The following is a 72,089-nucleotide window of genomic DNA, read 5'->3' on the forward strand; positions in this document are numbered from 1 at the left end:
CACACCATATCCCATCAAAACGGACACTCCCATCTGTATGGATAGAAAACCTGGAAACTGTCCCACTCTCTACTCTGGACTTCCACTCCTGGATCTTAGGATCAAGCTCTTGCTTGCTCTTGATGTTCTCATACAACTCTGGCTCGATCGTCAAATCCCCGATGGTATCTCCCTTCCTTATCATAAAGATCCCCATCCTAGACATCTCATCCCTCAACTTCAGCAAAGACATGGCTGTACATAGCGAATAAACGCTCTTCCTACTCGGTGCATCTGCAACAACATTAGCCTTACCTCGTGGTAGATGATCTCCATATCGAAATCTCCGATCAGCTCCATCCACCGTCTCTGTCGCATGTTAAGCTCCTACTGAGTGTAGATATACTGACTCTTATGATCAGAGAACACCTTAAAAGTTGCTCCATAAAGGTAGTGCCTCCAAATCTTAAGAGCGAAAACAACTGCACCCAGCTCCAGATCATGAGTAGGGTAGTTCTCCTCATATTGCTTCAGCTGCCTCGAAGCATAAGCTATGACTTTTCCTTCCTGCATTTAAACACAACCAAGACCATTCTTTGAAGCATCGGTATATACCTCAAAGTTCTCACATCCCTCTGGCAAGGCTAGGATAGGGGTTGTGGTCAAGCGTTCCTTTAAGGTCTGAAACGCCGTCTCACAACTCTCATCCCAAACAAACCTGACTTCCTTCCTCATCAAAGATGTCATAGGCCGCGCTATGGTAGAGAAATCTTTCACAAATCTCCTGTAGTAACCAGCAAGGCCTAAGAAACTCCGAATCTCAGCAACATTCTTCTGCGATTCCCACTTGGTTACGGCCTCAATCTTACTAGGATCCACATATACACCCTTCTTAGATATCACATGGCCTAGAAAAGCCACCTCCTCTAACCAGAACTCGCACTTAGATAGCTTGGCATATAGTTGATTCTCTCTCAAAGTCTGCAAGACTATCCTCAAGTGCTCCTCATGCTCTTCCTTAGTCTTAGAATAGACTAAGATATCGTCGATGAAAACAACCACAAACCTATCCAAGAACGGTGTAAAGATCTGATTCATCAAATCCATGAAAGCTGCTGGTGCATTGGTCAACCCAAAAGGCATCACCACATACTCATAATGTCCATAACGAGATCGAAACGCCGTCTTAGGAATATCCTCATCTTCTATCCTCAGCTGGTGATAGCCCGACCTCAGATCAATCTTGGAGAACACACCTGCTCCACTTAGCTGATCAAACAAGTCATCAATCCTAGGTAAAGGATACTTGTTCTTCACTGTGACACGATTCAGCTCTCGGTAATCAATGCACAGTCTCATACTCCCATCTTTCTTCTTTACAAAAAGAACTGGGGCTCCAAACGGTGACACACTAGGCCTGATATAACCCTTGCTTAGCAACTCATGTATCTGCTTTTTCAACTCTGCTAGCTCTTTAGGTGCCATACGGTAAGGTGCCTTGGATATCGGACCTGTTCCCGGTTTCAGTTCCACGCTGAAGTCAACATCCCTCTGGGGAGGCAAACTCGGTATCTCCTCAGGAAAGACATCTTCAAACTCTCTCACCACAGATATCTCGGAAGCTGTCGGCGACTCTACTCGGTGGTCTCTCACATGACATAGAATCAAGGGACACATCTTCCTCAAACATGACTTTAAAGTCATCACAGCTATGAACTTACACTTAGGTTTTACCACAAACCCTCTATAAGACACTCTAACGCCCTTAGGACCCTTTAAAGACACCCTCTTTTGTCGACAATCTATCCTGGCATCATACTTACCCAGCCAATCCATCCCGACAATCACCTCAAACCCGTCCATAGGAAATTCTAACAAATCCACCGGTAAGTCTACCCCTCCAACCACAATGGATACACCCTTATACAACTTGAGACACGACACAGACTCCCCTGAAGGTATAAACACATCATCTTTAACAACCTCAAACTTTCCCAAACGCATAGACCTGGCATGACTCTTAGACACAAAAGAGTGTGTAGCCCCTGAATCAAACAAAACAAAAGATGGTACATTATGAACAAGAAAGGTACCGGTAACTACATGAGCATCCTCCTGTGCTTCCTGTTTGTCCATCATGAAAAGCTTCCCACTGTTTTTCTATCCTCCACCCTGAACTGAAGCATTGGAGGTACTTGGCTTATTGCTTGAATCTGGGTGGTCTTTGTTGTTCGCGCGCGATATGATCCACCACCACCGCGGTTGTAACCGCCTTGGTTGCCCTGTCCACCTCTGTTGCCCCATGAACCTCCCGGTCGGTTACTAGCAAAACTCTGAGTTGGCCCCTGAGAGAAATTCCCTGGCCGAGCTCCTGAACCAGTATCGGGCTTGTAGCTAGTGCATTCCCGTCTTCTGTGGCCTACACCACCACAGTTGAAGCATGTAAGGTTAGAGTTGTCACTCGCACTCCGACCTCCATTCTTTCCCCAGCCACATGATCCCCTCGAGAAACCGGCTCCACCAGAAAAAGTCTTTGCTTGACTGAAGTTCCCTTTCTTGTTGACCGACTGACTGTTACTTCCACTGTCATTCTTCCTCTTTTCAACAGCAGTCCTCTCATCGATCTCTCTTGAGAGATATACCATTCTCTCAGCTTGACCCGCTCTCAGATACACTTCCTTGAGGTCAGAAGCAACCCCGGCTGGCATACGACTCACGATCTTGGCAGATAAACCCCTCTCAAATCGGAGAGCCAAACCCCTCTGTCCTAGTTGCATGTCCTCAACATAACGAGATAGCTCCAGGAACCGATGATAGTAGTCAGTGACTGCATCTCCTCCGTCATGGTGAAGGAATCAAAGTCGGATCTCATCTTGTGTCGGATATGTTCCGGCACAAACTGTTCTCTCATAGCACTCTTCAACCCAGACCAAGGAATAGCTCCTTCAGCCTGGTAAAACGCTCTAGCATCTTCCTTGACGTTTTGCCACCAAACTGCAGCTTCACCTCTTAGGTAGTATACTACCTGTTCAACGATCATGTCTTCAGGACACTTAACCATTTCCATGAGAGCTTCAATCTCACGGTGCCACTTTTCGAGTAGCTTTGGTTCACCTACCCCCTCATATGTGGGAGGGTTGAAACGAGCAATGATGATGCTGAGCTGAGTAGCATCCATCGACTTCTCATTCCCTTTTCCCACATTTTTAAGAGCTTCAAGGAGAGCCTCTTGGTACTCAATCATGCGAGCAACCTCATCGAGAGTCATCTCCGAAGCTTGGATCTACGCGGGAGTTCTTTTGGGCGGCATTTTGAGCTGATAAGAAATAAGGAAACGTAAGCAGAAAAGCCTACGGCTCAAAATGTAACAACCTTCCGCCAAAGGAACACTCGGCCGAGTATACGACCATACTCGGTCGAGTAACGACTACTCGGTCGAGTAGTCCCCAGATACTCGGTCGAGTATCGACTCCAGAAGCAAACGTCAAAAACCCAGAAACAACACTCGGTCGAGTAAAATAACACTCGGCCGAGTAGTCACAATTCGGTCGAGTGTACTTACTTACTCGGTCGAGTTCTCACATACAGTAGCCACTGCTACTCACTGCCAAACAACACTCGGTCGAGTGCTTGGTTACTCGGCCGAGTGCTCCCTACTCGGTCGAGTACCTGCCCTGCTCGGCCGAGTCATACTATAGACGGGTATACAGTATAAAGTTCTCTATCATGCTCACTATTCCCGCAGAAAACACATAATATCAAGAACTTAAATGCCACGTTATAAACATACCAGCATACAATTCATGCATATGCTAAATCCAACATAACAAACATTCACAAACCCGTCACCTCCACCATTTCTCCAATTACCACACTTACAGATTTCAACACACACACTTTCAACTATCAACTATTACAAACATGCATCTTCACATACATGTACATACAAAACCCAACTCTTATCACACTTCCCCATGTTACCGGCTCGAGTTAATGAGGGCCAATTTGCGACTCCGGGACGTCTCCCGAGTCTTTGCGGTAGCTCCAAACAACTCTCCCCGGGTTCATTTTATTTAGACTCCCTAGGTTCATTAGATTCATTGTTTAGGTGCCGGAATCTTCGGCTCTGATACCACTTTGTAACACCCTCTCATACCAAGGTGCCTTACCAGAACTACCCTGCCATGAAAGTATGTTACCATCTCGGTTGCTCGAGGTTAGTATATATTAAAAGCGTCTGAACTGAGCACATTTATTAAAGTACTGTAACGTATAAAAGTTAACATCAACCAAATCCAAAAACTACTTCAACAAGTACAACTTTAATGTCTGGCAACAAAAGAAATCAAAGCTAAGACTCGGACGGTGATGCTATGACTGGTGATGACACACTCCCATGACTGTCCCAAGCTCATCACTAGCAATACCTGTCAAGCCTGCTCACCATCCCCGAATGGATCACCGCAGATTCCACAAAAAACAACGGGGTCAGTATTACTCAAACAATATAAGACAAACAACGAAACAATCAACTGATCATCTTCCAATCAACTGATCATCTTCCAATCCCAATCTTTCGTGCTCTCACTGTATCCGACTACACACCGAAGTGTGTAGCCCTGCCAGATTACCCATCGCAACAGGTAATCCTCGCCGCCAGTGGGTGACCGCAGCCAATCCCACCTAGTCCAGCTCCTCAACGAGCGACTAACAATCCCTGTCCCTTAATGTGCACATCCCCTCCCGTGGTGGGTTCCACGGAGGGCGAACTAGTGTGTGAAGCCACTCCCGCAAGTGACTCCACCACAATCACAATCACACGACACCACAGTCGTCACAACACCTTCGCATCAACATCACCCCAACGATACCCTTACTCCGATGATCAACAGATAACAATAGTTACACAACAAACATGTCTTAACAATGAACAATAAACTGAGTAGGGAAAACCCTACCTTAGCAGTCAATAGTAGCACGAAACACGGACAATCAGAAAGACTCCTCTACGAAGTCTTCTCCTATACAATAATCACGTAAGACGATTACACATTGTACAATCCCCCATATTCCCAATTCCATATATGTATACAGTAACCCCAAACAATACAATTAACATAGAGATAGAACTTACCAACAGTAGAATGAGGAATTATACGCAAGAACTCTGAAGATTACACACACAACGATGCTATGGAATGATTAGGAAGTGATTAGGGAGAGATTAGGGTTAACGTAGAAATGATGAAGTTTGAAATGATCTTTTAGAAACTGACGCGGGATATAAAATAACCTTAAACATTCCCTAATCAAACCGTCGAAATAACACTTCGCCAGACCGGATACTCGGTCGAGTAAGTGTATACTCGGCCGAGTATCCTCTACTCGGTCGAGTATTCCTCGGCAGAACCAAAACAACTCACGACAACAGCACTACTCGGCCGAGTAGGCTCTACTCGGTCGAGTAGTCACCAAAGAAAATCCGTAGTATTATATTACCACCATCTCCCATAATCTGAATATTCCCTGGGTCTGCTTAGGTGACTTCAATGAAGTCTGTTATGATTCGGAAAAACTTGGAGGCTCTGGAATTAAACATAATAGAGCTTCTCTGTTTAGGACGAGTATGAACACCTGCAACTTGATTGATATTGGGTTTTATGGACCCAAATTTACGTGGACTAACCGCAGACGCACCAACCCTATTTTAGAGCGCTTTGACAGGGTTTGGGTAAACCAACTTTGGCTGGACTCCTATCCCAATTCCCATAATTTCCACCTCACCCGCCTTTCCTCTGACCATTGCCCTATTATGCTTCAATCCACCCTTAAGACCACCCCCGTCCCAAAGACCTTTAAATTTGAGTCACTTTGGTTGTCTGACCCTTCCTTCCTCCGTCTGGTCTCCTCGGTTTGGCCTAGTACCCTTGGTTGTGTTACTACAAAACTCTCCGCCCTTAGTGGTATCCTCACCAATAGGGCGCGTAGTACTTTTGGTAACCTTAACAAGTCTTGTAACTCTCTTAATGCTAGGCTTCTTGGTGTTCAAAAGGAGCTTTGTACCCACCCTCATTCTAGTTTCCTCCTTAATCTCAATGAGACGCTTTCCTCCGACCTCGATCGCGTTCTTGATCTTGAGCACTCTTACTGGAGGGACAGAGCTCGTCTCAGCTGGTTGGCTGATGGTGACCGAAATACCTCTTTCTTTCAGAAATCTGTGACACTCCGTCGCAGCCGCAACCGCATCATTTCTCTCACTGATAACGTCGGCCAGGTAATCTCTGGCCACGATGATTTGATTACCCACATTACCAACTTCTTCCAAAACCTCTACACCTCTGAAAAGGACTCTGTGGACCATACCCGCCCTCTTAGCTCCTGCCTTATTACTTCCTACTTCATCCCTTGTGAAGAGGAAATCCAAACTAGTCTCTTTTCCCTTGGCTCTAGTAAAGCACCTGGGCCCGACGGTTTTCACGCCGGGTTTTTTAAGAAGTGTTGGCCCATTATTAAGCTCGATATTGTTCCCTTCATCCAACACATCTTCGCCTCTAAGACCATTCCTCAAAACATTAACTCAACCTTTATTTCCCTCATTCCCAAGACTCCTTACCCTCAATCCATCACCAATTTCAGACCCATTAGCCTTTGCAACACCACCTATAAGATGGTCACCAAAATTATTATTAACCGTCTTAAACCCTTCATGAATAACATCATCTCCCCCAATCAAGGGAGCTCAATCCCTGGGATAGGCACTGACTCCAACTTCATTGTCGCCTCCGAAATCCTTCACTCCATGCACACTTCCAAGAGTAAGAACGGATGGTTTGCTCTCAAACTTGATTTAGAAAACGCCTTTGACCGTCTTGAGTGGGATTTCATTCATTCATGCCTTATCCATGCTCGTATTGACTATGATACCATTTCTCTCATTATGAGCTGCATCACCACCTCGTCCTCCCATGTTATTTTCAATGGGTCTCCCTCTCGTGCCTTCCTTCCCTCGAGGGGGATTAGACAAGGAGATCCACTTTCTCCCTACATCTTCATCATTTTCATGGAAACCCTTTCCTCCCTTATTCACCAATCTTGTGCTGACAATGACCTGTCCTATTTTCCCCTTGGTAAGGGTGGGGCTTCTTTCTCTCATCTCCTCTTTGCTGATGACATCCTCCTTTTTGGTCGGTCTACCGAACAAAACCTTTGTGCCCTTCAAGATACCCTTCTTTCCTTTTGTGATACCTCAGGCCAGAAGATTAATCGCCTTGAAAGTAGGTTGATCTTCTCCAGGCACACCCCCCTTTGAGGAAATCCACATGCTTAAGGCCTCCCTGGGTATCAAGTGTACCAAAAATCTTGGAACTTATCTCAGCTTCCCTCTCACTTGGAAAAACCCTCGGAGATCTGACCTCCAACATATTGTTGATGCCATCCAAGCCAGACTTGCAAATTGGAAGACTAGATTTCTTTCATGTGCTGGTCGGATGTGTTTAATCAAATATACCTTAAATGTCATCCCTTCTCACTCAATGCAATGCATTCGCCTCCCGGCTTCTACCCTCCGTGATATTGACAAAATCACATGAACCTTCCTTTGGTCCAGCCACTCTTCGAACAAACTCCATCTCTTGAACTGGGACTTGGTAACTCTACCTATGGCCTCAGGTGGCCTTGGTATTAAAGATTCCCGCCCTTTGAATGATGCCTTCTCTACCAAGCTTAGCTGGAAACTTCTCTGTGACAAAACCTCCATCTCTGCCTTGGCCATCAAAAGCAAATACCTCACCCCTCTCCCACTTCCTTTAGAGTGGGTCCCATATCTGGAAAAATGTAGGTGTAGGCTGGTCTATTCTTCAACACCACCTCATCTGGTCCATAGGAGACGGTTCAACCATTAGCCTTTGGAATGATACTTGGTCCAACCCTGGACCCTTAAGGAACCGTGTCTCTGGGCCTTTAAACATCTCCTCTGAAAATGCTAAGTTATGCTCTATCATCCTTGACAACCATTGGAATTTGGACGCCCTTGATTTTGTTTTGTCTGACTCTACCCGTGATACTATTCTTGCCCTGCCTCTTCCCTCCTCGGCTAGGGGTGATTTCATTAGCACTTCCCTTGCTCCTAAAAGAAATTTCTCCTTGGGATCTTGCTATGCGTCTCTTCATGATCACACTCCTTGTCCTCCCTCCTTCACCATTGACCTCTTGTGGTTATGGGATTTACCTACCCAACCTAAGATTAAACTTTTCCTTTTCACGGCCTGGTGGGACAAGCTACCACACAATTCCACCCTTCACTCACGATCCATTCTGTCCTCTCCCTGCTGCTCCCTTTGTGATAACCCCTCCCTCCCTGAATCATCCCTCCATATTCTCCGTGACTGTAGCCGTGCGAGTGAGGTGTGGTCCTTTTTTAATGTCCAAACCCCCTTCTTTTTTCTCGACCTCCAACCTTGGCTCCATACTAATTGCACCTCCTCTGACCCCTCTTGGAGCACCCTCTTTTCCTTCATCGTTTGGAAGCTTTGGACTGAGCGCTGTAATGCTATGTTCACTATCAGCCCTTCTCTCCCGCCTTCACGTTTTAGTACCCTCATTTCCTCCAAGACCTACTCCTGGATTGCTGCTAATAACCACACCCCCTTTTCCCCTACCTGTGTTCACCCCTCATATGCCTTTTGCTCGCGTAGCTGGGCCCCTCCGCCGCCTGATTGGTTGAAAATCAATGTTGACGCGGCCTTTTCTCCTTCGTCTTCCTTTGCTAGTATTGGGTGTGTCACTAGAAATAGTATTGACTCTTGGGTTAGAGGTTGGACCATTAGACTGGCTGCCTCATCCCCTTTTATTTGTGAGGTGCTTGCGATTACATAAGGCTTGCGTGTTGCGGGTCAGTCCACTAGTAAATTTGTTATTGCTTCAGATTGTCTCAATGCGGTCAATGCCCTTACTAACCAAATCTCTCCTTGTGGACTTTTTGCTAACATTTTAATTGAGTGTAGGGAACTACTAGACGCCTCTCCCCCACTTGAAGATTGTCTTTGAGAAGAGAAGTGCCAACAAAGTAGCGGATGCTATCGCCAAATTTGCTCTTAAAGACACTAGCCCTCGAAATGGAAGCTTTATTTGGGCTCATGCCCCTTTCCTTGTACTTGATTATTTTAATTAGGACTTTATTTCGGCTTGTACGACTTTAAGCCCCGACCCTCCCCCGTGATGTATTTGAACTTCTCTCTTTCATTTATTTAATGCATTCTTCCGTCCAAAAAAAATAAGATTCCACCATGGTGATGTAGAGGGAGCAACGAAATAATGGTGGTTACTAAGAAGATGGGAGGGAAGCATAAAGAAGAGAATAGATGTGGGGGCAAAATCGTCACTTTATTATTATTTTCACCTGAAAATGGCATTGGGTGTATATTATAACTTGAGCTGTTAATTTGGGTATAATTTTAAAAAAAATTGACGTGGAGTAAGTGTAAAAAAGTGCGTTAAGCGTTGGTGTAATTGATAATTTTCTTAAATAGTTATTTGAAAATTTAAGATCGAAATTATGTTATAAGCATTATTCATTGGCTATCCTGATCCTCAATAATTAATAACCTCTAAACTCAATTACTTAAGTGTATTAAATTTAAATGATTCGGATTAATTATATCTTCCGTAACTTGATTTAATTTTGCTTAGCACTATATGTTCTATCACAAAAACTCCAGAGAGACGGTCTCTCAATAGCGTTATTGAGAGACCTCTCATGAGACCTACTGATGTTCTATAGGCTACACACCTACGCAACAAATGTTCGTATATTTTCACTCAATTCAGTATAGCTCGCGTTGTAAGAGCATCTCCAACGGTCAGCTACAATGCATTGTAGCTTAGTTTGTCATATCGATTTTTAAAGCTACCCGGCTTTCCGGCAACGTACCGCTTTAATGGCAAACTACAATATATGTAGCTTGTATGGGTCCCACATACTTGCTTTCATCCAATGAAAATTTACCTTTTATTTTTTTCCTAAAGCAAGCATGTAGCTTGGTAGAGCGTATTAATCTGTTTATAATGCTAACACGTTAAAAACCTTGCTAGGAAAAACCCATTGGGACCAAAAACCTAGTCGAAGGGAAAACGAGTGTAGCTTTCATTCTTGAATTCATTGCGTTCAGGAGAATCAATCCGATCATTATTGAATAAATCATCCAATACCTTTGACCGAATTTCTTTTCTAAACCATATATGTATGGATTAACATTTTTCATTGTAGATTTTCACTACATTATTCTAAACGTTATGGTACTTCTGGACCATAAAATTCACATGTTTAGCAAAAGCTCGTTCAATATGCTCAAACTTCAAGTTGAGACAATAACTTTTCAAATGAACTCTATAGCAGTTTTGATGTTCCATTTTGGAACTAATCACGATATCTTTCAATCGTATTGTAGAGGTTTATATATCACGAGTTTTCAATAACACAATTGATCAACCATTAACAATTGATGATCATTTATAAGGGGCTCCTACAGGGAGCTATCCTCAAAGGAGTAAAATATATTTCTGCTTTCCATCATTATCCATTCAAAATTATATATTATAAAACATGTGCATGCATATGATATGAAACTAAGTTCTAAATAACATATTCTAATAACAATGCAATAATAATGTATATATTAAAACTAAGATGCAATGATGAACTTACTCTCTAAATGCACATGATGATGACTCAAAATGCAAACTGATCAGTTTCCTTTTCCAATATTCATAACTTAAATTGACTTCAGGTCAATAAATGGACATCTAGTCCATGAGCTCATTTATAATCATTCATTATATGTCGACAATCAAAATGGACTTATATAAGATCCCCCATTATCGAGTCCATAAAATATCGCGCGAAAATGTATGTCGGTTCCATAAATATATCGATATAATTTCATCATTATCTCTTGATAATATCGGTACTGTTTAATAATATCAGAATCTGAATATGTATGTGGTACCATTATATTCATTTAAGCCATCTATTATCCTTCAGATATCGTGTCACTTCAGGGACACTTCATATATAGCAATTACATGTCATACCAACTGCTTGAACTTGCAATTTCACATTCATTGGAACCGTCAATTCATCTTGACTTTTATTATAATACACTTCAAGTGTACTTGTATTATTCTGGTAAAACATATTGTTATATCAAATTCAAAAACCTCTACTCAATGAATTTAATGTATAACATTCTCTGAACTTCTGGTTTAGTATGGGATCATATTTATTTTTACCAGCTTTTAACTCACATTTCTCCCCCTAAGGTGGTAAAAACTATAATCAATGTATAGTCTAAATATTTATCATAACCACCTTAGATATCAATTTCTCATATCATCGATGAGCTTTTATACGGGCATCTTTATACAATAACAAAATATTCCTGGAAGAAATGTATAATGCAGTTGGATTTTTAATGTGCTGATTCACAATGCCCAGTTTAAGAGATCAACGATTTTTATATAAAAATGTGAATGTGATTTTTAATCACGGAAACTACTCAGAAAAATCATTATGTGACTACAAGTCACACAATATAGTGTCAATCCATACATGAACATTTAAGTTCTTTATTCAATATCGAGTAGTTTAGATCTTCAACATCATATATACTCAATCGTAGTGTAGTGTCTTGCCTTAAATAAAATTTCTACACGAGAGAATTTCAGCACTTATCTTTTCTTGAAGATAAAAAAAAGTTTATCAAAACGGGTATAGTAAGAACCCGGATGACTTTATTTTGTCACATCTGAATTATTTCATGTCAACTTTCATAGTTTGCCAAAACTACACGGCAATCTTTAATAAGAATTGGATATATCTCAATAATTTCACTTATCACATGCCATAATTTAGTTGACTATATTCATCATGCTAATCTTTTAGCAATACTTGTAGCAGTAAATCTCATTAAAAATTTATATCCGGCCAGATAAATGATGTGATGTCTGACATAGGACACAATAAGTGTCTCATATATGTAAGCAAGACTCATCAATATTCCAATAGGGAATATATTTGAGTATTTTCATATGACCAACAATTATAATTGTCAACATATACAATGATGACATATGCATGCTTATCACAACGCATGTTTCAATGTGCTATATAGCATGATAATACATGTAAGTTGATAATTCAACTTACGAATCAATTATTCCCTTCAAGCATGAGAGATGATTCAACAACTTTCAAGTTGTATTTTCGACCATTTACTTCACAATATATTATATGTTGGTTACATTATCACTTTTGTTTCAAATGTGAAGCGATGTCCACTTCTAGTGGGAATACCAGTGTTTTAAAATAAACACATAAATCATGAAAATATCCATATCCTCATACTTAACCACTGCTTGTGGTATACTTTCATACTTTTATTAGATGAGTAAAACAATGCCATATTATTCTCGGGGAATAATGGCCTCTAATCAAATTTATTATGTAATGTGTCAATAAGACTACATTACTTAAATGAAAGATAAAATAATTTCATCCTCAAAACATGATATCTTATTCGCTTCAGGGAATGTTTTGAATCGGTTTGATATGATTCTGAATTTTTTCAGAATTGTCGCATAATTTGCAGACATTCATATATGAACACCGAGTTCATTCTTAATATTGATACTCAAAATCATACTCGCTATATGGAATGTGAGAATTTATAAACACTGTAAACTTCAAGTTATAGTTTCAATATCCACAAACATTATGAACAACAGGTCATAATTGAGTATATGTAAACATTATGAACTTTGGTTATAGAATGAATATCAAAATTTCAGTGCGTATATCATTTGTTCTTTTCTCATATCAAACTCTTGCATATACGAGTGTCATATTCTCACATGACTTTTCATGAGATATTTACTTTCATGAGATATTTTCATTTCTTTCAATGAATGAATATGGCTCAATAGGGCCACATGATTAAGCTCAATTAAGGCTTTTTTACTTGGCTCAATAAGGACACATCATTAGGCTCAATTAAGGCAGCGACATTAGGCTTATCATAACGCCATATTCTTCATCTGTGTTACAGACAGTCTTTATGAGATGTCACATTCACTTTAAAGAATGGATCAAATTTCATATCTCACTATACTGTTCAACTTCAAGTGAACAAGAATCAAGTCGCAAATAACTTTGCCTATCATAAAGACCGCTTTAAACTCAACAGCGGTTCATATTCTCATAGACGTGTACTTCTGGCCACTAGCATTTACAAGTGAACTTCTGGCCACTAACACTTATACAATATGAATATATTGTACTGATGAGACGGTGTTAAATTATTACACGCCTTTTAAAACTTTGAACTTCTGACCAAAGTTATAATATAAACATATCTGCTCATCTTTTATAAAATAAATCATTTGTAACTTCAGGTCCAACATTATATAACATGTCCGTTTTCAAAAATTGTTTACGATAAATACATTGTACATATTATTCATATAGTGCTTATTATTTCATTATATTAATAAATAAGGTAATTCCCAAAAACACAAATTAATTAAGCAAGAAGATAATCGTAAACTGCCTCAAATCCTCAATGTAAAATTTACTACAAACTCTTTAAACAAATAATTAAGAAAGATGTTTAGATGTCCAAAACAACGCTTATAGGCTGGATTCATAATACATGAATGAATGATGTAACACAAGATGGATAGTATTGCTCATATAAATATCCAATTTTGAATTCAAAAAAGTTCTCTCTAGGTTTTTCCTTGGGAGGGTGTCGCCCCTAGGGTTTACCTAGCTTTCCGCCCCCTGCCAACAGGGATCCATAAACATACCAAAATCTCCTTTTCTCAACGCAAATCGATTTATTTTTTCTTCGTACGACCAATTTTCTCTTTCTTGGTTAGTAGGGTTTTGTTTTTTTTCGGTTTCTTTTTGCTGTGTTGTCAAGATGGCGTCGTCTAGGGCACAAAATCAGTTTAATTTAAATTCCCTCGCGGTGGATGAAGTCGATGACGCTGGGAGGGAGGATAGGTCGGTGGAGGTGGACTGGGTGGTTGACGACACAGAAACTGCGAATGAGGTGAGTTTGTGTCTGGTAGGGCGGTTGTGGACGGAGAGGAATATCAATATGAAGGCATTCTTAGACACCACGATAGGGGCGTGGAAGGTGCAAAATGAAGTTGTGGGTGAAGTGGTGGATAAACAGCAGAAGATTGTTACGTTCAAATTCAACAAGGAGGAGGATAAAAAGAGGGTGCTTGAGGAGCAACCACGACATTTCGAGCGACACATTCTTGTTCTCTCGGAACTCAAGAACGATGTCGTCCCTTCAGAGGTACCCCTTTTCTTTTCCCCTATATGGATTCGGGTCTATTATCTCCCAATAGGGGGGCGTATGAATATGGAGAATGCCATTAATCTGGGAAATGATGTGGGAGTCTTTGTTTCAGTTGATAATTCGGTTAACCCTTCAATCAATAGGTCTATGCGGCTGAAAGTTGTCATTGATGTCTGTAAATCTTTGATTGACGGGATCAATATGAAGGGGAAAGGAGGGAAGCAGTGGAGAGTGCGAGTGAGTTATGAAGGACTACCCATTTTTTTCTATGTGTGTGGAAGAGTGGGGCACGGAGAGAAGGATTGTAGTGAAAGGAAGGCCCATGTGGGAGATGGGAGGAAGTTTGGGGAGTGGTTGAGGGCATCACCGTGGCGGGTAGGGAGGAGTTCTAAACCTGAGCACGAAAAATCAGGTTCGTGTGCAAGGCAACTTTTTGTTGAGGAGGAAACAGGAGATAGGGAGGAGAAGGCTCTGGAATGTATGGTGACAATGTTACGAGGGGTTTCTTTGGGAGGTGAGCAGGTGGCACGGGGGAGGAGGGGGGCAGAGGAGTTTGAGGGGCAGGGTGGTGTGGAGGAGACAAACAATCTGGCTATACAGGTTATGGAGGAGGGAAGCAGGGAGGGGGGCAGCCTAGTATGGTCAGTAAGGGAGTGAGTTTGATTCAGAGGAAATTTGTGAAGGTGCAGAGAGATGCTACGAAAGGGCTAGGGGGTGAAGGGGACAAAGAGGTGGAAAGGACAGTTGTGGGAGGGAAGAGGAAAGGAGGAGGAGAGGGTGGTGATAAGGTGGAGGCAGAGGTGGGAGTGAAGAGACTGAACTGTGGAGGGTTGGGACATATCACTGATCATTTGAATGTAGCAGATGTTGGCGGAGACCAGCACCACGAAAAACAATGAAAACTTTAAGCTGGAACTGTCAGGGGTTGGGCAATCCCCGGACAGTTAACACCCTCCGGGATTTGTGTTGGAGGGAGTGCCCGAACATTGTCTTCGTTATAGAGACAATGATCAGTGAGAGGGAGCTAAATAAAGTTAGATGGAAGTGTGATTTCACTAAGGGTCTGTGTATAAGTAGTAGAGGGAGGGCCGGGGGTCTGGGTATGTGGTGGAGGGATGTGGAGGCGGATTTGATTTCTTATAATGATAACCATATCATGATAGAGGTTAAAGACGCTAGTGGTGTGCCGAGGTGGAGAACAGTGGGGATCTATGGGTGGCCTGGGAGCGAGGATAAACATAAAACTTGGAGTATGGTGCGTCAGTTATACAGTATGATCACGGTCCCGGTTGTTATGTTCAGGGATTTTAATGAGATCCTCGGCCCGGAAGAGAAGAAAGGGGGAAGTCATACGGGGGGAAAGACAGATGGATGCTTTTCGTGAGGCCTTGGATGACTGTGCCCTAAGGGACCTGGGTTATCGGGGTAACAGGTTTACGTGGCAGAGAGGGAAATCTTTGCGAACTTTTGTTCGTGAAAGATTGGATAGGGCGGTGGCAACGGAGAGTTGGTGTTGTTTATTCCCGAGGGCTGAGGTCTTTAATTTCCCATATACACTTCAGATCATTCCGCCCTTCTCATTAAGGGTGGTGATGGTAATGAAGACTCTATGAGAGGGCGCAAGCAGTTTAGGTTTGAACCTTTTTGGCTATCGAATGCATGGTGTGTGGATGTCGTCACAGAGGCGTGGCAAGAGGGGGTGGGGGGAGATGTGGAAGAAAAGGTCCAAAATTGTGCAGTGAAGTTGGCATCGTGGGCACGGCGCACTTTTGGGGATATTAAGAGGAAACTAAAAGAGAAGGAGGAGGAACTGTTGAGGTGGCAGAAAAGAGACCCGTCGGTTGATATGCTAGAGCGATGTCAAAATTTGGTGAAAGAAGTTGACGAACTCCGCATGCAGGTGGAAACGTACTGGTACACTAGGGCTAAGAAGCTCGAGTTACGAGATGGAGATAGAAATACAAAATACTTTCACCATAAAGCATAACAAAGAAAAAAGAGGAATAGGATTGTCAGCCTTGAAGACCCTACTGGACGCGTTTGTACGGAGGAAAGCGAGGTTTACGAGATATTGAAAAGGTACTATGGTGAGCTGTTTTGTTCAAGCAGACCAGTGGGAGTTGGCGAGGTGGTTCAGCGGGTTTCGAAGGTTGTTTCAGGGGAGATGAGCCAAGTCCTTCACAACCCGGTTAGTGATGAGGAGGTTAAGAAAGTGGTTTTTAGTATGCATCCCCACAAAGCCCCGGGACCGGATGGTATGAGGGCTCTATTTTATCAAAAGTTTTGGAATGTTGTCGGGGGGGAGGTCTGCTCGTTGGTTAAAAATTGGTGGGCTGGAAGGGTTGACTTACGGAGCCTAAATTCTACCTCAGTAGTGCTCATACCAAAATGTAACACACCCACCAAGATAACAGAATATAGGCCTATTAGTCTCTGTAACGTTCTTTATAAAATTATATCTAAGACTCTCACTAATAGGCTTAAGAGGTTCTTGAACGATATTATCACAGAGAACCAAAGTGCCTTCACTCCGGGTAGGTTGATTACTGACAATGCCCTAATTGCTTTCGAGTCGTTTCATGCTATGATGAGGGGAGGTGAAGGGCGAGGTGGGAATGTTGCTCTCAAATTAGATATGAGCAAGGCATACAATAGGGTGGAATGGGATTTTTTAGAGGCGATGATGATGCGAATGGGTTTTTCCAAAAATTGGTGCAGACGGGTTATGTCCTGTGTCACAACAGTCACACATTCGTTCCTAGTGAATGGGAAGGCGACTGATTTGGTGATACCGAGCCGGGGTCTACGACAAGGGGATCCGATATCTCCGTATTTATTCTGAATTTGTGCAGATGCTTTTTCTTATCTTCTCAGGGATGCTACGGAGAAGCGGTTGATTCATGGCATGCGGGTGTGTCGTGGGGCTCCTCGAGTCTCACATTTGTTTTTTGCAGATGACTGTGTTCTTTTTGCTAGGGCAAATTTACGAGAATGCTCGAAAATCGCTGAAATTATCAGCTTATATGAGGGAGCATCCGGCCAAAAAGTTAATTATGATAAGTCCGAAGTCGTCTTCAGCAAGAAGGTCACGTATAGCTGCAAAACAACGATTCTTAGTGCACTCGGGGTAAGGGAAGTGGATAAATATGAGAGGTATCTTGGTCTCCCGACGATTATTGGAAGGTCCAAGAAGGCAATTTTCGCTGGCATCAAAGATCGAATCTGGAAAAAGTTATAGGGATGGAAGGAACGGATGCTATCAAAACGGGGAAAGGAGGTCATAATCAAAGCGGTGGCTCAAGCTATTCCGACATATAAGATGAGTTTATTTATGCTACCGGAGGGGATTGTGGAGGAGCTCCATGCGACTATGGCCAGATTTTGGTGGGGCTCTTCGGAGAGGGAACGTAAGCTTCATTGGTGGTCATGGGAAAAGATATGTCAACCAAATAGTATGGGAGGTATGGGCTTTCGAGACCTTAAAGTTTTTAACCATGCGCTATTGGCAAAGCAAGTGTGGCGGATGCTCTCTAACCCGGAGTCTCTGGTGAGTCGAATTTTTAAGGCCAAAAATTTTAAGCATTGCTCTTTTCTTGAAGCACGGAAGGGCCACGATCCTAGCTATACCTGAAGAAGCTTATGGAGTGCGAAAGCGTTGCTTATGGACGGGCTGAGGTGGAGAGTTGGGGACGGGAGAGAGATTGGGGTTTGGGATAGTGCATGGCTACCGAGTGATCACAGAGGTGGTATCCTTATGCCGAACATCGAAGCCACCCCAAACATGAGAGTAGAGGATCTTATTGACCCGGAGATTCGTGGGTGGAGGGAGGAGAGAGTTAGGGAGGTCCTTAATACTAGAGATGCGGAGCTGGCTCTAACTATACCCATTAGCCGTAACGAAGAAAGAGACCAACTTTTCTGGTGCCCGGCTAAGGATGGTGAATACTCAGTGCGGTCGGGATACTGGCTGGGACGTAGGGTTGTATCTCCGGTAGAAAGGATTAATGAGGAGGAGGATGAGGTGGCGTCCATTTGGAAGATAATTTGGAAGATGCAAGCCCCACCAGAATTGCAGCATTTCGTGTGGCGAGCATGTGCAAATATCCTAGGTGTCCGAGCTAATTTGGTCCGTAGACACTGTGGGACTGCCCGAGGTGTGGAATATGTAATGAGGGGGAGGAAACGGTCAAGCATGCCCTTTTTGAGTGTGAATGGATAAAGGAGGTGTGGGTGTCTGGGTTCAGTGAGCTACTGTCCGAGGCCCCGGTGGGTTCGTGTGCTGGACTAGTTAGGTGGGAATTCACGAGAATGGAAAGAATGGAGTGGCTCCATTTCTTGGCAACCGCATGGGGAGTTTGGTACGTCCGAAACCTACGCACTTTCGATGAGGTGAGCCCAAATGTAGTGGTAGTCATCATGGGGATGGTTCGAATGGCTTTGGACTACGTCCAATACATGAGCGAAGTGAGTGGGAGCCATCATATCCCACCACAAGGGGAGGGGTGTGCGTGGTCACAGCCGGTGGAGGGAATTGTGAAGTATAACACGGATGCAGTTGTTTTCGAGAATGGAGAGATTGGTTTAGGGGTTGTGGGTCGGGACGCGGAGGGGAAGGTGATAGTGGTAGGTTGTAGACGGGTCAAAGCGCAGTGGGAGCCATCGATTGCGGAAGCCAAAGCCTTGGATTATGGGGTGGAGATAGCGACGACGATGGGGTCGAGGAATGTGGTCATGGAGAGCGATGCGAAGACGATCATTGATGCAGTGAAGGAAAACCGAGTCACTAGAGCTCAGCGTGGGCTATGTATTGCTGATATTCTTTTCTTTGCAAAATTTTTTACTTCTTGTGTTTGGTCTCATGTGAAGCGAGGGAGAAATACAGTGGCGCATATTGTGGCTAGATTGTGTTCCTCTGTGGGGGAGTCTATGTACACTGAAAATTTCTCGGATGATATTTTGGCATTGGCGGAGCTTGATATAATATAAGTATCCCTCGTTTTCCTTTCAAAAAAAAAATATCCAATTTTGATAATTAGTACGAAGTACAACTGTTGCTATTTCTCACTACATTTTAATATTAATAATGATTTATTTACGAAAACATCAACAAATTTACATTGGCAGTGTACAAGCATCAAAGGTTTTTTTTTTTTTGATTATTTTCTTTTCACTCGAATCAATAATCGCTAAAAGAACACACCATTAAAATGAAGTTTTTGCTTAAATGGGGTTTAAACCCAAAGTATTTATCAAAATAGTGTTACTTTGAAACTATTTACCAAAAATGGGTCCATGTCATCAATTTGGTTTTTTTTTTTTTTTTAATTGCCTGCTACATTGTCGCTGTGTGGGACAGCGACTACGCTTGAATTCCCTTGCTCACAAACTACGGCAACTCGCCAATATCTACGAACAACCAACAACCAGCTACCAAAGCCCCACCACCAACATAACGATGATACCATACGTAAGTCATTCATGACGACAAATCACTATTCACGACATGACCAAGCACACCATACGGTGATAAATATAACCATTGAAAAACAGAACAAGCATTTACGGCGTCGCGCGACGATAATGAAACGACTCAAAATCGATACAATTGTGCCAAGCGTCATCATATTAACTATTTATACAAGTATGGGAATCTATCTCGTTTCATACGACACACACGGCGATTGCCAAAATTTGCCGTAACGGAGGAAAACAGAGCATAATGGATGCTCCCTGGCCGTACATTTACACATTAATTTTATGGTATATGACTATTCAATGATTAATGGAGTAGGAATGTTTTTGTTGAGAAAATATGTTTTATTAAAGTTTTGTGTGTATTGTAGCCAAATATATTGGGAATACATATGCAAAATGAGTACAAGTTTTGCGTGCATTGTAGTTTGGGTGTGGTTTGCAGAGAATTACATTTAGAGTATTTGCGTCATTTTGTTCCACTTGTCAAGTGGAACAAAATGACGCAATACTCTAAATGTAATTCTCTGCAAACCACACCCAGCTACAATGCACGCAAAACTTGTACTCATTTTGCATATGTATTCCCAATATATTTGGCTACAATACACACAAAACTTTAATAAAACATATTTTCTCAACAAAAACATTCCTACTCCATTAATCATTGAATAGTCATATACCATAAAATTAATGTGTAAATGTACGGCCAGGGAGCATCCATTATGCTCTGTTTTCCTCCGTTACGGCAAATTTTGGCAATCGCCGTGTGTGTTGTATGAAACGAGATAGATTCCCATACTTGTATAAATAGTTAATATGATGACGCTTGGCACAATTGTATCGATTTTGAGCTGTTTCATTATCGTCGCGGCGACGTCGTAAATGCTTGTTCTGTTTTTCAATGGTTATATTTATCACCGTATGGTGTGCTTGGTCATGTCGTGAATAGTGATTTGTCGTCATGAATGACTTACGTATGGTATCATCGTTATGTTGGTGGTGGGGCTTTGGTAGCTGGTTGTTGGTTGTTCGTAGATATTGGCGAGTTGCCGTAGTTTGTGAGCAGGGGAATTCAAGCGTAGTCGCTGTCCCACACAGCGACAATGTAGCAGGCAATTAAAAAAAAAAAAAAACCAAATTGATGACATGGACCCATTTTTGGTAAATAGTTTCAAAGTAACACTATTTTGATAAATACTTTGGGTTTAAACCCCATTTAAGCAAAAACTTCTAAAATACCACTGAATTGTCGTGTGAGTACGATTTGAATAAGTTAAAACCAGCTTTGCTCGAAATTCCTGAAAACCATAAAGTCCACTCTCGCTTTCCGCTGTCCTGTTCCAGCACCCATATGTTTGAACTTACACGAGAAATACAGAAAATAGCTAGCGATTTCCCAATAAGAAACATAAACCAGAAAATTTCTTGCTCATTACAAGTATTTGGGAGTTCCATAAAGGCGAATTTCTCCGAATTAAAGTCGAGGGAAACAAGATGTGTATGTTTTATTCTATAATTACCATTATCCCCATACGGATCATTTCCAAACCAGTGCGCTGCCCCTTGAAAGTAACAATCAAATTTCTTGTAAGGGGAAGACCCGAACATACGTTTAAAGTAATCATGGCTGATACCGGAGCCATTATTTTTGACATTCCATCGTTGATCACTTAGCGTATAAACTGCAAAATTCATCATCGCGTTTGGATCCTCATATCTTTCAATTGTGATCAAAATTACTTTATAATCCTTAATTTGAGAGGCAAAACCAAATACACATATATAGTCGGAAAGACGATTATAAAATTGAGGAAAAGGGCAAGGGGGAAGTAGCAACGATTTTCTACAACTAAGGTTCCGTATTGTCATTTCAGGACAATGATCGAGGCCAGTGCGGCACATTAGAAGCAACCCGTCACAATTCCCCCTAAGACTGTAGTATTCAGGGGTCTTGAAAATGTTAGCAGGTTTTCCAAGTGTGTCAGCTCGACGAACTGTCATAATGTATACACAACCTCGACCGCGGCGTTTAATAAACAGTTCGACGCTTAACAATAATTTATTCTTGTCAACATTAACTGCGCAAAGTTCAAGATGTATGTTAATGAAATCAGGGTCATCGATGATAGAGCACCAAGATTTACAGACACACCTGAGTCGTAGTAGGGTTTTAACCGGCAATATTGCAAAAATTTGAGTCCAAACTTCGGGTGGTATGTACTTGAGTTCTGATACGTGGGATACATGTTGGCAATAGCTTGATGATGATGATGATGATTTTACCTTCTTCATGCTCTTCATAATCAAATCGCAAGATACTGATGGTGGCAAATTGCGCGTCCGGAAGTAGGGTAATTGGAAATTCACACTACTCTTTTTCGTATAAGATTAAGAATAATAATAATAATATAATATTAATCCTATACCGAGAAAGATATATATATATAGTATATACACACATAATAACGTTTGAGTTTCCATAAAACACAAAAATATAGAATCTTCTAATTAGACATGGACATTAGAAGCGATCATGGGCCGAGCCTATGTGTAACACCCCGATTTTCGGCTTAATCAATCAATCATCAATCTATCTATATCTATCTATATCTATATCTATATCTATATCTATCTATATCTATATCTATCTATCTATATCTATATAAAAGTATAATAGAGGAACCACTATACATATTTCTATCCACGTGTCGTCTTCTCATGCACCACTTTCCCGCCTACTTTGTCTAACCCTAGAAAATGCCTAAACATATTGAAAAATTACTGCCGTCATCCAAATTGCACAACCCTGCTTCACATTCATCAAGCTAGCAATTGGAAACCGTCACTCTGTAATTAACTAATTAAGTATTACAAATTCATCAATTAGCGAATCTCTCGATGCATCCTTCGTCACTTTCTATCAATCTCCTTCTCAAAATCACATATTATGTTTTCATATCAAAGATGGATTATTTGCCCCAAAGTTGTGAAAGTAAGTTGTTCTATTTCCCCTTAAAATCAGTATTACATTTCAAATTGGTTAACTTATGATCTTTTGCAAAATTTGACATCTATCTGCAACTAAAATTTCGATGTAGGGCCGACAATTTGAAATCCGTCATGACAGTATTTACTGAGGCTATAGTCTATGAATCGATTGAGATTATATAAGGTTAGCCTTTGAATTATCTCATTGTTGTTACTATTTGTTCTTAAAAAAATTAGTCAGTAACAATTATTTGAGAATTGGTTTCAATTGACTTTGTTAGGATTACTAAAGAAGTGATTGTTTCTCTATTTCCGGTTGATTTGAGTTTTCAATTTTGTTCTTCAAACTGTATATCTATTGCAAATGATGACTTAGGTGTTTGGAACTTTGAGGGAGTAACTTATTTGTATGAACCGACTGGGTGTTGCACCTCAAATGTCGCGTTTTTATTGTGGTCGGTTTACTGTATGTCTGTATGTAAACTTGCGGGTTTGTGTATGAGATTTTCACGCGAGGTGAGATGAAGGTTCTCTATGTTCGGCACTTCTTGCTTTTGTTTTCCCTAAGCATTGCCACGATTGTGTGACTGGCCTTTGTGTGATAAACAGTTAAACATGCATCTGTGTATCGATCATACATAGATAAATACATACTCCGTATAAAACAGCTATCATACGACTAAATCATTGAATGTACGGGGAAAACATTCAGCTAAGTTATGAATTGTGATTTATTAATTTATATGCTTTATATGTTGATTACTACAGGTTAACATATCCACAAATCATCTAAATGATCACGCTTATAATTAGCTTATCGAGAACGGTGCTGGAAAGGCCTACTTGAGGGAGTCATATGTGACCAAGGTGCACATGATTATGGTTAAGCAAGGTAAGTCATCTACTGGTTTTAAGCTATATTAATTTCATTAACTCGATTATGAATGACAATAAGCATTGTTAGTCAAATTAGATATAACCAAGGGACGCATTCACACGATTTAGACTATGATTTTTTTCGAAAATCGTAAATGGTACTCCGTTTAAATAAGTGCTCCATGCATTTAATTAGTACAAATGTAATGCCTTCCTAACCTTCTACTGTGCTATCGCCATGAGACTTTTTCTATCATAGAGTGATAGAATCATAGACCGTACAATTGTTAAATGATGCAATACACCCCGCATTATTTAGCATCGGATTTTAAGCCCGGATAAAAAGAACTTTTGGTAATGTTCCGTTGTATTCCATTTAGCATTGAGAAAAATTACAAGTCTTTGTTTTTTTTTCAATCATGTCATCACATAAAAGATTGACAAGACTTTGTTAATTGACAATTTTTTACTTATGTTATGGTTATTTTTTCCATTATTGGCTTAAGATCACTAGGACTCCCATAAGTTCCTTATGTTGGGTATATAGAGATAGATACTATTGTAGTATGTCATTCCTGAATTGGTTTTTCTAATGTGCCTGTATAGAATTTTTCATGTAGGATAAATTTGATCACAATAGTTTTTCTATGGCTTACCCAATTTCTGAAAATGAGGTTTTGCAAAATCTATGGAATTGTATATTATGGTGTCCATTGCTATTGGACTTTTTAATAACACTGAATATATGTATCTAGGTTAATTCGTTCGCTTGCCATTATCGTTTTATTGAGTGACTTCCAACATACTCCCTTTGTTCCAATCATTTGTTTACCTTTGATTAAAATAACTCTCGCAAAGAATAAAAAAGGTAAACCATTAATTGGGACGGGGAAGTACTCTGTTAAGTAATTCTACCAAAAGGTTATTTGTAATAACTCATAATAGGAATTAGTAGAAATTGTTCTTCATTATATTAGTTAAAATGTGGAATGATCTGTCTCTTTTGAAAATCTAGAAATTTATAAAGTAACTGCAAGTCTGCAATCATATGGTATTTTTAATTTTAGATATGTACGACAATTTGGTGCATAAACTCTACATCATTTTATGTGAAAATTTTATGCACAGGGTTAGCAAGCAGAGGTGGCTTGCAAGTTATGGTGGCATATGTATGTCTTATTCCGGTGTGCTTTGGAGTTTGTACACTATTGGAACCAGTTTGTATGAGTACGCATTCTGAATACATCAAGGGTTCATGGACACTTTGGAGCGCAATGGGATATGATTATTGGTAAAGATGCAAGCTAGAGTGCTCTAGGCACAATAACTCTTTGAACAATTTTACACCTTCACAAGGTGATAAAACAAGTTTATACATTGGACAATTTTACGTGTTCAAATGTTAGACTTGAGTTAGTTATTCAGTCTGATTAGAAAAGCAACTTCAATGATTTATTTTACAAGTTATTGGCTATACAATTTATGTAACTTTTGATATGTAACTTTTGATTGTACAATAAATATCACCTACTCCGTATGTTTTAAGCACAAGACTCAAGTTTTTTATTTATAACATAGGTTTAAAATATGTGAATAACAACCTTTGTTACAAACCTCCGTTACCGCTAAATAAAAACATTTGGGTTTTCAACCTGTCACCTTTGAATATAAACATATACTAGGTAGGTTTTAGTTAATAGTCAGCTCAATTCTAAACAGATGAGTAGAACGTGAACTTTTTTACATTTTACTACAATACCCAGGTACTATCACACTTTGGAATAATTTACATTTTACATGATTAATATGTCTAAACTATCTTAGTATTTTGAAATAATACATGATTAACATGTTTATGCATTGTGTATGGTTCTTAAAGTAAAATAATATTTCATTAAAATATCTGTGTATAAAATGCTATAAATCTTAACTTCCACAATGTTCTAATTATAATTTTTAAATATTCTCATATATATACCCGTGCAATTTTGCACGAGTTTTAAACTAGTGTAAATATATAAAAGAGCCTTTTTTCGAAGCATGTGGTAGTCTCCAAAGTTTGTAAAACACATAATTAAAAAAAATCAATAATCAAATTAGTTTTATATTTTGATAATACAGCCTACACGGGGTATTAGTGGACTTCTTTGGAATCTTATCTTTTTTATGAGATGAATGATGATTGGAATTTCATAACTATACTTCCTATTGGTTCTCAAACACTCTTCCATACCTATAAAATCAACTGTTTACGGCGTCCCAGAATAATCAATAACAATCCGATGTTTATCTTCAATTTTTTTCCCCTATTTCATCCCTTTTCATGGTGGTTTTTCATAATTGCTAAGAACTAATTCTATAGTCTTCTAACGCAACTAATGTACCATGTTGTTTTGTAGGTTACACGCATGATGATTGTGTTTGATTAAAGATCATTGGAAATTACTACAAATTAATTGCTTCATAGATCTTACGGTAAAAAAAGAACATAAATTTTTTTGTTTTTAAGTATTGTGAAATACTTTCAAGTTATAATTTATAAAGTTTGAGTTGTGGATTGAATTCTCAGCATAAATGGACTAATGAAACTCATAAATTAACATCTTCCATTTTTTAAAATTTTTGTTACAATTGTCGTCACGTAGATCATCGCCATCAATATCATTCTATCATTTAAAAGAAAACGCTAAAGTTACAACTCTGACATTATCAACCTTACTTATTTATATTCTATATAAGGTCATACACTCATGCCATGTTAGTAGCAAATACATGTTCGAACATTCCTCGATCTCCCATCTCTTCTCGCATATTGCACGAGAATCCTTTTAGTTCATCATATTATTTCCTTCATTCTGTTTTAATATGTGAAACAAATCTATGTATGTAATTCATTTTTTTCGTTTCGCGTTCATAACCAATTGAAATGGACAGACAAATTTGCAGAATGTTAGAATTGTATACATCAATACAAGTTTCTAAACAATTTAAGTCAACCCCAACATTAGTTTTTAGGGCAAACAACTCAATTCTCAACATCCTCCTCTTTTTAAGAAAATGTAAACTACTATCACATATATTAGTCAATATCTTATTGATGTATATATTTCTATTATAAGCATGTATATCCTCTAGTTAATTTGTTAGGATAGTTAGCCTTGTATATAGCTAACAATATAGCAAATAATATCTTTGTAAAAGTCTTATATATAGTGAATAATAATATGAACCCTAATCAAGAGATTACATACTTTCATGGTATCAGGTTGATTTTTGATCCTCCTGCCTCCTTCGGTTTTGCTCCTAGTGAAACCCTCGTCGTTCCCTCGCCGCTCCCTAGCCTCACGCTACTATGGTTGACGGCGAAAACTCGACCTCTTCAAAATCATCTCTTCATCCCGTCTACACTGTCACGAATATACAAAATAAAGTTCGTGTTTTAGACGGTACCAAAGTATCCTACGCGTCATGGGTGAATATCTTTACGCTACATGCTCGCGGATACAAGGTGTTGCACCACATTGATGGCACCACGGCCCCTGCCAAGACTGACCCACTGTATGCGGCGTGGTACAAAATCGATGCACACGTTTTACAGTGGATCTATGGCACGATGTCTGACGAGTTGCTGTCCCGTATCCTTGAAGCCGATTCCACCGCACAAGAGGCCTGGGATCGTGTTAAGAACATTTTTCTTTACAACAAGGGTGCTCGGGCAGCTGGTCTCGAGAGCGAATTTCACAATCTCAAACTTGCGAAATTTCCGTCTTTCGATGCCTATTGTCAACGACTTCGTGAGCTCTCTGGCCAATTGAAGGATGTCGGCGCTGCAATCACCGATCAGAGGTTGGTTCTTCAAATGGTACGTGGCCTACCCAAGGAATATGACACGGTGGCCGCCTACATCAATCAAACGCTGCCAAATTTCGAAACTGCCCGCAACATGATTGAGCTTGAGAACCATACGCGGTCCAGCAGTGAAGATGCCACGGCTCTAGTTACGTCTTCTGCCCACGAAGTTGGGATGAGACCTCTGCTCCTTCTCGCAATAATAAGCGCGGAAATAATGGTAAACTTGGTCATAACAAGGATGGTAACAATGGCGGCAGAAATCAGTCCAAGTCGTCCTCCTCCACGAATTCTGCTCCGCAAGGTGTTTCGTGGGGACCTATGCCTGGCTTGCCTGCTCCGTGGACCCCACCACCATGTCTGTATCCTACTTTTCCGGGGTGGAGTGGCTCGTGGCAGCCTTGGCCAGCCTCTGCCCAATCCTATGCTCCTCGTCCAGCCTCCACTCGTGGCAGTTCACGACATTCTGGGTCCACTGCATTTGGACAAGCCCATGTCGCCTCTGATGAGGTTCCACCGCAGTAGCAAACGGATTTGGCACAAGTTTTTGCGGCTCTTCAGATGCAGCAGCCGCAGTATACTCCGGGTCCTTTCTACTTGGACATGGGTGCTTTCTCTCATTTGAGTGCGGATGCAGGTATGTTTCGTTTCCCACTAAATTCAAGCACAATTAATTCTATTTACGTCGGTAATGGTGCAAGCATTCCAGTTCTTGGTTCCGGTACCACTTCCCTAGCCAATCCCAATAGAACCTTACACCTTCACAATGTCTTATACACTCCTAAAATAATTAAAAACCTCATTTCCGTTCGACAATTTACCAAAGACAATAATGTTTCCGTCAAATTTGACCCGTGTGGTTTTTCTGTGAAGGATTTAGCGAATGGGAGTCTGATACTGAGGAGCAATAGTGACGGTGACCTTTACCCTGTGTCAGCCGAGCCCTCCCCAAAGCCATCCGAGCCAAGCCCGCACCTTCTTGCTTTCTCTTCCGATGTCTGGCATTCCCGACTTGGTCATCCGGGTGTCAATATTTTGAATTTTCTTAAATCCAAATCAAGTATTGATTGTAGTAGTAAAATAAATTCGTCTTTGTGTCATTCTTATCAAATTAGTAAACATCGACGTTTGCCTTTCAATGATTCTACTTCTACTACTCTCGCCCCTTTTGATATTGTTCATAGTGACTTGTGGACGTCACCCATTACAAGCAAAGCCAGTTACAAATACTATTTAATCTTAATCGACAATTTCACGCAATTTGTATGGGTATATCCTCTAAAATTCAAATCTGAAACCTTCACAAAACTTATGAATTTTCAACAGTACGTCACTACCCAATTCCACCGGCAAATTAAAGCGTTTCAATGTGACTTAGGCCGAGAATTTGACAATAATGAATTTCGCAATCTTGCAAATAATAATGGCATTACTTTTCGATTCCCGTGTCCTCAATCGTCCTCTTAAAATGGCAACGCTGAGCGTATGATACGTCATATTAATGAAATTCTTTTAGCTTTGCTCCATCACTCGTCTACACCGTCTGAATTTTGGGTCGATGCCTTACACACGGCGGTGCTCTTACACAACATTTTACCCACAAAAATCCTACATTATCGCTCACCCACTTTCGCCTTATTCCATAAGAATCCTTCCTATTCTCATCTCTGTGTTTTTGGTTGTGCGTGCTACCCCAATCTTTCATCCAAAAGACCCCACAAACTTGCCCCCCGCTCCACGAAGTGTGTCTTCCTCGGATACCCACAAGAATTCCGTGGTTATAAATGTTATGATTTATCCAGTGGCAAGCTCATCATCTTGCGTCATGTAACGTTTGATGAAACCGTCTTCCCTTTTGCTTCCTACTCATCGACCAAGTCCAACCCCCTCCTTGATCCTTCCAACTCTCTGTCACCGGCCATTATTGACGCTCTTACCCGACCCACCTTCATTCCAGAACCTGAACAACCTCACCCACAATCCCCGCATTCTCCTGCATCCCTTATGACCCCTCATTCCCCTGTTTCCCAGTCCACGACCACACCTCTGACCTCCACTACGATAACCCCAACTCACCAAAACCCCACCCAAAATCCTACCCCATCCCCATCACCACCACCACCACCACCACCTCCTCCCCCCACCACCCAGACAACACAACATGAGCACTCGTGTTATGCACGGTATATTCAAGCCGCGCGTCCCAACCAACCTGGTTGCTACTACCAACTCCCCGCCTATATCTCCTCTCCCTAAATCTCCCAAACTCGCCCTCCAGGAACCTAACTGGAATGCTGCCATGTCCGATGAGTATCGTGCTTTAATTGAAAATAAAACATGGGAATTGGTATTGCGTCCTCACAATGCGCCTGTTATTCGGTGCCTCTGGTTATTTCGTCATAATTTTAAGTCTGATGGGTCGTTACAACGATACAAGGCCCGCCTTGTAGTCAATGGTAAGTGTCAAGAAGTCGGCATTGACTGCGATGAAACATTCAGCCCGGTGGTTAAGCCAACAACCATTCGGACCGTGCTCAGCTTAGCTACTTCCCGCTCTTGGCCAATTCATCAATTAGATGTTAAGAACGCGTTCTTACATGGCGATCTTGTTGTCAACCGCCAGGATTTGTTAACCCCTCTACTCCGCATCATGTATGTCGCCTTCGTAAGTCCTTATATGGTTTAAAACAAGCTCCACGGGCTTGGTATCATCGGTTTGCGACATTTATTCAATCACGGGGTTTCCAAAGTAGCCTATGTGATCAGTCCCTGTTTATCTATAAGAATGGAAATCAAATGGCTTATCTTCTTTTATATGTCGATGATATTGTTTTAACGTCATCAAGTGACTCTCTTCTTCGACAAATTATTCATGCTCTATCGTCTGAATTTGCCATGACTGATCTTGGGCAGCTTAATCATTTTCTTGGGATTCAAGTGTTGCGTAATAATAACGGCCTGTTTTTGTCTCAATCTCAGTATGCCCGAGATGTCCTAAAACGAGCCAACATGTGCAATCCCGTTAGCACTCCTGTTGAACCTGGTGCGAAAGTATCCTCCACGGCCGGTCCTTTAATTGCAGATTCTACGTTGTATCATAGCCTAGATGGTGCCCTCCAATATTTAACAATTATTAGGCCTGATATTACTTATGCCGTTCAACAGGTTTGTTTATTTATGCACGCCCCTCGTGAGCCACATTTTCAGTTCCTCAAGCGCATCTTACGGTATATCAAAGGAACTATTGCTCTCGGCCTCACAATCTCAAAGTCGTCCTCGCATAATCTCACCGCCTATTCTGACGCAGATTGGGCGGGGTGTCCTGACTCACGATGATCCGCTTCCGGATATTGTGTATTTCTAGGTGATAATTTGGTATCTTGATCCTCCAAACGTCAACCTACCTTATCTAAATCTAGCGCGGAAGCTGAGTATCGGGGTGTTGGCAATGCGGTTGCCGAGACGAGCTGGCTACGAAATTTGCTCTTCGAACTTCACGTTCCTCTATCCCGTGCCAGCCTTATTTATTGCGATAATATCTCTGTGGTTTATTTATCCGGCAATCCTATTCAACATCAGCGGTCTAAACATATCGAGATTGATATTCATTTTGTTCGCGAGAAAGTCCGCCTTGGTTTAGTCAAAGTCTTACACGTTCCAACTGAGTACCAATATGCGGATATATTTACCAAAGGCCTTCCTAAGCACCTATTTACTCGGTCTCGTATCAGTCTTAGCGTATGCTCCACTCCCGTTCCGACTGCGGGGGTATATTAGTCAATATCTTGTTGATGTATATATTTCTATTATAAGCATGTATATCCTCTAGTTAATTTGTTAGGATAGTTAGCCTTGTATATAGCTAACAATATAGCAAATAATATCTTTGTAAAAGTCTTATATATAGTGAATAATAATATGAACCCTAATCAAGGTATTACATACTTTCAACATATTCACATTAACGAAAATAGAAATAGAGATTAAAGTTTAAATCGTGATGAGTACACTTCAATAATTGTCTATAGTTTAAACTTTAAATCATGATAAATTACTTAAAGAATTGTCTATACAGAGAATTTGTTTTACAAACTAAACTTATATAAGGCCGCCTTATACAAGAATATGTAATTTGTAATAGTTACGTAATATCTTATTTGCGAGACTTAAAAAGTGAGGATTTTTTTTTTGTAAAAAAAAAAAAAGAAAAAAAAAACACAATTTAAGTCCATGTTATCTATAAAGGAGTACTTTCATAGCTTATTCCAATCTTTGAATGTATGTTAGTAATCTCATAAGTCATATTCTTCGAAACGGTGTAAGACTGTCAGGTAAAGGGTTGAAAGTTACAAATCTGGTTTTTGGAATACAAATCATATCCTATATATTGACTCAAAACAGTCAATTTATTTTGCACCCACCCATTGAACGCAGGTGTATGTAGAAAAGACAAATTACCACTTTTATCCCTAAACATTAACTAATTACCGTGCAACGCACGGGCATGAAATCTAGTTAAAATTATATTTACATGCCAAGTTTGCCAAAATACGGGATATTATAATTAATATACAAAGACTCTTATTACAAATCTTTTTCTTTTAAAAAACATTACAACAATACAAATTGGAAATAAACAAAGTTTTTAAATAAAAGCTTGTTCATAAAATCCTTTTGACCCGCAACGGAAGTTACCTGAAATTACCTGAAAAGAATTTGTTTGATCTTGTAAATAATTTAAAAAATAATAATGATAATAATAATAATTTCTTGTAAATATTTTTGAGATCAATAAAAATTGCGTTTTCACAAATAATAAAATAATAATAATAACTGTAATAATATTAATCAATCAATCAATACATACATACATATATATAAAGTAGTAACTTTCGAACAATATTAGAGAGTCCAACTTTTTTAGAAATCCTAACAAGAGTAGAATTTGAAACACATTAAATTTTATAAAATTATCCTAATAAAAAGTAGATTTCTTAATACTCCGTATTTTACAAAATTTAACAAATTATCCTAATATAAGTAGATCATATACATTTATAATAGGTCAATTTCCAATTTTTATTTTTCTCCCACTCATGGTATCATACATTTGTAGTTTGTATTCCAGCATCAAAATTCTAGAAGTTGACGAATAAATAATAAATTTATTTGATTAAAGTGTTGCGTTAAGATGATATAATACGTAATTACACAAAGTATAAACTACGGTTGTTCCATCAAAATATAATCACAAAATAATCATTGGAATGTGTATATAAATCATACATGCCTCGATACATATTCAAGTGATCAATACATATAAAATAATTCACCGATCTACATATGTTACTCGCTCCCTCCATCCCAATCAATAGTTTACAATTCTTTTTAACTTTTTTAACCACGAATATGAATAAAGTTTTAGGCTTTTAAATCATGCCAACCATGATTGTTAGACATAGGTAAAAATATTATGAGAAATATTTGAGAAAGCTATAAAATAAACGAGTATAAACTATTTTAAGATCTCCACAATGCAAGTTGAGTCGGTTACAGGTTTGAAATTTTTTAACCGCAACAAGTAATTCGGCAACTAGGGAGAATGTAATTTTTCTATTAAATATGGGTATGAGAATATATACTTACAACCATCACGTCCCCTCCCCCCTATGATATCTTTGCTTTTATCAGCCGTTTTTTTGTTTTCGTTATGCGAGATTTGGTAGAGTACTTTAGTAAGGTTAGACTTAAGTAGCAAAATTCATTATCTTTTAGGAATCTCACACTAAATGTACTTCATCCTCTTCAAAATGATCTTTTGTATTGCTTTTACAGAGTCGTCAATGTGGTAGTTTGATCATGATTTTCGACTATTAATGGTCAAAGTTATAAAAGTGATATGTAAACACCCACTCCCTACAATAATTTTTGACAATTTGTGAAATTGCAGGAGAAGGACTAACTTCTAAATTTGGTTTACACCCCTTAAAGGACTCCTAAATTCATGAAATTTTGCAGTAATTAACTTTGATATCTTAGCTAAATTCTGCTAAAATTCTGGGATTTTTAGAGACTCAGAAGTATTTTAAATAAGTTACTAAACCTGAACTGACAGGAAATGGGACAGTTTGACTGTGTGGATGTAATTGTGGGATAAAGGGGGCAAATTTGGGATATAATTGTCAAACTACCTTCCACAGCAAGCACATGAAGTTAACTTGATAATTTGGGATGTTTAACTCAAGAAAACCACAGCTCAACACAGGAATTACTCGAGTTGAAACAGACAACAAGATTCAAACATCCCACAGCAGGCACAGGAATGTTATTGTCTTGCTACCAGGGTCTTATTCAACACTTACAGCAAGCACAAAGTGTTAATAAGCCTGACTCTAACCTAGGTACAAAACACAAGATTGAGAGATTTGAATTGAGAGTAAAACTCAGGTTTTCATTCATAAATCAGCTGCCTCCAACAGTCTGATGCAAGGGTCCTTATATAGGCCTTGCTTTTAGGTTAAACATGAAAAGAAAGTTCATCTAAGGGCCAGGATTGTCCCATACATGAGGACAAGAGTTTAAATAATATATTACAACGGCAAAAGATCATAAATGTAAACTAGGGTGAAAACAAAAGAGATTGCAGAGGACAGTCAGGTGACAGTGATATCTTTGTTGCCTTTCATGCTTTTCTGTGGCAGCTGTTGTTTTCTCTGTTCATATGAGGACGAGTGGTCTCCTTTGGTCTTGACTTGGGATCAAGGTATCTTCTGATTTATGGAAACTCAAGCCAAAGAAGCTCCTTACACAGCTCCTTCTTGGTTTGTCCAAAAATGGCAATGTTACTTTTTGGAATCTCCCCTTTTCTGCAACTTGTTTTCAGACTGGTTTTTCAATACTTTACAATGAGAATTTGGCCTGGCTCCTTAGGACTTTTTGATGATCACATAAGTGTTCTATCAGCTGGCCATGGTGGCAGCTGATGACTTGCCTTGTACTGATACTTATGACCCAGCAAAGTAGACTGATCAGTGGCCAGGTAGGAGTAGTTGTGGCCTGTTGTTGCCTGAGTTGCTTGACCATGGAATAGTTGATTGTCCTGGTTACTAGCTCCTGCATCAAAAATTTGGCCCATGAAGAAACAAGGTGGAAGATTTAAGAACGGAAGGGAGTATACATGATAATTTTTTTAATATTACTCATAATGGTAAGCTCTACCATAGTACTAAGTGTGGCATGCCAGTTATGTTGTTGAGGAACATTAACTCCGTAAGAGGATTATGTAACGGGCCTGTCTTAGTATCAATCGCTTTGGAAAAATCATAGTAGAATGGAAGATAATTACGAGTTCCAAAGTCCGCAAAAGATATTGAACCCGAGGATAGTAATGACTTTCTCAAATCAAAGATTCATTTCGTTCTTAAGCGAAGACAACCACTTAATAGTGTCTAAATTTATCTCACAAAATCAGTTTTTAGTAATGGCCAGTTTTACGTAAAAGCGTCAAGATCAACGTCATCCGAGAGATTAATTAAGGTTCTCGTCGATAATAGAGAACAAATATATCAACGCCAAACAAAGGACATTGTTTACAAAGAAGTTCTCACAAATTTACCAAATTACATGTCGTATTATATATTTTGCATTAAAGTTTTAAGGACAAGTATTCTTAAGTTTAAATAGTCAAAGACTATTTCGGTTAAAATTGAAGGTGCGTGAAACAATAAGAAAGATATCTCTATAATCCAACTGTATCTTTGAATGTTATACAACTGATATAGATAATACCAAATGCCACAACGCTTTCGTTGTGTTTTTGCTATAAAACTAATGATTAATCAAGCCTTATCTAAACTAAAACTAACCTGAAAATTTTGTTTGCCCCCATTTTCAGCAGATATTGACTTTTTGTTAAATTAAATAGTTTTATATTAGCAGACCATGGTAACCTAAAACAACATTTTCAGCGATGTCCTAAATTACTATTATGATAACCCAACGATTTTGATGATGCCATAATCTACTAACTGATTTTGTCACATATGATAATACTAGGTGCCCCTTGCATTTTATGTAATACAATCACATATATTTTTGATTAATTGTTGTTTAGACTACTAATTATATTGGAATTTAGATTGGATTTGATTTTGCGAGAAGTTTATAAGGATCAAATACTCTTAGTCGTTGTGTGTAGATAATCAAGGTAAAATTATGTTGTAAGAGATCAACTAATTTCGTTGAACACACTAAATATATATATTTATGAATTATGATACATGTTTTAACATAACATTATTTCGTATTATGTAGTTGTGGTCGGTGAAAATAATTTGCAAAACTCGTAAAGGTATGTATTCGTTATTTAGGATTCATTATGGCATGCTACATCATCTGTTATAAATATAGCGTTCTGTATTTAAAAACTGGATGTGCCTGTAACAATGAATAAATTAACTACATACTAAATGTAGATCTTGATGTTATACTACTGAAGGGCAAATTTTTTATGTTAAACACATTAACAAGAAACGGAGGCAATGGAGAAATACGGTAGGAGTAGTGTAGCTAGATCTATTTTCCAAGTGATCACAAATCCTCTTTTCTTTACATTTATTGGTTTTATTTTAGCTAGTATTTGGGTTTACAACAGTTGTAAGAGGATTATTATGTCATTTCTATTTAATTATTGTTATTTAATTCATGGTGGTATAATTTCTTCTCTCCTTTTCTCTTATTGTCATTTAATTATTGTTATGTTTTTATTTAGTTTAAGCACTTTAATTAGCCATAGTTTTAGTCTTTATTACCCCTAGTATGCTTAGTATTAATTTATTCATGTTTATTAGTCATTAAATTAGTTTAAAGTTGGAATCTTTATTATTAATTCATGCTTAATCTTGTGTTTAGAGTATAGTAATTATAAATATGTCTTATGTTAATTTAAGTATGCTTAGTGAGTAGTATTTTCACTAGGGTTTGATTAATCCCTAACATGCCAAGTTTACATACTTAAATCACATTTTGATTAGTTGTTGGGTAATTAGTTTGGGTTAATTAAAGAATTTGACTTGTAATGTTTTATTTGGGATTGTTGTTGGCTTTTGACCATTGACCGTCAAGGGGAGTTGGCTAGGTTGGGAGTTGGCTCACCTCACTTAGACTAGTTGTCAACTAGAGTTGAACCCGAGAGGGAGAACTTAAGAAGAGTGCCTTTAATTTTCAGTTTAAAATCGACCCTTCAGAGAGGGAGTGAGATGACCGGGAAGTTAACGTGGGCTTATTGACCTTAATTTAGGATAAGGGAGTCCGAATCACGAACCCGGGAGGGAGGTGATTCGGGGATACTAGTGTCTTACTATGAGCCCGGGAGGGAGTTAATAGGCGAATTAGAGGCGTTTTCCCCCTAACTATTACCCAATGACTTATTAACGGGATTTATGAGTGTAAACATGGTGTGTTGGAGGAGAAATCGGACCCTAGCCTTTCCTTTATTGTTTAAGACCTTTGTTATTTTGATTACTTGTTTTCTTATTTTAGTTGTCTTAGTTATTAATTAATTTGTAACACCCGCGAATTTCCCATTTTGACATTTAAAATTTATTAAACCGTCTGATTACTTTATTTTATATTTTTGAATTATTTAATTATTTAATTAAATTTATTTTTTACAAGATTTCTATAAAAATAATATTTTAAGGCATAATTTGTATGAAAATACGTATTTTAGTCGGATAACTTTAATAACGACAAATAACATTAATTCCGTCTTAAATTGTATTAGGTTTGAGACGTTATTCCCGTCTAGCATAAGACCGTCATAATTCATTAGTAAGGCTAATTTATTTCGGACCAACCCGATTTCGACAACACAACATCCTCACCTACTCTCTTACTCTCTAAGTTAAATAATCTATTATTATTATAATTATTATTATTATTATTATTATTATTATTATTATTATTATTATTATTATTATTATTATTATTATTATTATTATTTATTGTTGTTGTTGTTGTTTGCGCGTCCCCACACCCACCCTCATTCATACTCCCTCATGCCTCTTCTTCTTTCTTTCGAAACAAAACAACAACAACCACACAAACACAGAGAACCGTACCACACCATTTCCGCCATCTTCATCCTCCGTTTTCTCCCTCGTTCCTCAACCTTTTCCACTAATCTTTACGCCATTAGCTTTCCCTTTTCGTTCTTCATCTTTTGAGGTAAGAAAGGTCCCTGCTTTCTTCCAAATTCGCGACTGTCATCTTTCTTGAGGCTCGATTCTCGCGCTAACTTCCTTTGTCTTCGTGTCTAGGTTCAAGCTTGACAACTCGGTATAATTTTTGAGTCGAAATCGTGCCCAATAATGATGTTATAAGGTAACGGTGATAGGTTACTCGACAATGAGTCGATATTCCATCACTTCAACTCGTTTTTATACTCCTTTGTCGTAAAGTTTGATTCTTTAATTGTTGATGATGTCTACCCGTCTTGTATGGCCTGCTCTCACGATATTTTCGAGTATTATTAGGACGAATTTGATGATTATTCTTCACGTTCTAGTTGTGTTTGTTTCCGTCTCAGTTTTGCTCTTAATTCCGTTTAAAAGTTAGAGTCGAATAGTGTGTTATTCTCTGTTCTTTGGCCGTGGAAAGGGTGACTTGTAGAGCTGAAATATGGAACGATTTGTGGTCTTTCAGAAAAGTCCTGAGCTTGTTTTATATATGTCGAACGTATTTGGTTGTTACTCAGAAATTCCGTCTTGTTTATACTTCTAGATTCGTGTGTAAAGTTGTCTTGAATCGGGCTGTGTTTGGCTCGTTTTTATGCAGCTGAAATGGCTGTTTTGGAGCGGTTTTGTGGCTGTGTATGGTCGGTTTAGGGCAGCCGTGCAGGGGTGGTTAGGTGGGTTGCTGATGGCGGGTCGTGGCTGGCCGTGGGTTAGTGTGTGGCCACGGACTGGCTGCCTTTGAGGTGGACCCGGGTAGGGGGCATAGATACCCTATGTTCCCATCTCCCTTTGTTTTCCTTTTGTGTTGATATGCCTTAGACAAAATGGGACTTATTATACTTATTCCTTTGGGATCGTTATGTTCCTCGATTGGGCTTATTACTTTCTTTTAGTTAGGCTTGACATATCCTATTTGTTGGGCTTGACTTGTAGTTATTGGGCCGCACTCATATTATGAGTGCATTCGGCGCCAAATTGGGTATGTGTGAATCGTTTAAATTCCCGTCTCGAATTTTATAACGTAAATAGTTAATATCGCTCCTTCACATATTTATTTTGTTGGATTCTTTATAATTCAATGATTGGGCTTGTTATGTTCTATTTGTTGGGTTTAATATGCTCTATATAATGGACTAATTGTGTTTTACATGTCGGACCTAAATGGACTAATTTATTGGGCTTCTTATAGCTTATTTGTTGGGCTCATAAACGAGTCACTTGTATTGGTCACATTTTATCCTGTATATTCCATATAACGTAAATTATTCATTATCGCTTGTTATATTCAACCGGCATGTTAAATTATGAAATGAGATATTTATTAATTTAATACAAGTATGAAAGATTTATTATAAATATTTATTTGGTTGAGTCGTATTCTTGTGAAAAGGTCATAATGTTATCTTACACGCTTGATATATCTTTACGCCTCACTTGTGCCGTTCTGCCAAGTATTGGTTTACGCCGCTCTCGTGCCGTTCTGCTGGGAGTTGGTTGATTTATGTTTTTCCGCCCCTTTCGGATCGTTTCCGCCGATTGCGGGTTACCTCATATCGTATTCTGGTGACAATGCCTTTATGCTATACATTTTGCTTGACTTGTCTTTACACCTCTTTCGGACTGTTCTGCCGATTGTGGGTTTAGCTCATATTTTCCGCTTCTTTCGGACTGTTCTGCCGATTGTGGGTTCTCGAATTCCGTTCTGTCGATCGAGTCTTGGATGCAGACTGTTCTGCCGCATGTCGAATCGGGGACCGTTCTGGCCCGAGAGTTTGGCCAGATTTAGACTAGGACTGAGTCTTGGGAGTACCATTGTCGTCCTACCAGGGGAATTATATTTTGATATATGAGTAGTAAAGGTCTTGCTTGGTTATAGATATTGGTATTTGTCTTTTAAGGTAAGAGTTATGCCTTGTGTTGTTGTCTTGGTCCTACTGGATACTAGGGGTGAGCTATAAGCCCCCTAGTTGCGATATGATCGCCGGGATTGATGTTCCCATCCGTTCTTATGGTGAGATGCAAGCCATAAGTATGAATGTGACATTAGTAGCCACGTCCCGTGCAATGTCTGCTAAGTGGTTTTCCAAGTAATGGCTACGGTTTCTATTCTTGTATTTTGCATTGATTGATCCCTTACTTAACTGTCGCACATGATTCGGATTCTAATCTCATATCTATGTTGTAATTCCTTGAAATGCGTGCTTTTGCATGAATGATCGTATTCTTGTCTTTCATATTATTTAGTTGTCTCACATGTTTAGTCGAATCTTTATAATGCTGATGTTATCTATCTTGATCCATCTCATATGATTGCATTGTTTACATATAAACTTGATATTCACATCCTTTGTAAGTATCTTACATGATTTACCTGTTTTAGTTCTTTGTTGTGTTCATTTTGACATATTGTGGCTGGGAGAACCTTGAGTTACTCCCCACTGACTGTGACGTTCATGTTTACATGAATGACAGGTTGTGAAGATGCTTACGTGGGGGAAGACGTGTGGGCTAGCGAGAACTAAACCCTTGGACCTTACTTTCTAGTTTAGAAACCCTTTATTTGTTTATTCGTGGGATTTCTTTTCCCCGCTTTCTAGACTTGGGTTGTAATAACCTAATTTGGCCTATTGTTGTATTTGTTTCATTTCGTTTTTGGCACCCGCATGTTAATCTTTAACTAGTAATTTAAAAGTTTTTAAAATATCACAAATTCCGCTTTAATTTATTAGTTATATCTTCCGCTTTATCGCGGGGTGTCTCATAATTAGTTTAAACCCAATTTGTTGATTCGCGTAGCTAACTTATAATCTAAGACAAAACTAGTACTCAAACTTGATCTCCTTGTGATTCGACCTCGACTACCCTTACTAGTTGAGAATTTGTTTGATTGGGTACGACGACCTCTACCCGCTATCAGCTGTGAAAACAATGAAGAATTCCACTACTTCTTCGAATTTGGGCCTATATTTCAGAATCAAAGTACTTACCAATTCTACCAATTCTACGTTGATTTAGTGGTTAAGACTTAAGAGTAATTCGTCTAACAGTAGTAATTATCACCCGCAACTTCGTAAAGGTGGAGTTTAATGGTTAAAACTTTGATAAATTTTCCAAGGTTCTCGGGTTCAATCCCCTCAAGAGCAATAGACGCCCCCTCATACGAATGCCCTTTGATCTTGAAGTATGGATGCAACTGCGGGCCTCCCAATACCTGGTGCTAATATTCCACTTTAGTATATGGCTCTGATACCATGATAGATAACCATCTCAACCAAAATCTTAAGGTGATGGTTGAGGTCCAAGAATTATATTTATTTTCTATTATGCCCCCTCACTCGAATGCCGATTAGGCCCGAAGAGTAGTTAGTGCACAGGCTTCCCCATATCACGTGCTGAAATTCCACTTCGTGAGTTATTGGAGGCTGTCAGGATTTGAACCTGTAACCTTTGGTCGTCCTGGCTCTGATACCATGTCAAGAAATCATCTCAACCAAAAAGCTTAAGCTGATGGTTGAAGTCCTAAGATCGGTTTTATACTCTAACAGACATGACATCAATACCTCGAACCTATCATTTTCGTGTGACTTACCTAGTATAAAAAAAAGTAACAGCTCGAGTCCCCGAGTCATCAAAATAAAAAATAAAAAATTGATACTCCATCAACCCTTATTATTGGATTTAGTTGGCCAATCCCCCTTATACTAAAAGAATAAAAGATCTCCAAATTTTTCCCGCCTAAATGAATTTGGCTGTAATTGGGCTTTCATTATATTGTATCTGTAATTGGGCTTTTATCATATTATATCTGTAATTGAGCTTTTATTATAGTATATCTACACTAGATTATAATGGACTTCCCCTTTTCCACCGATTAATACAAAACATTAATAATAATAAATTTTACAATTAAATTTCAAATTAAGTTAAATATCAATTATTGTTTTTTCATTTAATATTCCTATCTAAAAAAACAGCACATTCGCGCGGGATCTATATTAGTATATTATTCATCCATTTTTAGTCCGTGTTATTAGGAAATTTGTGTCGAAACCGTGGAAAGTGGGGCTTTTTTAGGTAAAAATGTTAAGAGAACTTGACAACCATGATATCTATTTCATTTTGAAAAAGGTAAAAAATTGGTTTTGTCTGTCTAAAAGCTAAACAATAATTTATGAAAAATTGTGACCATAATTACCGTTAATATTTCTTCAAAAATAAAAATTAGCGTTAATATTTGTGGTATATAATTAATTAGGAGGTAAATTTTGTATATAAGTAAATATAGATAGTGAAATCAATTAATTAGAAGACAAATATTTTATACTAGAGTGTCACTAATTCGGAAAAGTAAGCGGGAAAATTTAGGATTTGTTAATATTAGTAAAAAGGGATTTTACGAGTATACTATTTGTAGCAGGGCAGCATAAAAAAATCCAAAAGGAAAAAAAGATAGCAAAAGCTACCCAACTTATCTCGCTTTGATATTAAGACAATCACCATTTTTTTGAAAGTAAAGAACAATTCATTAATAGAACGTCATACGACAGTTATAAAGTGTGAACCCCTGCGATTATACAAAAGAATAAACACATAACTAGCAGCGGAAAATACGTAAATTTTTAAAACTTCGAGGCATGACCGCGCGGAGTTTACTGAAAACATTTATTTTTACAAAATAAATATATATTACGAATAAAAATATACGAGGGATCTCTGATCCCTCCAAATTTCAAAAAATGCAATAACAGACGATAATTAAAAAGGTATATTGTTGCCTCGACAACACTCGCTAGCCACTCCTCTTGTAACCCCCAGCATATAACACCCGACCTATCACCTGACATTTATAAAATGAATGCAACAGTCAGTGGGAAGTAACTCAAGTGTCCTCCTAGCCATATTAGGATGTAATAACACAATTACAACACAAAATATATTCGTTTATCAATCATACGAGATAAGAAATATAAATAAATCATGTGATAATGGAATGAAAACAACCACAACGTATCCCACTTTACTACGACCAAAAACGATATCGTAAAAAATGAAGCACGGTAAAAACTGTAATACTACGGTTTTATGAGTCTCTGGATACTCTATCGAGTGGGCCTTACTCTTTCGAGTAAGGGTGTTGTGCGTTTTAAAATAGTTTCTGACCTGTAGGGTACTCGATCGAGTAGCCTTGGTACTCGATCGAGTAGGCGGCACTCGATCGAGTACGTCAGTTACTCGATCGAGTAGCCCGGTTTACGGGTAATGTTTCGTCGGGTTTTGTTAATAATGCGAATTAGTATTTAAACCTTTCCGTCACTTTCATAAAATGCTTTTACAAACCTAATCACTTTGAAAAGAGATTGCAACCTACGTACTTCGCATCCTTCGCATTATTGACAAATCCCGGAGCTTGGGAGGTCAGAATTCATCGTTCTTTACACTCTTGTGTTCCTTGCTTCGAGGGTAAGATCTACATACTGAATTTATGGTATTTTGTTAAGGTTGTTTAAACCCTAATTTAGGGGTTTGGGGGTTTTGTTGTGTTTTATGATTTTTAGTAATTGTATGATCATATGTTAGGAGGAGGATTCGTAGAGGAGGCCTTTTGATAACAGCTTTTGAGACCATCTGACTGTATTGCATTCCAAGTAGGGTTTCCCTACTCAGTATTAGTCACATGATGTGTTGGTTGTGCTTTGTGATTGTTGAATATTATCATACGAGTATTGTGACGGTTGTTCGTTTTGATTGCTGATAGTAGTTGTGGTTGATTGTATCTGTCTGTGTTCTTCGGGGTGCGTCCCTGGCTGAGTGAAGTCACTTGCGGGAGTGGCTTCACGCCCATTATTCGCCTTCTGTGGAACCCGCCACAGAAGAGATGTGCACATTAATGGATTTGGGTTTATCGCTCGACGGAGATGAGCGGGGCTTAGGTGGGAACGGCTGCGGTCCCCCACTGGCGGCGAGGAGTAACCTGTTGTGATGGGTACTCTGGCAGGGCTACACACTTTAGTGTGTAGTCAGTATTGTGGAGTTGATGATGGAGTTCGGAGTATATCTGTGACGATTGGGCTGTGTTGTTTGTTTGTTGTTGAGATTATATAAATTGTGTGATTAGTACTGACCCCGTTTATTGTTTTAAAAACTGTGGTGATCCATTCGGGGATGGTGAGTAGTTGTTGAGCAGGTATGAGTCGAGATACATGGGATAGCTGGGATGTGTCACCTTCAGATGATAGAGTCTTCCGCTGTAGCTTGAGTAGTTTATCAGACATTTCATTTAGTTGTTTAGACAGTTGTTTTGGGAGCTTGTAACCCGTATTTTGGGTATTTGGTTTGGATTGTATTTTATTCACTAAACTTATACTATTTAAATGTTGTTTCGTTATTATCTTATGATTATCATTGGCTCGGGAAACCGAGATGGTGACATCTTTATACCTGAGTGGTCCTGGTAAGGCACTTGGAGTATGGGGGTGTCACAAAGTGGTATCAGAGCGACGATCCTGAAACCTGTAACTAATGAATATAATGAACATGGGGAGTCAATTAAAATGAACCCGGGGTAAAGGTTGTAGGAGCTAATGCAAAGGCTTGGGAGACGTCCTAAAGTCGCGAACTCGCCCTACAATTTTGAACCGGTCACATGGGGGGTATATGTCAAGGTCGTATGTGGTGTCCGTTGGTTTGTATGTGAACGTAATGATATATGTTGTGAATTGTTGGAGTATGTGAATTGTTAGTTTGGATGTTGGGAGTGGAGGATTTAAATTGTGATTGAAAAATTGGTGGGGTGTTTTATATGTTGGTTAGCATAAAGAAGCATGATGGTTGTTTATTATGTGGCATTTAATAACATGAAGTAGACTAATTTTGTTGATTGTATGACGAATTGTGTAGAAATGCATGCGTATTATATTATAATGTCGAGGTTATGAAGTTGCATAGTACGTTGGGTTATGTGAGATAACATGCGGGTAGTATTCACGAGTCTGCATGACTCGATCGAGTAGGGGGTACTCGATCGAGTGGGTGAGGTACTTGATCGAGGGGGTCTGACTCGATCGAGTGGGTATTTGACGTTTTTATGACCAGAATCGTGTTTTTGGGTACTCGATCGAGTACATAGGGCACTCGATCGAGTAGGGGGTCACTCGATCAAGTGGCTAGGCTACTCGGTCGAGTATGTCAGAGATCAGAAGGTCTGTTTTGGGTCTGGAGTCGGGGCACTCGATCGAGTACGTGGGGCACTCGATCGAGTAGCCTCTACTCGATCGAGTAGGTTTAGGCACTCGATCGAGTGGGTTCTGGGCAGGATGTTTTCGTGTTTTGGGTTATGGTATATATGTTTATATCTACCTTTTCTTATATAGTTTCAAGATGCCGCCAAAGAAAACCGCTTTGTATGCGAGAGCTGAGAGCATGAACATCGATGATATAGTTAAGATGTTGGAGCATCAAGATGCTCTTACTGAGGCCCTGAAGAGAGTAGGAAAGGATAAGGATGTTGATCACTCTAAGATCAGTCTTTATATAGCGAGGTTTAACCCAAAAGAGTATAAGGGGACCGGGGAGCCAATTCTTCTTGACAATTGGCATCGTGAGATGGAGAACATTCTGGATCTGGTGCATTATCCTGATGAGATGAAAGTAGAACAAGTTGCATTCTACTTGAGGGAAGCGGCTGGTGAGTGGTGGGATAAGGTGAAGGTGAGTGCTAGGGAGATGTATACGAAGCAAGGTCTGCCTGTTATACCTTGGGAAGAGTTCCGGAGGGCTGTGAGGAGAGAGTTTGTACCTGAGCATGTGAGAAGTAAGCTGAGGGAGGAGTTTGATGGGTTTAGGATGACATCTGATATGTCGGTTGCTGAGTACTACAAGCAGTTTAATGAGAAGACCAGATATGCTGAGGACATGGGTTTGAGTGAGGAGAACCTAGCGCCGAGATTTGAGAGGGGGTTGACCCCGGGATTATGGACAAGTTACTCGTGGGAGTCCTTACGATGTTAAGGAAGCTTATGAGAGGGGGGGAGAGCCGAGAGGTTGGTGGAGATGGCCCGGAGAGAGGAAGTGAGAAAAAAAGGCTGAGAGTGTGGGTGGTGGCCAATCTAACTACAAGAAAGGCAACCACAGTCAGGCTAGAGCGTTTTCTTCTGGCTCGGGGTTCAGTGTTGGGGCTTCTTTTGGGCGTGGCCGTGGGAGCGGTAGTGGTAGTTGGGGGATGACCTGCTTTGGCTGTGGCGGTATAGGCCACAAGAGACATGAGTGCACGAGTGTACGGGAGCTTTTCGAGAGATCGGCTCGGGGAGCTATTCTCGGGGCCGCACGAGTTATGCGAGTAATAGATGGCTGGGTCATGGTCTAACCGGGAGGTCGAGCAACCAGGGTGGAGGTAACCGCAATGGCGGTAATTCTTATCAGAAACCAGCTACGAACAACAACAACAATCGGGGTGGTGCTAAAGCCGACCACTTCACCCAAGATCTTGTCCAGGGTGGTGGACGGAAGACCGATGGAAAGTCAGTATATGATGGACAAGAAAGCAGCTGAGGACGACGCACATGTTATCACTGGTACTTTTCTTGTTAACGGTATTCCTACCTTTGTTTTGTTTGATTCGGGGGCGAATCAGTCGTTTGTATCTTTGAGTCATGTTAAACGTTTGGGTCTGAGGGTATAGGAGTCTGTAAGTGAGAAAGTTTTTATACCTTCGGGTGAGTCTGTATCATGTGGGAGGTTGTATAGAGATGTATCTATGATAGTTGGGCAGGTTGATCTACCAGTGGACTTGCTAGAGTTTCCTTTAGACGGTTTTGAGATGATAGTCGGGATGGATTGGTTGGGAAAGTACAAAGCTAAGATAGACTGTCATCAAAAGAAAGTGTCTTTGAGAGGTCCTAAGGGCGTTAGTGTGTCTTATCGTGGGTTTGTGGTCAAACCCAAAGTTAAGTTGATTGCAGCTGTGACCTTGAAGTCTTATCTGAGGAAGGGGTGTCTTTTGATCTTGTGCCATGTGAGAGATGACCGGATAGAGAGTCCGACAGTTGATTAGATACCAGTGGTGGATGAGTTTACAAATGTTTTTCCAGAGGAGATTCCGGGGTTGCCATTGAAGAGGGAGATAGATTTCACGGTTGAGTTGAAACCGGGGACGGGGCCAATCTCTAAGGTACCGTACCGGATGGGTCCTAAAGAGTTGGAGGAGCTCAGGAAGCAGTTAGATGATCTGGTAGAGAAGGGATACATTAGACCTAGTGTATCACCGTGGGGAGCACTAGTTCTTTTTGTGAAGAAGAAAGATGGGAGCTTGAGGTTGTGTATAGATTACATGGAGCTGAACCGAGTGACGGTGAAGAACAAGTATCCTTTGCCAAGGATAGATGACCTGTTTGATCAGTTGAGTGGTGCATCAGTCTTTTCCAAGATTGATTTGAGGTCGGGGTACCATCAGGTGAAGATTAGAGAGGTGGACATACCAAAGACATCTTTCATGTCGAGGTATGGCCATTATGAGTATGTGGTGATGCCTTTTGGGGTTATCTAATGCACCGGCTGTGTTTATGGATTTGATGAACAGAATCTTCAGTCAGTTTTTGGACAAGTTTGTGGTGGTGTTCATTGATGATATCTTAGTCTATTCGATGACTAAGGAGGAGCAAGAGGAGCATCTGAGGATTGTGTTGCAGACCTTGAGGGAGCATGAGTTATATGCTAAGTTGTCCAAGTGTGAGTTCTGGTTAGAGAGAGTTGTTTTTCTGTGGCATGTGATCTCTAAGGATGGGGTAGAGGTGGATCCGACAAAGATTGAGGCAGTGACCAAGTGGGAAGCACCAAAGAATGTTGCTGAGATCAGAAGTTTCTTGGGTTTAGCTGGATATTACAGACGGTTCGTGAAGGATTTCTCCATGATTTCTAGACCTATGACAGCTTTGATGAGGAAAGAGAACAGGTTTCGTTGGGATGAGAGTTGTGAGACGACGTTCCAAACATTAAAGGAGCGTTTGACCACAGCTCCTATCTTAGCATTGCCTGAAGGGAGTGAGAACTTTGAGGTTTATACAGATGCCTCAAAGAATGGGTTGGGATGTGTGTTGATGCAGAACGGTCAAGTGATTGCCTATGCTTCTAGGCAATTAAAGCCTTATGAGGAGAATTATCCTACACACGATCTACAGTTGGGTGTCGTGGTGTTTGCTCTCAAGATTTGGAGACATTACCTTTATGGGGCGACCTTTAAGGTATTTTCTGATCACAAGAGTCTCAAGTATATCTTCACTCAAAAGGAGTTGAACATAAGACAGAGGAGGTGGATGGAGCTGATTGGCGATTATGACATGGATATTATCTACCATGAAGGGAAAGCCAATGTTGTTGCAGATGCTTTGAGCAGAAAGAGTGTACATTCTTTGTGTATAGCTCTATCTTTGATGAGGTTGAGAGATGAGGTGGGGAAGTTTGGGATACATATGATGCAGAGAGGGGATGCCATGGGAGATTTGACAGTACAGCCCGATCTGTATGATTATATACGAGGTAAACAGGTGTTGGATCCTAAGATGGTTGAGTGGAGAGATGGAGTGGAGAAATGGACAGTGTCCAGATTCTCTATTCATTCAGATGGTAGTTTGAGGTTTGATGGTAGGTGGTGTGTCCCTAATGATGAGGAGCTGAAAAAGACAATCATGACAGAGGCACATTGTACACCATATTCAGTACATCCAGGTGGTGACAAGCTATACAAGGATTTAAAGAACACGTTCTGGTGGCCTGGGATGAAGAAAGAGACAGTGAGTTTGCGGCCCGTTGTTTGACATTGCCAGAGAGTTAAAGGGGAACAGCGACGACCACAAGGTAAGATTCAGTCTTTAGAGGTACCTGAGTGGAAGTGGGAATCCATTTCTATGGATTTTATCGTGGGTTTGCCGAAAAGTCAACAGGGTAACAACATGATATGGGTAATAGTGGATCGACTGACCAAGTCAGCTCATTTTGTGCCAATGAAAGATACATGGACTAAGGCACAATTAGCTATGGCTTATCGGAAGAATGTGCTAAAGTTACATGGGGTCCCTAAGGACATAGTATCTGACAGAGATGCGAGGTTTATCTCAAAGTTTTGGAAAGAGTTGCAGGAATCTTTGGGAACAACTTTGAAGATGAGTACATCATTTCATCCTGCGACAGATGGTTAGACAGAGAGAACAATCAAGACTCTTGAGGATATGTTACGAGATTGTGTGATGGACTTTGGTGGTAGCTGGGAACAGAGATTAGATTTGATTGAGTTTTCTTACAACAACAGCTATCACACCAGTATTGGCATAACACCATTTGAGGCCTTATATCGGAGGAGATGTAGGAGTTCGATTTGTTGGGACGACAGTGCTGAGGCAGTGGTTCTAGGACCAGAGATGGTACATGAGATGGTTGAGCAGATTAAGATGATCAGGGAAATGATGAGAGCGGCTCAGGATAGGCAAAAGAGTTATGCAGATCTACATCGCCGGGATATAGAGTTTCAGGTTGGGGAAAAGGTTCTTCTGAAAGTGTCTCCTATGCGTGGGGTTATGAGATTTGGGAAGAAAGGCAAGTTGAGTCAGAAGTTCATCGGATCTTATGAGATCTTAGATCGAGTGGGAGAGGTTGCTTATCGTTTGGCTTTACCAGTTGCGTTGGAGAGAGTGCATAATGTGTTTCATGTATCTCAGTTGCGCAAGTATGTGAGCAATCCGTCACATGTGTTAAAGGCAGAGAGCATAGAGCTAGATGAGTCCTTGTCTTATCTTGAGGTGCCTAAGCAGATTCTTGACCGAAAGGTTAGGAAGATTAGGAGTGGTGAGACAGTTTTGCTTAAGATCCTTTGGTCTAACCACGAGGTTGAGGAAGCTACATGGGAGGCAGCGGAGGCCATGAGAGAGCGTTACCCTATTCTTTTTGATCAGGTATGTATGGTTACGGGGACGTAACCTTGTCTCTTTTAGGGGGGTAGGAGGTGATCGCAAAGAGTTTTTAAGAGTTTTTACACCCTTTTTGGGTTGTGTCGATATGTTTTGTTGTGGTTGAGTCGGGTTGAGTTCGGTTGGTAGCATGCTTTTATGTTGAGTTTTTTTTTGGTTGTTGTGGCGGGAGTGTAGTAGTATATCTTTGTTTTGTTGTGGTTTGAACTTCGGGGACGAAGTTCTTTTTAAGGAGAGAAGACTGTAATACTGCGGTTTTATGAGTCTCTGGGTACTCTATCGAGTGGGCCTTACTCTGTCGAGTAAGGGTGTTGTGCGTTTTAAAATAGTTTCTGACCTGTAGGGTAGTCGATCGAGTAGCCTTGGTACTCGATCGAGTAGGCGACACTCGATCGAGTACGTCTGTTACTCGATCGAGTAGCCCGGTTTACGGGTAATGTTTCGTCGGGTTTTGTTAATAATGCGAATTAGTATTTAAACCTTTCCGTCACTTTCATAAAACGATTTTACAAACCTAATCACTATGAAAAGAGATTGCAACCTACGTACTTCGCATCCTTCGCATTATTGACAAATCCCGGAGCTTGGGAGGTCGGAATTCATCGTTCTTTACACTCTTGTGTTCCTTGAGTCGAGGGTAAGATCTACATACTGAATTTATGGTATTTTGTTAAGGTTGTTTAAACCCTAATTTAGGGGTTTGAGGATTTTGTTGTCTTTTATGATTGTTAGTAATTGTATGATCATATGTTAGGAGGAGGATTCGTAGAGGAGGCCTTTTGATAACAACTGTTGAGACCGTCTGACTGTATTGCATTCCAGGTAGGGTTTCCCTACTCAGTATTAGTCACATGATGTGTTGGTTGTGCTTTGTGATTGTTGAATATTATCATACGAGTATTATGACGGTTGTTGGTTTTGATTGCTGATAGTAGTTGTGGTTGATTATATCTGTCTGTGTTCTTTGGGGTGCGTCCCTGGCTGAGTGGAGTCACTTGCGGGAGTGGCTTCACGCCCATAATTCGCCTTCTGTGAACCCTCCATAGAAGGGATGTGCACATTAATGAATTTGGGTTTATCACTCGACGGAGATGAGCGGGGCTTAGGTGGGAACGGCTACGGTCCCCCACTGGCGGCGAGGAGTAACCTGTTGTGATGGGTACTCTGGCAGGGTTACACACTTTAGTGTGTATTCAGTATTGTGGAGTTGATGATGGAGTTCGGAGTATATCTGTGACTATTGAGCTGTGTTGTTTGTTTGTTGTTGAGATTATATAAATTGTGTGATTAGTACTGACCCCGTTTATTGTTTTAAAAACTGTGGTGATCAATTCGGGGATGGTGAGCAGTTGTTGTGCAGGTATGAGTCGAGATACATGGGATAGCTGGGATGTGTCACCTTCAGATGATAGAGTCTTCCGTTGTAGCTTGAGTAGTTTATCAGACATTTCATTTAGTTGTTTAGACAGTTGTTTTGGGAGCTTGTAACCCGTATTTTGGGTATTTGGTTTGGATTGTATTTTATTTACTAAACTTATACTATTTAAATATTGTTTCGTTATTGTCTTATGATTATCATTGCCTCGGGAAACCGAGATGGTGACATCTTTATACCTGAGTGGTCCTGGTAAGGCACTTGGAGTATGGGGGTGTCACAAAAACCCACGACTAAAGACGACACAGTGGACCGGTCCCAATGTACTGGAGGTTTGCCACCGACTCTCGAGATCAGAACAGATACCCGATTCAACGATTGTGATACAACCCGCAAACCCAAGACCCGATGCCTGGCACCTAACCGTACCGGGGTCGAGTAACCTCGTACCCAATACCCAGCACATAACCCTACCAAGGTCCGAATAAGAGACGATCGTGATAAGGCCCGATACCTGGGACCTAACCGTACCAGGGTCGAGTATCCTTGTAACCGGCACTCAGCACATAACCGTACCGAGATCCGAATACGAGATCAAAACAAATGGGTTGATTAGCACTAGAACGACACACAAAGACCCAATTTACTTCCATAACAAACATGGATTAATCATACAATCCAAGGGTAGAAACATGTACATAATACAGGAATGAGAACAACAAGCATAAATATAAAAATATCTCCCTGTATTGGCCGGACAATCCATTTTGCATTCCGTACCTGTTCCAAGATAATTAAAGTACATATACAACCTATAATGCTTACCGTCTCACCTGCAACAAAATACAAATATAGCAAGGCAAGTCCACACAACAATTTATCACTCCCGTTTACCAAATTAAAATTGACAAGTAAATGCATCCAAAACTATCTCTACGTTTGAGTATACACTGTCTTAAATATACAACTCACTAACTAGCATCCCAAATGATCTCTACGTGTTAGTATATACCGTCTTAAATATACAACTCATTAATTAGAATCTTAAATGATCCCTACAGGTTTGTATACGCCGTCTCAATCATCTCCCCATATCAGTATACACAGTCTTAAATATACAACTCACTAACTAGCATCCCAAATGATCCCTAAGGGTCAGTATATACCAACTGTCTCAATCTTCTCCTCATATCAATATACACCGTCTTAAATATACAACTCACTTAAATATACAAATCACTAACTAGCATCCCCAAATGATCCATATGGGTCAGTATACACCGTCTCAATCATCTCCCCATATAAGTATACACCGTCTTAAATATACAAGGGGCTAAATAGCATCCAAAAAGGTCCTTATATATCATTATATACTATCACAACTATAAAACAAACTAACCAGCATTCAAAATAAACATATTTTACAAGTAATATCGAGTAACTCGTTATCGTTACCTTTTTCCAAGCGAACTACTCCTCTATACTGTAAAAATCTTCTACCAGACCGTTTATCTCAGCACAACGGATTGACAGTAATGATGAGAGGAGTACTATGGAACAAAAATCGTTGAAAAAGGATGAAAAACGAACTGACATATCCATTTTTTGGGATAAAGATTGAAACAGAGAACAAAAGAAGGAAAATGAACGAAGAAGAAAAGAGACGAGGGAGATGTGATATTTTTGAGGGAGCAGCTTGCTAGCTAGCTATTTATTTTTTCTTTGATGACGAGGGGTTGAATCCCCCCGGGCCCATGCATTCCCGCACCACCACATGGACCATGTAAGCCACCTCCTTTGGGGGCTGCAGTGGCCAAGTGATCATCGCCCCAGCTGGTAGTGGAACCCGGGACCTCTCAACTCCTGCACTTCTGCAAGCTTCAAGGTTTAACCCGGCTACCACTGGACTAACACCACGTGGTTCTAGCTATTTATTATACGTACGTTTCTTCATCGTTGAGAAATCTAGCTAGTTTTTAAAATCGTCTCGAGTTAAATTAAACCGATTTTAGCCAAAGTTTCAGAAATGAATTGAAATACAAATTAATAAATTTAATGAGTGAATAAAAATAAGATCGGCTAGTTAACAAAAATAATACGAAATCGGCTCGAATGAGAATTATTAGCGATTTTAATTAAATTAGAGGATTTTAACGAAATTTGCTAATTTAGCGAAATAAACTCAAAATGACTAACAGGATGACTTTTTCCCAAATCCATCTTGATGAGTCCACTAAGAACTGGCTTTCATAAAGGACTCATAAAAGAAAAGGAAACCGTTATATGACGTAATTAAATCCAAAATAACCATTAAAAGAATTTTTTACAAGTTAATAATATACGGGGTGTTACGTAAAGGATAGGTATAATCGAAAAATAATCTAATGAAAATCAAAGAAAAATAACTTTCTTATAAACTAGAGATCTCAAAACATGATGATCTTACAATTCGGTTCATCCTATTATCGCTATCGTCATGTAGCTTTTGAGGGGATCATTCGTTATTATAAGATAAAATTTACCTCTGACTGGTTCCAAAAAGCATTGACAAATCACTTTTACCCTTCGAGAGAACACGCTACGAACCATCAACGAACTACACTTGACTATATTACTGATGAGACTAAACCCAGGAATTAATGGAAAATTCCCGAAATAAGGGACGGAAAAACGATTCTCACCAAAAGAGAGATTTTTATTGAATAGAAGATAAATACATAATACTATTGATTGAAATTTGAAACAAATTTGGGGATTACCATCGATCGATTGATGATCGATGGGAACCCCACATATAATTGATGGAGGCTAGCGTTTTTGACAATCGCCATTTGTTGTTTAAGGTCCTGTTAACTCAAAACAATTATTACACTTACACTCCATTATAAAAAAAAAAAAAAAAAGAGTTTTTCTAAAATGTGCTCAATAGGTACATGTTAAGATGCTAAAAAATGAATGATTTATATAAATAATTCTCAAAGTAGGGTAATAATGAATTTGTATTTCAATTTCTCATAATAAATTGATGTAAATCTTTTATTTTTTAGCATCTTAACATGTGCCTATTTGGCACATTTTAGAAAAACGCTGAAAAAAAAAGGCGAAAATAAAATAAGGTTATAAGAGATTTTAAATTAAGACGGTTTTTTAACTCTTATGGTAAAATCAATTGACAATCACCATCTTAAATCTGAAGACACAACAAGTGAATTGCCGCAAACCCTTCATCCTTGATGCTGTCCCTCTAATCGCCCATCCGCCCCATCATCAACTTCTTGCAGTTCAATTCAAAACTTAGAGCTGTGGAAACGATGAAGAACAGGAAGCAGCCGAAAACTTCATCAAATTTGCAGCAGAAATCATCAGATATTCACCAACATATACCTGAATCCAAATACTTACCACCCGAACTTTGTACTCAAATTTTCGTAAATTTGCCTGCCAAAAGCCTATTAAGATTCAGGTGCCTTTGCAAATCTTGGTGCTCTATTATCGATAATCCCGATTTTGTGAACATACACTTTCAACTTTCCCAATTCAATTCTCGGAATAATAATAAGTTATTGGTAGCTTTCGAGGGTTTGGAACGAAATACAGCGTATATGTTGACAGTTTGCGAGGCTGAAACTCTTCGAAAAACCGATCTTATTTTTAGCAAATCTACCTCTTATACGTACCAAATTATAGGTAGCTGCAATGGGTTGTTTTTAGTGGAACGATTTTGTCCTCCTTATTACCGTAAAGAATTAAGATTGTGGAACCCTTGTATCCGCAAATCATTGCCTCTTCCGGTGAGCCCATTTGGCAGCTTAGTCGGTACTAAGTATTTGTTTGGTTTCGCCTCTCATAGTCAGGATTATAAAGTGATTGCCATGACATTTGACGATATTGAGGCTGGACTGACTGGAAAGACGTATGTTGCAGTTTATACACTCAGTGATCAAAAATGGACTGTCAGAAATGATCAATTCGATATCACTTTTCCTAACAATATCTCTATTAATAAGCCATTTGACTCGTTATCCACTGCTGTTTTCTGTCGAGGCTCAGCGTACTGGCTTGGTTATTTTGATGAACCAAGAAATACATTAACTCATCTTGGTTCCTTTGACTTTAATAAGGAAAAAACAACCTTTTTGGAACTACCATTTACTTGGGACGAAAAGGGTTCTTTGAGGTTTCTATTTCTTCTTGGGGGGTCACTAGCGGTTTTTAGTATTTCTAAGGTAACTTCCAGAATATGGGTGCTAGAACAGGACAACGAAAAGGAGCCATGGACTCTATGTTTTTTGGGGAATTCAAGTGGGGATGGCTATCAAGTATTCAACTCATGTGTTTCGTCTCATCAAAAGGTTATCTATTGTGAAAGTGATGGTGGCTATTTTATATGCGGGAATAAGGTTTATAATATAGCTAGTTGCCAAGTGCGGGACTTGAATAGATCTATGAGCTCCATCTTAAGACTGGACATGTATTCGGAGAGCTTGGTGTTATCCAAAGGCTACGGAACCCAGGATTTGAGATCGTTCCCATGAATTAGATAATACTCCGTACGACTTTGTTTGTTTTACAAATGGTTTTCGGAAGAACCTCTAGCTCTTAGTCTCTTAGTCAACCAACTTTGAGTATGTTCATTGCTCCTCATTATTCCTCTTGATGTTTGAGAAGCAATAATTCTTTTTATTCAGAGCATATTGTTATAGCTTCTTTTTCCTTGGAATTCGCTTGGCTTTGTATGCCTTGAATTTTGGTATGTGTAGTTACTTTAATCTTGCTTCTCATCTCCATGCCTGTTATTTTTTGGATTTTTCACCATTGTTGAAACCATTATTGATTGAGCGAGAGTTTAAAAGAGTTTGGACACTGCGGTGTTGTCGTCTTAGATTCTCCTCATTGACAGTTTGAAACATTTTTGTTTCATTTTATTTTATTTGTACGATCTTACTCGATTTAATAACATTCTCTTCTCACCTGAGCCTTGAAGAGTTGAAGGTTATCATTTTCAAATAGACTCTTTGCTGGTTCTTGCCGTTTGATGCCGCAGAAAGTGGGTAACAGGAAGAAGGCGAAACCATCACCAAACAGAAACTAACATTTGTTCCGTATTTCTGAGTTCAAGTACTTACCACCCAAAGTTTGGATTTGGATTCTGATGCTTCTGTAATCTTGGTACTCCATTATCCACGATGGTTTAAATTTATTCAAGTCGTACTCAAATGGTTTTTAAATTTATTTTATCCTGGCCTCTACTCGACCATAGGCACGAGTATTTAAGACACTCCGTCAGTGCAATTTAGTACATCACTCGTTTAGTATTAATCATTGTTAGTCCTTGCTAGGAAATCATGTTTTAATTGTGCTGACCTGATCTATTTTGCATATCAATTGTTACAACCTTCTTGTTGTTTGACTTTGATGTTTTTGTTTGATTGTTGTTGGTCATAAGCTATTCCACTTGAACTTTAACACCGCTGCATTCCTTACTTTTCGATGTGAGGTGTGGTTTACCCAGATGAACCCCCACCATTTGGTTTTTATGTTTGTTGACTATATATATTTCAATTAGTCTTGCTGAAGACGGGTCGGAGCAAGTGACGGATAATGTCACTCACAAAACGGATAGGGAGGACAAGGTGGGGGCACCCCCATGTGCTTCCCTCTCTCCTTTATTTGGGTCATTTGTGAGGGAAAATGGTATCCGTCACTCCAAAGTGACGGATACGTGCCGTTACAAATAAGATTTTGTGTATATATTTATTGCTTAATTTTCAATTTTTCAGAAAGGGGAAATATTAGCAATAAGCAAGAGTAATGGCATGTTTACGACTATTCAAACGCGTAATCTGTTTTTTAGTACTTTGTATTCCGTAGTACGGGGTATTTTATTACAGTATGTCTTGCTGAGTTGTTAAGTTGAGAAATTTGAATAGTCTATGCACAGTATTCCCTCCTATTCTAAATAACTCTCCCTATTTCTTTTTTCGTCTATTCACAATACTCTTCTTATTTCCTTATTTGACAAAATTTTATACTTATTTTAATCACTTCACCCCACAACAATACCCCACAATACTCAACCTTTATCTTATTTTAATCATCTTACCCCCACAACAATACTTATTTTAATCACTTTACTCCACAACAATACCTTCCCTTTCTCCAATCTCCTACCCCACTACAATATTTTACCATATAATACTACTCTCCCTTAATTCATGTGCCCTCCATGAAAAGGGAAGGTTATTAAGAATAGGAGGGAGTATTTGTTACTTACATACTCCCTCCATGCCGATCAATAGTTATCTATTTTTATTTTTGGGTGTTTAAATGAATAGTTATCTATTTCCATTCTTGTTAACCTTTTGTGGATCATTTCTTATGTGTCCAAATTCACCCATATTTATTTTTTTAATCTTTGTGCAAAAAACAATAGATAATTATTGATCGAGACGGAGGGAGTATATTTTTAGCTATTTTAGTTGAGTTCTTAAAAAATAGTTGTGGTTTTCAAACACCCAGACGGCCAAATACAGGGAATCCAATTTGTAGATTAATATTTTGAGACCGGGTCTCAGCGAAACCAGCTTAAATAAATAGCACTAAGCCTTGAAAATGAAGAAGGGAAACAAACACAAGTTCACAAAACGCAAAGTCAGCAACCTGAATCAAAGTCTGTAATGGCAACAGAGAGCGAGAAGAAGAAAACTCCAATCCAAAACAGCGACATATATTTTCCACAGGAGCTGTGGGCTGAGTATATTCTCCCAAGACTGCCCGTCAAAACTCTGCTGAGGTTCAGGTGCGTTTGTAAATACTGGTGCTCTTTAATTGATGACCCTGATTTCATTTATATTCATTTGAAACAATACAAGAAGAACTGCGAGAAGAGTCGAGTTCTCCTTATGGAATGCTTGGGGTATATTAATTACAAAGGACGTAGGTTTACAGTTGGTGAAACTCTGACATTAAAGCAAACTACTTATGTTTTCAAAACTTCAGCATTATACACATTGATAGGGAGTTGTAATGGATTGGTTTTACTGGGATTGAATCACCAGTTGAAACTTTGGAACCCCTCTGTTAGAAAATGTGTTTATCTTCCCATCCCTCATCCTTTCCGCAACACTAAACTAATTCTAGGGTATGCGCCTCGCAGTGATGATTATAAGGTGGTTAGTCTTAAAATTTCTTGTTCAAGTACCAGGGAGTTGTCACTCGGAATATATTCTCTCAATTGTGATTTGTGGAGGACCAAAATCTGTAAAGGAAAGGGGTTCCAAAAAAATGATTTCACTGAGCGAATATGTTCTATATACTTTGAAGGGGCTGCATATTGGTGTGATCATGATCCATATTGGTCTGTAGCAACTCACCTTGTTTGCTTTGACTTTGACACCGAGGAGCTGATCTATATTGCTTTACCTGATGTGCATACTTTGACTCGGTGTCTTTTTCTTCTTGGCGAGTCTTTAGCGGTTTTTAGTGTTTCATCTGTAAGTCGTAGTGTGTGGGTCATGGAAAAGGAAGGTGAAATGCGATCATGGAGTTTATGGTTTTCAGGGGACTCTAGCACAGAGTATAATCGTTCTTTCGAAGACCAAGGTAAATCCGTGTACTTTTTACCGTCAAGAATTTTCTTTGTGGAGAATAGTGGCACATCGTTTCTTTATGGGAAGAATTCTTGTAAGATTACCAGTCAGCGTTTCCAGCCTTTGGGAAAAGCTGTGAGTCGCTTGATAGCTTTGGAACCTTATATAGAAAGCTTGGTGTTGAGCAGAGGATATGCTGGCCGGACTATGGCGCTCTCTCCTGGTGATACTACTCTTGTTTGTCTTAATTGATTTTGGAACCTCTGGCTGTATACGAGTTTCAGTTATGGTATACAGTATATAGTAAACTTTTTCTATAGATTCTATGTATTTATTGATTATTGATTGCTAGTTTATGATGAAGCATACATATGCTGCGGCTTTGCAATAAATCGGAAACTCATTGTCATTCACCAAGTCGAGAAAAATTGCTCTACATCATCTTGTATGAGTGATTCATCTGTTTAAGTTGGTGGTTTGTCGTTTTAATATTAAGGGGTCGCCCCATTGACAGATTGGTGTGCTCGTTATTTTAGGTAAGCATATAAACTGATCAAGGTTGTTTAGGGTCATACCCATGTCTAGAGTCGGAAACAGGTGCATCAAACTCGTCATACGTGGTGTCACGGTCCGCTACTTTTGCCGGACCGTGGCGCGCACCCTTGCCCGTCTCAAGGCAAGATGCAAGCGACAAGGATCTTCGTACTAGTGAGGGATCGCCCACTAGCACGATACTCGGGTCTCGGGTCGGTGTGTGTCGGGAATCCTAGTCACGATTATCAAGTCCGGCACACGAAAACAATAAAAGTAAGCAATACGATTATTGAAAGCAAGCAACAAGCAACAACAAGCTTTTGGATGAGAAGCGGTTTTTCATTAACTAGCACCTCTCATAGAGGCAAATTTGATAGTTTGGTCCTGGTAGCAGGAAACATTGAATTTACAAGTTTAGTTCAGAATAGCGATATACCTATTTATGGAAACCTATTCTAAAACTACTAAGAAAATACTTACTACAAATGTACAAGAAAAATGAAATTACATAAGTATAAATAAATCTAAGGGTTCAAGTGTGCGGATCGTCACACTCTCCCCCACCTAATCTGTTGCCGCCCTCGGCAACACAGAAATCTCGAACGGCGCTTCAGTGAGACATCCTCGGTGAGCTGTGGCCGTCCATGCTGCATTGTGGTTTGGCTTTCTCTTGAGTCCGGCTTGTAGATACTTCTCGGTCCACACCATGATCGGATTCATCGTCCCTTCAAGAATAGAGTGCATTTCCTTGACGGCGAGACTCCCGAACATCATGTCCTCCAAGTTTATCACTCGCCTCTGATCATTCTGGAAAGTCCAAGTCCTCGTTGCTCGAGCGAAAATTTTACGAGATCGTTCAAGGTGCTTGCTCCATCGCACCTTCACCTTGTCCATCACCACTTCGCACTGCATTCAAGGGTAAGTTAGTTCTCCCGGGACGCCGAATCAGCATTTCGGCGCGGCCCCCTGATGGTACGAGGCCTTCTCTCTTGGGTCGACCGACCCGCAAACCAGGACGTCGATTCAGCACATCGACGCGGCCCCTTGATGGTACGAGGCCTTCTCTCTTGGGTCAACTGACCCGCAAACCAGGACGTCGATTCAGCACATCGACGCGGCCCCCTGATGGTACGAGGCCTATTTCTTTGGGCATCTCGGCCCTCATTGTCTACTCCTCGGTGAGGGGGTAGACTCTTCTTTCGTCCCCGGACCACTTAGCATCGTAGTTAGTCCGGGTCTTGTTCGCCTCGGCTCCACCGAACCTTTAGGCATTCTCCAAGGTCGCACCCCTTGTTTCGGCGTCGGTATCACCCTCATAGCCGAAATTCGATCTGCCCTCTTGTCTTCGTCGCTGTCTCACCGTCTTCACTACGATAGACCCCATTAGCAAAGCATCGATCCGTCACTCGGTTTTCAATACCACCAATGCTTTATGAAAGAAGCGCATCCCGAGTACTAACTTGAAGTCATCCAAATGAACGGTGGTGAAGTCGAGCTCCCCGCCCACTCACCCACTTGGACCGCGACCTTCTTAGCCACTCCTTGGACGCGTCTCATTTTCCCATTGACCGGCTTCAGGCAGCTGTTAGCATCCCGCAGAACTAGCCCCAACCGATCCGCTTCCTCTTTCGTAACAAAGTTATGGGAGGCGCCCGAGTCGATCAAGGCTCTTGCTTGCTTCCCATTCACCATCAAGTCCACGTACATGAGCCCGTTGGATTTCTTGGCGGAGGAATCTTCGTATTTCTCCATCGCGCTGATCCTTTGAAGTGAGCCCATCCGTGGTTGGTCTTCACCATCACTCGAGTCTTCGTTACACTCTTGGTGATAGTCGGCCAACGCCCCATCAAGACGTTCTTGAGCCCCTTTCGGCATCTGCTTGAACATGGCATTGAACTCCGCTTTGTTCGGACAATCGGTCATCTTGTGAGGACCCTTGCACACAAAACACGCGAACGGTCTCTTCGTTGTGGAAGTAGTAGAGTTTCTCGCCTTAGAAGACGAGCTTGAGGGCGAGTTTGTAGTGCTCGCCGATTGGGCTTGACTTCCTTGTGAGCGGAACCGACAGTTCCCAACTGAAATGGCGCTGTTTTGTGGCCTTTGTCCATTGTACCCACTTTGTGATGCACCCATATTCCCCGTTGGTGCCACAACTCTTGGTGCCTCTCGCTCTCCGTGAAAGTCGAGTAGGCGCTCCGCAGCCGATATGGCCGAAGACAGAGTTTTGGGATTCTGCCTCATGACCTCTTGTTGTGCCCACCTCTTCAACTCGTCAATGAATTCGAATGTCCTATCCGTCTCGGACATTTCGGTAATCTCGAGCATGCACGCTGAGAATTCCCTCACATATTCTCGGATTGATTTGGTGTGCTTGATTTTCTTCAACTTCTTCCGAGCAACAAACTCCGTGTTCTCGGGGTAGAAGTGATCCTTCAAGATCTTCTTGAAGTCGGCCCACGATGTCACCGTAATCGTGCCCGCATCGATTTCCTTGTACCTAGCCCTCCACCACATCTTGGCATTGTCGACTAGATACATGCTTGCCGTGACAACTTCCGCGTCTTCGTCGAGCCCACTTACTCGGAAGTATTGCTCCATATCGAAAATAAAGTTATCGACCGCTTTCGAATCCCTCGCCCCATCGTAGGCACGAGGTGGAGGTGCCTTCACCTTATGGCCCCCCAAAGATTTCCCATCGTTGGCTACCGCTTTCAAGAGTGTAGCGCAAGTGTTCTCTAGCTCCTCGATTTTTCGATGGAGGTGAGCTATCTCTTCCGCCCGATCGTCGGGGATTGCATCACTGATCACTTGGATCCGGACACCCATCTCGGTCTTGGCCGACTCGTAGCCACTAACGGTCTTTTGCAACTCCTCGACGCTCTCCCCCATTCGCATCACGATTGTCTCAAATAGGGGGAGTTTCTTATCAAGCGCCTCCTCTAAGGCGTCCACTCGGTCCTCTATACTTTCGCCCATTTTCTCGATCACGATGAACAAATGCGGCTTACAGACGCCCGTCCGAAGACCGGGCTCGGATACCAAATGTCACGGTCCGCTACTTTTGCCGGACCGTGGCGCGCACCCTTGCCCGTCTCAAGGCAAGATGCAAGCGACAAGGATCTTCGTACTAGTGAGGGATCGCCCACTAGCACGATACTCGGGTCTCGGGTCGGTGTGTGTCGGGAATCCTAGTCACGATTATCAAGTCCGGCACACGAAAACAATAAAAGTAAGCAATACGATTATTGAAAGCAAGCAACAAGTAACAACAAGCTTTTGGATGAGAAGCGGTTTTTCATTGACTAGCACCTCTCATAGAGGCAAATTTGATAGTTTGGTCCTGGTAGCAGGAAACATTGAATTTACAAGTTTAGTTCAGAATAGCGATATATCTATTTATGGAAACCTATTCTAAAACTACTAAGAAAATACTTACTACAAATGTACAAGAAAAATGAAATTACATAAGTATAAATAAATCTAAGGGTTCAAGTGTGCGGATCGTCACACTGAAGCATACATATGCTGCGGCTTTGCAATAAACCTGAAACTCATTGTCATTCACCAAGTCGAGAAAAATTGCTGTACATCATCTTGTATGAGTGATTCATCTGTTTAAGTTGGTGGTTTGTCGTCTTAATATTAAGGGGTCGCCCCATTGACAGATTGGTGTGCTCGTTATTTTAGGTAAGCATATAAACTGATCAAGGTTGTTTAGGGTCATACCCATGTCTAGAGTCGAAAACAGGTGCATCAAACTCGTCATACGTGGCTACTGAGTACTGAACCAAAAAATCACATTTTTGCGCAGGACTGTTTGTAGCTTATGATTCAGTTCAAGCCTGCTGTGAATTTTCAGAACCAGTCTTGTGCCTCACTGACTGAAACACAATCAAGTTTTCGATGCATATAATACGGATATGGATTGAACTATCCATTATTGCAAATCAGATTCCTTCTATATTGTTCTTCGCTATAATGAGGAACCGATTATATTGATGGTCCTCGATACTATCGATGAATATGTCCACGGCCCGTGTTATTCCTAGTGTGACGATACGCACACTTCGAACCCTTAGATTTATTCATGCTTATGTAATTTCATTTCCCTTGTATATTTTTAGTAAATACTTTCCTAGTTTAGCATAGTTAGCATACCTTTCCTTTCCATAAATAGGTATATCGCTATTCTAGACTTTCAATGTTTCCTACTACCAGGATGTAACTATCAAATTTCCCTCTTTAGGGAGTACTAGTGAATGAAAATCTGCTTCCTACCTTGTGCCTTCGTGTTGCTTGTTGTTGCTTTGGTGTGAATGACAAGGCCTTCACTTTTCTAACAAGCCGTGTTTGTGGGATCGACACTAGGATCCCGACTCACACACCCGAGACCGATTACGAATGCCTAGTGCTTGACAAGCACTAGTGCTTGACGCTCTCGTTGGAATCCTGTCGAGTGTTGCCGAGGCCCGAGTATCGTGCTAGTGAGCGATCCTTCACTAGTACGAAGATCCTTGTCGCTTGCATCTTGCCTTGAGTCGGGCAAGGGTGCGCGCCACGATCCGGCAAAAGTACCGGACCGTGACATTTAGTATCAGTGCCCAGTCTTCGGACGAGTTTCTGCACGCTGCATCTGTTTATCGAGATCGAGAAGATGGGCGAGACAATCGAGGACCGAGTAGATGCCTTAGAGGAATCAATCGACGTCAAGCTTCCCAAACTCGAGGGCGTCGTTATACGGATGGCCGTGAGCCTCGAGGAGTTGCTTAAGACTGTTTGTGAACTCGAGACGAAGGTGGACGGGATGAACACCCGCATCCAAGCGATCAGTGAGGCGATCCCCGATGATCGGGAGGAGGAGATCAATCATCTCCACCGAAAGGTCGAGATGTTAGAGAACACTTGCGCCACGCTCGTGAAAGCGGTGGCCAATGACAGGAAATCTGTGAGGGGCCATAAGGTGAAGGCACTTCTACCTCGCACCTACGATGGGGCGAGGGATTCGAAAGTGGTCGATAACTTTATCTTCGATATGGAGCAATACTTCCGAGTAAGTGGGCTCGACGAAGACGCGGAAGTTGTCACGGCAAGCATGTATCTAGTCGACGATGCCAAAATGTGGTGGAGGGCTAGGTACAAGGAAATCGATGCGGGCACGATTACGGTGACATCGTGGGCCGACTTCAAGAGGATCTTGAAGGATCACTTCTACCACGAGAACACGGAGTTTGTTGTTCGGAAGAAGTTGAAGGAAATCAAGCACACCAAATCAATCCGAGAATATGTGAGGGAATTCTCAGCGTGCATGCTCGAGATTACCGAAATGTCCGAGACGGACAGGACATTCGAATTCATTGACGGGTTGAAGAGGTGGGCACAACAGGAGGTCATGAGGCAGAATCCCAAAACTCTGTCTTCGGCCATATCGACCGCGGAGCGCCTGCTCGACTTTCACGAGGAGCGAGAGGCACCAAGAGTTGTGGCACCAACGGGGAATACTGGTGCGTCACAGAGTGGGTAAAATGGACAAAGGCCACAAAATAGCGCTATTTCAGTTGGGAACAGTCAGTTTAGTATTAATTATTGTTAGTCCTTGCTAGGAAATCATGTTTTAATTGTGCTGACCTGATCTATTTTTGCATATCAATTGTTACAACCTTCTTGTTGTTTGACTTTGATGTTTTTGTTTGATTGTTGTTGATCATAACCTATCCCACTTGAATTTTAACACCGCTGCATTCCTTACTTTTCGACTCTGAGATGTGATTTACCTAGATGAACCCCCACCATTTGGTTTTTATATATGTTGACTATATTTATTGCTTAATTTTTATTTTTTCAGAAAGGGGGAATATTAGCAATAAGCAAGAGTAATGGATGGCATGTTTACTACTATTCAAACGCGTAATCGATGCCGAGAGGAACGAGCAGTAACCGACACATTTACTGTTTTATACGAGCTCTTCAGTTGTTCAGTGTCCTAAATTTCTAGTTAGTAAAGAGAAATCTGATACTGATCGACAACAATGACCTACTCGGAAAAACACATACGAAAATTTGTAGCGCCAACCTTAAACAGCAGGGGCAGCTCTTTTATCCACGATGAAAATTGAATCCAGAATATTTTACTTCTTATGTTTCCGAGCCATTATTATCAACAACAATAAATTCAAAGACATTAAAGCAAAACGACATCAAATCATATGTGATAGTGCTCTCAAATTCCAGGAAAAGGCGGTATGTCTTCGGCTCCATCTCCATTGTACAACACCAAACTCTCGGAATAGTTATACAATCCTACCTCACGATTTATAGATTTTCGCACTCGGCAATTATTAAGATTATACGACTTGTTCCCACACCGAAGATGGCTACTACCGTCAACACTCTCATAGTAGAATACCACTGAATTCGTGTGTGAGTACGACCAGAATAATATAAAACCAGCGTAGCTTGAACGTCCTGAAAACCACAAAGTCCACACCTGCTTTCCGTTGTCCTGTTCCAGCACCCAAATGCTAGAACTTACGCGAGAAATACAGAAAATAGCTAGCGATTCCCGAAGAGAAAACATAAACCAGCAGAAAGTTTCTTGTTCACCCGAACGATGTGGAAGTTCCAGAAAGATAAATTTCTCCAAATTAAAGTCGAAGGAAACAAGATGCGTAGGGTTTTTCCTTAGATTACCATCCCCATATGGATCATTACCAAACCAGTGCGCTTCCCCTTGAAAGTAATAACCTAATTTCCGGATATAATCAAACATACGTTTAAAGTAGATGCGGCTGATACCGAGGCCATTAATTCTGACATTCCATTGGTGATCACCGAGTGTATAAACTGCAACATTCATCATCTCTGAAGCCTTTACATCCACATTGTCTTCGATCGTGAACAAAACTACTTTATAATTCTTACTTTCAGAAGCAAAACCAAATATATATATAAAGTCATCAAGATAATAACAACCATTACGCAGAGGAAAAGGGCAAGGGGGAAGTAGCAATGATTTTCTACAACTAAGGTTCCATATTGTCATTTCTCTTGCATGAAAATTGTGGTAGTTGTCGCGGCACATTAATAGCAACCCGTCACAATTCCCACGAAGAAAGTAGGATTCCAGGGTACTGAAATTGTCAGTAATATTTTCAAGTGTGTCAGCTCGACGAACTGACACCATGAATCCTGGATTTCCACGGCGTCTAGACGTCTCGAAGCTTACCAATAATTTATTCTTGTCAACATTAATCGCACAAAGTTTGAGATGCATGTTAACGAAACCAGGGTCCTCGATGATAGAGCACAAATATTTACAAACACACCTGACTCGTAGTAGGGTTTTCCCCGGCAATGTTGCCAAAATTTGATTCCAAACTTCGGGTGGTAAGTACTTGTATTCTGATATGTAGGATAAATGTTGGCAACAACTTGATGATGATGATGATGATGATTTTACCTTCTTCATTCTCTTCAATTTCTTGGAATCAAACGGCAAGATAATGATTTGGTGGCATAGATGGAATTTGAGGGTTTTGGAAATTGACACTATTCTTTTTGTATAACAATAGAGTTTGAGTTTCCAAAAAACACTAAAATCCACAATCTTTTAATTAGACATGGATATCCATATAATATTACCGGACTCCGAACTTTTGGTAATTTGAGAATAATCTCACTTTTAAAAATCCCCTTATACTAAAAGAATAAGAAATCTCCAAATTTTTCCGCCTAAATGAACTTGGCTATAATTGGGCTTTTTTTATATTATATCTATAATTGGGCTTTTATTATATCATCTTTCTAATTGGCCTTTCATTATATAATTATATTTACAACTGGATTATACTGAAATTTTCCTTTTACACCGACTAATACAAAACATTAATAATAATAAATTTACAATTAAATATCAAATTGAGTTAAAATATCAGGTTTTATAATTGTTGATTCGTATTTTCTTTAATATTCCTATCTAAAAAACCGCGCATTTGCGTGAGATCTATACTAGTAAGTTATTAACTTTGATCTCAATGTTGTAAAGGTGAGATTATTTACGTCGTAGGGTGAATAATTTTGAGAAGATTAAGTTTAGTTTTTTTTGGTATAAAACCAAAAATATCGAGTTACGGTACAAAGTTATTGAGTTTAACAAAATAATTATTAAGCTCAATAACTTTGTAAAATAACTCAAGAACTTGTAAAATAGCTCAACAACTTTGTGCAAGAGCTCAACAATACAATTCTATTATACAACTAGTTGTAGGATAGTATTTGTGAAATATTTCAAGCATTTTCCTCAAGCCACATCATCACATACATATTTTTATTTTTATTTTTTTGTAAGTAAATGTGTGGCCCAAAGAAAAAAAATCTGGAATTAATTGCTGAAAAACCTCTATGTTTAAGTTTTAAACTTAAATGTTTACCTTTATGTTTTCTACACATAATTATTAGTGAATAATAACGAATAATGAATAATTTAAAATGTAAATAATTTAGACCAAAATTTTACTAATAAATTACACCACCTATTAAAAATTCAGTCCAAATTTTTATTACAATAATAAATTATAATAACAATTAAAATAAAGTACGAAAAAATACATCAACCGATAATAATCAATATTGTTACAAAAATACTAAATATTAAATTCAAGTATAAATTAACCATAAATGGAGTAATAAATTAAAGAACAACATACTGCAATTTCCTTTTTTAAAAAAAAAAAATAAGCTATTTTCTCATAAATATATTCAGCCAGATATAATATTTTAATTTTTCTATTTGACATGCATATTGTTTTGTATACATTGCATTTAATGTACTCTATACCTATACCATGTTTTAACACTGAATTTTTGCATTGTTTTAACCTATATATTATCATTATAAAATAAATAGAATATAAAATATTCATGTATTTTGCTTAATATTTTTTAAATGTTAATTATTTACGACAATGTTTTTAAAAATATACTCATATAATTTTGCACGCGTTAAAAACTAGTCAAATGTCTAAATATCTAATCGTATAATATTACTTTCCTAAATCCTACTTATTCTTAAAATATTACATCTTCAATAACTTATCTAGAAAAAATAAAAATAATTTATACTATCTTTCCCACAAATACACGATTTAATTAGTATTCGGGAGCCCAAGAGGTTAGCTTTTCCAAACCGTCCTTTCAGTTTTTGCCCTTTTAATGCTCAAGAACATGAAGCGGAAGGAAATGGCGAAATCATCATCAAGCAATAAAAAGCATATAACCCCTATATCCGAATTCAAGTACATACCACCCGAAGTTTGGTATCGCATTCTCGCAAATTTTCCGGCCAAAACCCTGCTAACATTCAGGTGCGTTTGTAAATCTTGGTGCTCGATAATTGATCACCCTGATTTCATTTCTATGCATCTTAAGCTTCATAAACATAATCCCGACAATCATTATTTATTATTAGCCCTCGAGGGTTTAGGACGTGGTGGATGTTTGTTGACAGTTCGTAAAGCCGACACCCTTCGAAAAACCACTCAAATTTTTAAGAAAACTGATTTATACCGGTACGTTCTTAAAAGGAGTTGTAATGGGCTGCTTTTAGTGCAACAATGTGGCGCTCCTTATTTCTTACAAGATTTGAGACTATGAAACCCTTGTATTCGGAAATCATTGCTAATTCCAAAGTGCCCGCTTCCCTCGTCCTTTCTTGAGGTTGTTAATTATGTTTTCGGATTCTCCCCACTTTGTAAGGATTATAAAGTCGTTGCAATCGCATTTGATGGAGAAAAATTTAGTACGAAGCCTGCAAATATGTTTGTTGCAGTTTATACACTCAGTGATCAACAATGGACTGTCAAAAACAACGGCCTGAATATCGACAGTTCAGGCTTTAAGCGTATGGTTCATGACTCAGAAGCGTATAACAAACACGAGTATACATTTCCGTCAATGGCTGTATTCTTCCAAGGGGCAGCATACTGGGTAGGGTATGATCCATCCCAGGATATTATCCCCGGGAAGCGACCTACTCTTCTCGTTTCCTTCGACTTTGATTCCGAAATATTCACGTATTTGGAACTGCCAAATATTGTGGAAGAGAGATTTTTTTCGAGGTTTGTGTTTCTTCTTAGGGATTCTCTAGCGATTTTCGGTATTTCATACTATAGTTCTAGCATATGGGTGCTTGAAAAGGAGCATGTACCAAGAGTTTTTCGGGAAAGTCGAGTTTGGATGACTATCCTGTTTTCAGCTACTGCAAGGCCGCAAAGGCGAAGATATTCTACTGCGAGAGTGATGGTGGCAGTTTTATTTGTGGGAGGACTTACTATAATCTCGCGTCTAGCGAGATTAAGAAGCTCGGAAAATCTATGACCAAAGATCTATCTTTCGAAGCTTATCGGGAGAGCTTGGTGTTGTCCAAAGGGTATGGTGTTGGAAGTTTTGCTTCAAAAGAAGCTCTATTTATCCCACATTGGTAGAATAAGTTGAAGTATTATAGTTTATAAGTGATCACTTGTGTTTCACTACTAAATGTGGCAGTAAAGATGCTCTTTTTGGATCACTTATTCTCTATACTCTTTTGCGCAATTTCCGAGACTGAATGCTCAGTCTTCTATTATTGATTTCGTATTTTACTATACTAATTGTGTGGTCTTCTAAAGATGATTAAGGTTTTTCCAACACTGATTTTTTAGTCTTCTAAAAATCTATTTCCAAGGTGCTTTAATGGTGTTTCTGGATCCTTCTTATGTACCTATAAATACTGCCTATTTTGCCATTTCAAAACACACAATAACATCCATTCTCTCTTATATTCTCTCTAAATATTTTATGATATTTTAAGCTGATATTTGGCAACGTTCTGCAAGTAGTCCTCATTCTGAGTCTTTGTCGTACACAGACTCGGATGTCGTGTAACCCTGGGGGTTGGTTGCCAAGAGGCCGTGTGTATCGAGCGGGGCAAATTCAACTTTAGGGCAGTGATGCTCATCACGCCACGACATAATCTCTCCTATATTCCGTGAGATTTACTATTCTTTATTTTCATACTAGTCATATCGCCTACAGTCTAAAGTTGAATTTATAAATTTTCTTCCTCGTTAAATTTTTTATTTAAGACAATATGACTATGTATGTGTCTTCTCACTCGTCACCAAAAGTCAATTTATTATACAATCTCTTATTACGGTGTTTTTTTGTTTTTTTGTTTTTATACGTATCAAGTATTACTTATTAAAGTATATAATAGGGCTTTTGTTTGATGTGTAAACATTCTGTGTTTCATGCTATATACATGTTGGATCATGAAGTATGTGATGTGACATTGGTAAATGCGTATGAACATGAGAATTGTCAGTTTTTCCAACTTGACAACAAACTTTCATTGTGTTTCTAATGACTAAATTAATGATATCATTATCAACGTCTCATACATATATTAATCATTTTGGGATACAAGTTTCATGTAAGACTACTACTGTATGATTAATATGGATATGCAAAATCAGAGTAATATTACTTATAAATTCAATTTATTTCACGTGCTAATATGCCGATCTTATATGATGGTTTTATTTTAAAATGAGATTTGTTTGTAATATGGCACGCCCGTTGTGCCAGGAGACTTGAGTTAATATTGTTATGTCATTTTTAGTGACAGATGTGTTTAATTTGATGACTGATGATATTAGTAAACAATATTTATTTGGTAGTTTATTAAACAGTTTATAACAATAATTATTCGAGGGGTTGTGTTTTTAACGTTATGTGAAAGGGAGTTAGAACAATTTTTTTTTTTTTTTTGTTTTGTGTGGTGATTCCCTAATATTATTTTGACACATATTATTGTAAAGTATATTGCAAGTTGCATAATATGGAGTACTAATATCATAACATGATTATTTGTTACTTGGTCGTGCTCTGTTTTTTTTACACTGGTTAAAAAAAAAAAAAAAAAAAAAAAGTTGTCCATATGCTTCATGTTATCTCAATTTTGTTTAACAAGTAATGGTTGGTGTGTATAACACTTGTTATCGTTTGTTGAGATGAAGTATGAAAGAGTGACATATTATTTGATCCAGAGGAAGTTTTATTGATGTAATTTCCAAGCTTAGTCGTGAATCGGGTGCATAAGGTACGCCTTTGAAGTGATCATTATTAGTGAGGAATGTTTATCGTAAGCGAAGTTATTTTCAAAAGTGTTTTCAAACTTTAAATAAAGTGAAATGAATTTGAGGAGAATGTTATATATGATGGACATTAAGTGAATTCTGAGATGATTGTATAATTGTATTAGTAACCTTATCTTTATGGTAATTTTTTTTTTAGCAACACTTTTGGCTGATTAGTTGTGAGAAAAGTTTTGACGAGTAAAAATCGTTTGAAATCATGAAACATAAGAGATTTAGTTTCATATATTGTCTCTGATATGTGATCGTATAAGAAAGTCTCATAATTATTTGTTTGTTGATATTATGTTCGTGATCTTCTAGCTATGAGGATAGTGGGTGGATCATTTTGGCATAAAATGACAATGTTAAACATCAGATAATTTTAGAAGTGTTTTCATTATTTTATAATGTGAAAACATGTGGTGAGAGTAAAGCTAATATTTTATCTATTGTTTGAGTAAATGATGTAAAAGTTTGTTCATCCTCTCTAAGTTGTAAGTTGTGAAGAGTGCATCACTTATGTGACATACTTGGAAATATATTGAGCTTTCTAACGGAAAAACCTGATGTATGGTTTTGTGCAATACAAAATTGGATCTAAAATAACTTGTTAGGAATAGATGGTTATGACAATGAATTATTTGACATCCTCGTTTATGATGTTAATAACTTTCTATATGACAATATTGATCTTTGGTG

General features: G+C 39.5%; 5 protein-coding genes and 1 long non-coding RNA gene across 6 annotated transcripts; 4 read left to right on the forward strand and 2 right to left on the reverse strand.

Moving 5' to 3' along the window:
- Positions 1 to 18,653: 18,653 nt before the first annotated feature.
- LOC141587680 (uncharacterized) lies at positions 18,654 to 19,331 on the forward strand. Its single transcript, XM_074409154.1, has one exon. The coding sequence runs from the start codon at positions 18,654 to 18,656 to the stop codon at positions 19,329 to 19,331; it is 678 nt and encodes a 225-aa protein (XP_074265255.1).
- A 1,719-nt stretch (positions 19,332 to 21,050) lies between these two features.
- LOC141587681 (F-box/kelch-repeat protein At3g06240-like) lies at positions 21,051 to 22,112 on the reverse strand. Its single transcript, XM_074409155.1, has one exon. The coding sequence runs from the start codon at positions 22,110 to 22,112 to the stop codon at positions 21,051 to 21,053; it is 1,062 nt and encodes a 353-aa protein (XP_074265256.1).
- Positions 22,113 to 22,579: 467 nt separating this feature from the next.
- LOC141658637 (uncharacterized) lies at positions 22,580 to 25,151 on the forward strand. The gene is made up of 4 exons (XR_012549325.1): positions 22,580 to 22,812; positions 22,919 to 22,992; positions 23,577 to 23,700; positions 24,813 to 25,151. It is a non-coding gene; the product is annotated as an uncharacterized LOC141658637 (long non-coding RNA).
- Positions 25,152 to 54,408: 29,257 nt separating this feature from the next.
- On the forward strand, positions 54,409 to 55,632 carry LOC141587682 (putative F-box/LRR-repeat/kelch-repeat protein At1g11620). Its single transcript, XM_074409156.1, has one exon. It carries the CDS (start codon positions 54,409 to 54,411, stop codon positions 55,630 to 55,632), a length of 1,224 nt encoding a protein of 407 aa, XP_074265257.1.
- A 2,142-nt stretch (positions 55,633 to 57,774) lies between these two features.
- On the forward strand, positions 57,775 to 58,938 carry LOC141587683 (F-box/kelch-repeat protein At3g06240-like). Its single transcript, XM_074409157.1, has one exon. The coding sequence runs from the start codon at positions 57,775 to 57,777 to the stop codon at positions 58,936 to 58,938; it is 1,164 nt and encodes a 387-aa protein (XP_074265258.1).
- Positions 58,939 to 65,437: 6,499 nt separating this feature from the next.
- On the reverse strand, positions 65,438 to 66,490 carry LOC141587684 (putative F-box protein At5g47300). Its single transcript, XM_074409158.1, has one exon. It carries the CDS (start codon positions 66,488 to 66,490, stop codon positions 65,438 to 65,440), a length of 1,053 nt encoding a protein of 350 aa, XP_074265259.1.
- Positions 66,491 to 72,089: the final 5,599 nt, after the last annotated feature.

The sequence above is a fragment of the Silene latifolia genome, chromosome 6, assembly GCF_048544455.1.
Source record: "Silene latifolia isolate original U9 population chromosome 6, ASM4854445v1, whole genome shotgun sequence".
Taxonomy (NCBI): Eukaryota; Viridiplantae; Streptophyta; class Magnoliopsida; order Caryophyllales; family Caryophyllaceae; genus Silene; species Silene latifolia.

Coding starts and splice junctions, on each gene's coding strand:
- LOC141587680 (XM_074409154.1), top strand. CDS start 18,654: ATGGAAAGAATGGAGTGGCTCCATTTCTTGGCAACCGCATGGGGAGTT.
- LOC141587681 (XM_074409155.1), bottom strand. CDS start 22,112: ATGAAGAAGGTAAAATCATCATCATCATCATCAAGCTATTGCCAACAT.
- LOC141587682 (XM_074409156.1), top strand. CDS start 54,409: ATGAAGAACAGGAAGCAGCCGAAAACTTCATCAAATTTGCAGCAGAAA.
- LOC141587683 (XM_074409157.1), top strand. CDS start 57,775: ATGGCAACAGAGAGCGAGAAGAAGAAAACTCCAATCCAAAACAGCGAC.
- LOC141587684 (XM_074409158.1), bottom strand. CDS start 66,490: ATGCATCTCAAACTTTGTGCGATTAATGTTGACAAGAATAAATTATTG.